Raw genomic sequence first — 72,089 nt, forward strand, 5'->3', positions numbered from 1 at the left:
TCTGGTTTCCTCAGTGTGTATGCCTAAATCAAACAAAGATGAATAGTTTTGATGATAAAAGGCACACTTCACAAAGAAGATAGACATCATAAACCATCAGACACCTAACAACAAAGAAACAAAGATGCATAAAGCAAAAACAGAAGAAATATAAGGGAAAAGAAAAAATGTATAGTCATAGTGAGACATATTAATTTTTCTCTGAGAATATTTTATCAAGTGCAGAAAAAATAAGAATAGGAGCATCTTGAATGATGCTATTAATAATTTAAATAAAATAGATTTATATTTATATTAATTTTTACTAATCTTATATCCTACATAAATATATTTTAAATTTTGTTATCTGATACACTGTTATTAGATGTTCAAAGGACATTTAGAAAAACTGGCAAAAAGTTGAATGTTACTAAATTTCAGAAAGTAGAATTATGTTTTATTGTGATTCAGTTGTATATATACATATATATTATTTTTGAAATTATTTTCCATTATAGATTATTATAAGATATTGATTATAATTCTGTGTGCTATACAGTAAAGTATTAATCTTTGATGCATGCCTATTTTTTTAAATTGGAAATCTAGCATTCTATTCATACTAAGTCAAACAAGTGAAATAAAAATATCATAAGTATTTTAGTTAGGAAAAATTCATAAGTATTCTAAAATATATATATTATGCATATTATTTATGTATGTATATAAAAGCTTTTCTACTATGCTTGATAAAGACTTGAGAAAGAATATCAGAACAAAAAAGAAGAGATGGAAAAATAGGAAAACATGAATGAAATGGGAGCACTGAATAAGAAATAAAAAAATGAAATAAACTAGATAAAAGTAAAAGATCCACATATAGTCCAGTTGTTTTTAAACATGGCTGTTCATTAGAAACTTATCAGGAGCTCTGGCAATAAAAGGAAGTAATATCTGGGCATTTGCATTTATCAAAGTATTCCAAGATAATTCTGATATGCATTTGGATTTTAAAAAGTGATTACAGGTTTCCCTGTTTGAATGGTGGTTTTGATGATATATAATGCTATTATTTTCCAGTTAACCAATCATGATACAATGGTATTAAGTGAGTAATAGTTACAAAATCACCATAGCAAACGATGTTTATCAGTTTTCACAATCAATAGCCAGGCAAAAAATAAAAGATGGTTATACTTGCAAGCCATAATGGGAACATGATTAACTTAGCAATATAAAATAGTCACATACAATTTGAGGGGGGCTGCAGTCAAGCAGCATTATGTGGTAAGTGGAAGTACATACATGTACAAGTTTCATCCACCTGGCCAGTCTATGTCCTTTGGTTGGTGCATTTAATCCATTTACATTTAAGGTAATTATCAATATGTATGATCCTATTACCATTTTCTTAATTTTATTATGAAAAATTTATTTTCGAAATAAACTTTGGGTTTATTTTCTGTAGGTAAGTCTTTTCCTTCTCCTGTGTTTTCCATCTAGAGAAGTTTCTTAAGCATTTGTTGTAAAGCTGTTTTGGTGGAGCTGACTTCTCTTAACTTTTTCTTGTCTGGAAAGCTTTTGATTTCTCCATCAAATCTGAAGGAGAGTCTTGCTGGGTACAGTATTCTTGGTTATAGATTCTTCCCTTTCATCACTTTAAATATATCATGCCATTCCCTTCTGGCTTGCAGAGTTTCTGTTGAGAAATCAGCTGATAGCCTGACGGGAGTTCCCTTGTATTTTATTTATCATTTTTCCCTTGTTGCTTTCAATATTTTATCTCAGTCTCTAATTTTTGTCAGTGTGATTAATATGTGTTCCTCCTTGGGTTTATCCTTCCTGGGACTCCCTGTGATTCCTGAGCTTGGTTGACTATCTTCTTTCTCATGTTTGGGAGGTTTCCAGCTATTATCTCTTCAAATATTTTCTCAGGTCCTTACTCTGTCTCTTTGCCTGCTGGGACCCCTTTAATGTGAATGTTGGTACATTCAATGTTGTCCCAGAGGTCTCTTAGGCTGTCTTTATTTTTTTTTCATTCTTGTTTTCTATGTTTTGTTCTGTGGCAGTGATTTCCACCATTCTGTCCTCCAGGTCATTTATCCATTCTTCTGCCTCAGTTATTCTGATACCGATTACTTCTAGTGTATTCATCTTTGTTTGTTTGTTCTTTAGTTCTTCTAGGTCTTCTGTAAACTGTTTTTGCATCTTCTCAGTCTCTGTCTCCATTCGTTTCCTGAAATCCTGGATCATCTTCACTATCATTATTCTGAATTCTTTTTCTGAAAGTTTGCCTATCTCCACTTCATTTAGTTATCTTTCTGGGATTTTATCTTGTCTCTTCATTTGGGATGTAACTTTCTGCTTGTGCTTGCTGATTAAATAACTAGCTGTAATGTGGTTTTGTTTTAGCCGCTGAGACTGTGCTTCTTCTTGCTTCTTTTGTCTGCCCTCTGATGGATGAGGTGAAGAGGCTTATGCAAGTTTCCTGATGGGAGGGACTGGTGGTGGGGAAAGCTGGGTCTTGCTTTGGTGGGCAGGGACTTGCTCAGTAGCTCCGTAAAACTTTAACCCGATTATCTGCTGATGAGTGAAGTTGGACCCCTTCCCTGGTATTTTTATGGCCTGAGGTGACCTGTACCTCTATGGTTGGGTTAATGGTGACCTCCAAGAGAGATTACGTCAAGGGAGACATTCCCAGACTGCTGCTGCCAGTGCCACTGTCCCTGTGCTGAACTCCTCCTGACCCATGCCTCCACAGAAAACCGTCCAACACCAGCAGGTAACTTTGGTTCAGTCTCCTGTGGAGTCACTGCTCCTTTCCTCTGAGTCTTATTACTTGCAAGGTTTTGTTTGTGCCCTCCGAGACTGGAGTCTCTGTTTCCCCCAGTCCTGTGGAAGTCTTATAATCAAACCCCACTGGCCTTCAAGGTCAGATTCCCTGGGGATTCCCAGTCCTTTGGTTGGGTCCCCAGGCTGGGAAGCCTGAGGTGGGTTCTGAACCTCACAACAGTGGGAGAATTTCTTTGGTATTATTGTTCTCCAGTTTGTGGGTCACCCATTTGGAGGGTATGGGATTTGATTTTATCGTGATTGTGCCCCTCCTACCATCTCGCTACAACTTTTTCTTTATCTTTGGACATAGGCTATCTTTTTTTGGTGGGTTCCAGTGTCCTCCTATTGATGGTTGTTCAACAACTAGTTGTGATTTTGTTGCTCTTGCAGGATGAGCTAAGTGCACGTCCTTCTACTCTGCCATCTTGAACTGGAAGGCTTATTCTTTCTCAAAGCCAAACATCCTAATGTGTAGATATACCAAAGTTTATTTAAATAGTCTTATATGGATGAGCAGTCAAGGTGATATTACTTTCTATTACTTTAGGAAAAACTCCTAACATTTGGGCTGCATCACACTTAAAAGTGGGCATTTTTTCCCCTACTTTTATCATATATTATCCCATGTAAATGCTAAAAACCTTGTTCAGATCCTGGCAAGGGGGGTGAGTATTGGAATTTTATTGTCATTATTATAAATTTATATACTAACTTGGCAAGATAACATCTTTATGATACTATTTTTTTTTCTGTACAAGAACAAATTTTATTTCCCTCTGTTCAGGTATACTTTTCAGTCTTTCAAAGTGTTTCTAAGTTTTTTGCATGTAAGTCTTGTACATTCATTATTGCATTTATTTATATGAATTTATCTTTTAACAGAGTTTTTATCTTTACATCAAATTGGTTGCTATTTGTATATATATATAGGCAAATTTTACACTAATTTTAGATCCTTATGCCTTCCTGAATTTTGTGTATTTGTGTATCTCTCTGTGTGTATGTAGATCTTGGTATTGACTTACTGGGGGTTTCCAGGTGAGTTGTTATACCATATACACGTAGAGTAACTTTTACTTTTTTCCAGTCCTCATGCTTCTTATAGCTCTGAAAGTATTAACCAATCAAATCAGACAAGATTTTTTAAAGTATTAAACAGTAGCTGTAGTGAAGATGATGAGATTGCTGTTTTCTTCTGAACCTTAGTAGAAATACTCCTATTGTTTATCCATGAGATGAAATTCCACATTTTAGACTGAAGTATAAATATTTTATCATTAAAAAAGTATCCATAAATTCTGATTCTATTGAGTGTTTTCATGAAGAATGAATTTTGGCTTTTGTTGAAGACCTCTCTAGCATTTAAGGAGATAATCACATGCTCTATTAATGTTATTAATTATGCTAATGATTTTCTAATATTAAGCCATCTTTGAAATCCTAAGTAAGTACCACTCAGTATAATGTATTATTTTTATCTTTTTTGAATGATTATGATAATTTCAAACTTTCAGGATACTTAAGAATAATGCAATGGAGTTTCTTTCCTCAGACTCACAAATTGTTAGCAGTTTGCCATATTTGCAAGAGTGTATTTCCTTGAAAAAAGGTTATTTTATTATATAAGTGTCCCATAAAAGTCAGGAAACTTAGCATTGATATGATACCAATATTTAATTATAGCCTAAAATTTCATTTTACCTTCTGTCCCCATAATGTTCTTCTTCAGTCCAGTATCTAATCCAGGACTACCATCTAGAATTTAGCTGGGTTTCAGTTTATTTTAACCTGGAACATTTGCTATTCTTTACTGTCTTTCATGACATTGGTATTTTTGAAGAGAAACAGGAAAATTGTTTTTCAAAATGTCCCTCAATTTGTTGGATGTTTTATAATGATCAGGTTTAGGTTATGTGTTTTGGGCTGGACTTCTACAGCAGTAACTTTGTTATTTTCAGTGCATCATGTCAGTAGGCACCTGGTGTCAATTTATTATATTACTTTGTTGGATTTTTGGCTATACCTCTTTGATTGCTTTGCTATTTGCCCCAGGGATTATGGTATGCATTTTTAACTGTTTTGTATTAACTTTTTTCACCAGATTCCTCCACTGTAATATTACTATGTTTCCTTTTGTAATTACTAAATCGTTTCCTGAAATGAATTTTGGTTGATTTGCTTTAGACTTTTGTCTTAGTCGATTTAAACCACTATAACAAAAATACCATAAACTGGGTGGCCTATAAACAGCAAACATTTATTTCTCACAGTTTTGGGGGCTGTAAAGTGCAAGATTACGATGGTAGATGATTTGGTGAGTGGCGGGGGCCTGTTTCCTTTTTGATGACTGTTCTCACTGGAACCTCACAGGGTGGAAGACACAAGTTAGCTCTCTGGAATCTTTCAAGGATGAAAAGAAAGTGAAAGTCATTCAGTGTCCGACTCTTTGTGACCCCATGGACTATACAATCCATGGAATTCTCTAGGCTAGAACACTGGAGTGGGTAGCCTTTCCCTTCTCCAGGGGATCTTCCCAACCCAGGGATCGAACTCAGGTCTCCAACATTACAGGTGAATTCTTTACCAGCTGAGCCACAAGGGGAGGCCAAGAATTCTAGAGCCCGTAGTCCATCCCTTCTCAAATGGATCTTCCCGACCCAGGAACTCATCGGGGTCTCCTGCATTGCAGGCGGATTCTTTACCAACTGAACTACCAAGGAAGTGCAACTAATCCCAGTAGTGAGAGTTTCACCTTCAGGACATAAGCAGCTCCCAAAGTCCAACAGAGCCGTTCATTCTGCTACAGTGTCTAAAATCTGCCTGCTCTCCCGAGAAATTTCAGTTATGGTTATAGTGCATTGAACCAGTTATGGTTCAGTGATCCCATCAATTATCTTATCTAAAATAGTGATTACATTGTTTTTTCTAATTGTGCTTTTCTAACTTGGTCATTTGTTTAAGATTTATTCTTCACAGAAGAACATTACTATGAATTTTTATTTTTAATTCTTGGTAATATAATCCAGCTCCATCATAATTTTTATGCTAAATTTGCTCTGTTTGTGGAGCATGAGAACCCCTGTAAGCTTATTTTAGTATTATTTTGACATATCCTTATCCTTTTTTCGAGTACTTTCATTATTTTTAAGTATTTGTATACTATATATTTTCCCACCTTTTTAACTTTCAATTTTTCTGTGTCTTTATATTTAATGTGTGTTTGTTATAGATAACATATCATTTGATGCTGTTTTTTAAAAAATTCATTCTGATGATCTCTTTTAATTGGAGTGCTTAGTCCTTTATACTTAATCTAATTATTTAACAGATGAATTATAAATTACATAATTTTAATTGTATAGTTGCTGCTGCTGCTGCTAAGTCGCTTCAGTTGTGTCCAACTCTGTGCGACCCCATAGATGGCAGCCCACTAGGCTCCCCCGTCCCTGGGATTCTCCAGGCAAGAATACTGGAGAGGGTTGCCATTTCCTTCTCCAATGCATGAAAGTGAAAAGTGAAAGTGAAGTCACTTGGTCGTGTCCAACTCTTCATGACCCCATGGACTGCAGCCTACCAGGTAGTCTCCTCCGCCCATGGAATTTTCCAGGCAAGAGTACTATAATTTAATTAAAATAATTATACATTAATTAAAATTAATTATAATTTATATAAATTATGTAATTATAAAATTTGTATCTTCTATTTCACTATTTGTTTTTGTGTTTTCCTTTTTGATTTTTATTTTTTGGTCTTCTTTTCTTATCTTCTCTTGATTTAGGTAAACATATTTTACGGGTTTTTCTATGTTTATTAGATTATTAGTTATACCAATGTGATTTTTTTTTTTACTATTTGATTTAGAGATGGAAACATTCATCTTTAATTTTTCACAGTAAATTGAAAGTTAGAATTGTTTCTCATGCTCTGTTCCCCACTCTGTCCTATAGACTATGCTTGCCATATATGATATTTGAACTATATATATGGTTTTTCAATTAAAATGAGTATCTTCCATTTCCTACATGTTTACCAGTAATGGGACCCTTCATTCCTTTCTGAAAATCTAAATTTCAATCTCATATTCTTTACTTGAAAATTTCTTCTCAAGTTTCTCTTGTCTACTAGAAATGCATTTTATTAGTTTTAATTTATCTGAAAATGTCTTTGTTTTACCTTTTTCACTGGATAAAGAGTTTTGTATTGATAACTTTTTAGTTCTTTCAGTCCTTTAGAGATGCCATTCCACTGTCTTCTGATTCCCAGTGCTTCTGACGATGTCAGTAGTCGCTAAAGTTGTTGCCCCCTTTAATGTAATGTACTCTAGCTGCTTTCAAGGTTTCTTCTTTATTTTATAGTTTCAGTAGTTTGCATTTGGTGGGCCTAGGTGAAATTTTCTTTGTATTGCTTTTACTTGAAGTTTGCTGAGTTTTCAAGTCCTCAAATCTTTCACCAAATTCAGAAAGACTGGGGACATTATTTCCTCATATATATTTTTGTCACATTCTGACTCTCCTCATTCTTGTATTCCAATTATATGTATGTTAGATCATTTTGTATTGTTACGCAGATCTTTTAGCCTCTGTTCTTATTTTTAGTTCTTATTTTTATTCTCCCTTTATTGATGAGAAAATTGGTGCAATAGGAGCTACTCCAACATTACCAGCAGAATTCTCCTGGGGGGGTCGAGGGGGAATGTATGTTTTTAATGCATTTCATTTTTATTCTTGAAGGATACTTTGAGGGGCATAGAATTCTTGTTTAACATACAATTTCTTTCAGCATGAAAAAAAAGTATTATTTTATTTTTTTCTCACTCTTTATTTTCTATTTAGGAGTAAGTTTTCAATCTTATTATGGTTTTTCTGACAACAATCTCTTGCTTTAACTATTTTATAAAGGATTTTTTCTTTGGTTTATTCTTTAGCTTTATTATTGTAGCATAATTATGTGTTTCTCTCTTTTTTAAAATTCTCTTTGACATTTGTTCAGCTTCTTGACTCTGTACTTGATATCTTTCATCAGTTTTAGAAAATTCTCAAGCACTGCTTCTTCAAATTTCTCTGCATCATTCTCTTTCACCTCTCCTTTTGTAATTCCAATTAAATGTATGTTAGACTTCTCATGGGATCATCTTTGGCTCTTATTTCCTTTCTATTTTTTTTTTCCTATCATTATAAGATAGGATACCATAGGTCATATTTTTGTATATTTCGTTTGATACATCCTCCATTATACTAACTTTTTCTTAGCAGATTGCAATTTGTTGAAAAACTTACATAACAGGTTCTTAATTTCAGTTGCATTTATTGTTCTATAATATCCTTTTTTATTCTGCTATAACAATTTTTCAGAATTCTACTCTGTAAAAATTTCAGATCTTATATTTTTCTCTTTGTATGTAGAAGTTATAATTATTTCGCAAAATTATTTTAAAGGCTGGGTCTTCCATTTTCATTATTTGGAGCCATAGGGATCTGTTTCTACTGTCTTATTTGTTAGTTTCCTTTCATCTTGTTTTCGCAAGCAATAAAACGCAGTCTCCTCTCTTTCCTGTGCTAGGTACCATACTGAATAATATACATGACCACATTGATATTTATTTCAATTGTCACCTCTATTTTGCAAATGAGATGGTCAAAGACATCAGATAACTTCCCAAAGCCACACTTAATATAAGTAGATCTCCTGGAATTCAGACCCACATCTATCTGCCTTTAAAGCTAAATCCTGGGTTTTTACCCCATGGCTACTTAGGAACGATTGAGCTGGTGAGACCCTGTTGTCCCCAAACCAAACCGAACAATTGACGAGGATGGATATAGTGGTCAATTCCAGTGGAATCTTCCTTCTCAAATTTCCTTTGCACACTGAATCTGTAGCACTGCACTGACAGTGAATAGTTTTTGGTCTATGACCTGGAGCTGGACAGCTGGCTCCCTTAGTGATGAGTGTAAAATAGGAGAAGCAGCAGTTTTATGATCATTTTAGGGAGGCTTCTCTGAGATTTAGAGCTGAGCAGTGGTGAGGTGCCTATCACCTTCTGCCAAGGCAGAAGGCAGCCAGGAATAGCTAACATAATAGACCCCAGGGCTTGCTTTACTGCTATACATTCCAAAACCTCTCTATCTGGGTGCTTAAACACATACACACACACACACACACAATAATATATAACATTTATTGAATACTGTATAATCCACATGATTTTAGATCTTCACATTTATTAATGTATTTAGTCTTATACCAATGCTATGAGGTAAATTGTGTTATTGTTGACATTTTACAGATGAAAAATTACATAAAGGTTATGTATCTTTTCTAAAATGGTTCAGCTATTCAGAGTTATGCACAAGACCCATTCAGACAGTCTCATTGTAGAATCCATAGTCTGAAACAGTAGTTAACTGTTTTGCTGGTAGCCTTTTGTGTTGGTAGCCTTTTGATGAGCGGAAAAGTATACAATGACCTAGAAATAAAACATAGGATGTGAATAGGAGATCTGACAGAGGTCAAGTTCTGGCTCAGTTGAGACTCAGGGGCCAGAAGCTGCAGAATAGTCAGTGGCAAGCCCTAGGGGTTGACTATGGAGGTGAGTGTACAGTGATAGCAGATTACACCCCAGCACAAAGAGAAACATTAAAATGGCCAGCACTAACGTCCATGGCTACCAATAAAATGGGTGTCTATTCTAAGCTGCTTTTACTACAGATTTTAAATGCACCATTTAATAGAAATTAATCCTTTACTCAGAATCTCTTATGCAACAATTCTTCCATATGTAGAAAAATGTGTCAGAAGAGATTCAACTGTTTTATTTGTAAAGTATCTCAGGGTCTGGGCAATTTTTACCCTTATAAAAGATGCTATTTTATTATTGATTCATTATTTTCCCCTTAATTTCCTGTTAGTTTTCTCTCTTGGTATATTTCCTGTAGCAGGCTCGCCCCATATCTTGGGTTCCTTTCAGATGATAATTGTCACTCAGTTCTTAATTACATGGGGTGGTGGTTCCGGGATCAAGGGGCCTAGTTCAACAGCTGAGTAATGGCAAAAATGTCCTGTGTGTGAGTTGAAGTTCCTGTTGTAAGCTGAGAGCACAGACTGGGCCCAGTTGGGGCCAACAGCCTCATGGGTAGGGGGGGTGCCAAAGGTTGTGCCTTTGTCCAGAGCCAGCCTATGGAATCAATGGCTGGATAGCTCAGAGAGCATCACTGCACTTGAGGCTACCTGGCCATCTTGGCTTTATCATGGAAAGGCTTTGATGGGCCTCAGCCTGGTTGATGGCTGGCTCCCATGCTTTCGTTTCTCTGCCTCTGCTAGCTCTAGAAAATAGGAATTAACATAAAAAGTAAGCTGATTCTTATCTAAACTCTCAGGCCCCTCACTCTGCCAGACACATAGATGCCAGGTGGAGCCATTCTGGGAAATCTAGGCTGAGTGTCCTACACATTTTGGAGTCTGGTTTAAGACCTCTTCTTAGCTCTGAGTTAGGCAGACCTTTGGGTGGAGATGTGGGGGTATGGATTGTGCTGTGGATGATGAGGGAAGCCATGTGATCCTGGAGGAGGAGCACTGGGCTGTCAGTCAGGAGATTCAAGTCTTGGCTAACTTGAATCTAAGCTCCAGGACTCCTTGAATACTGAACTGTTGGAGCCCAAGGGACATCCCCTCTCTTGCCACGTGACAGCAGCAGAAAGTAGTGAAGGGCACATCCATGAGCCCCCAGCAGACTTGGACAGCACCAGACTGTGGCCATTACTTTTTTTATGGCTTTGGCCAAATCACTTGAGAGTGTTTCTATGTACAATGAAACTGCTATTGCCTGCCCTTCACCAAGGGATGGCCAACCAGGACACCATACGACAACACGTCTCTGAGCTTTTGGCATGATCCTGGCTCAGCTGCACTGGTCTCACCCACATTGTCCTAATGTAGTGCCTCCAAAATGAAAGCACATCAAGGGAGTAAGAATTCCGACTGAGTGCCAGCTGCACATCCCATTCTCTTCTTACAATTCTGAGGGGAGATGTGATCCTCATTTTCCAAATGAGAACCCTGAGAGTGGATTAGGCTATGAGTGCAATCAGGACAGGGCGGGTTATTTCCAAGTCTCATCTCTAGCACACAGTAGGGTCTCAATGGGTGTCTGTCAGGTGAAAGAAGGAACACACTGAGCCCACTCAACTGAGTCAGCTGCCACCTTTCTCCTTCCTTCCTTGGACGGTGAGGGCTGTGCAACCTCATGGCTTTTGTTCTGCAGTCACTTGTCATGGGGGTGGTGGTGCCCCCTTTCTGACCTCCTGAGGTTTCACAGTCACTGGTGTGAAAGCCAATCCTTTGCTGCCTCACTATTTTTTTTTCCTGGCAGGTAGGGACTGATGCCTTTTGCCATTTATGAAAAAAAAAATGTAAATGGCTACAAAAGCTATTTTTGTAATGTTTTTATCTATTCTGTGACTGACATCAATAACACATAACAGTTTCATTGACATTGTATCGCATCCAATGGGCCCAGTGACCTGATTCAATGTCAGTAGAAAAGCCTCGTACATCATCTCTGTGGCTGAATTGCAACAGATCCATTATTGCGCTTCAACCCCAGAAGAGCCCCAGAACCAATGCCAAGTCCATTTCAAGGGTTTGCCTCTTTTCTGAGCTTTGTTTCTCACAACTGTCTTAGTTCTCTGACCATGGACATCCCCCTGTAGCTCAATCTCTTAAAATGGTTCTCTCTGACTTTGCTTTTAGACTTGATGATTCTTGAGGGGTAGGGCAGGTCTGTTCACGAAGCACTTAGCAGGGCACGCAGTAGGAGCTCAACTTGTGAACGAGTGAGAGAAAGAGGGAGAGGGAGAGAGGATGAATGGAAATCACACCTGCCTCTCAACTACAGGATACAGTAAGAGCTTCCTGCCCAGGGGTCCACACGCCTCACAGCCCCAGATGAGCTGACACATTAAGGGCTGTTTTGCTAGGGTCCTTGGAGTAATAAAGGTTGTTAGTAGGACATAAAATAGCGAAGGCTTTAGCATATTTTTGCAGAATACAAACCTAGAGAGAGGGAATGCTCTGACCCAGACCTTAGCCACAGAACCTGGAAACTGGCCAGCTTATGGAGAAGAGAGGAGGCTAGCTGGCCAGATCCTTGGGCTGGGCACATGAAAAGGCCCCCAACCAGTGAGCCCACCCTTCGTTCTCTTCATCTTCTCAGCCATGGAAAACAGGAACGAAGACTGACTCCACAGTCTTATGTGGATTTAAGCCAGCTCTCACTAATACTGCAATATATTTGTCATTTGCTCACTGGTAAGCCTGTTTAGTAGTCAAAACTGTAGAAAATTGAATATACACTCACTGTATAAAAATGATATGCTTGGTTAGTGATAGTTTAGAAGAAATAAGTACATCTATCATAGAAGAGCAGGCTGTCAGGTCTTTATATGTAAGAAAAATATTGAACACAAATGTGATAAATGTTGGGCACCGTTTACAAAAGTTGTCCGACAAAGTTGGTTTGTAATAAGTTTTATCCAAGCAGAGGGGGAAAATGAATGGAGAAGAAGGAGACAACGGGGACCAGAAAGCAAGAGAAAATGAAAACAGGGGTGGAGAATAAGAAAGAGGGAATGAAGAGCTCAGGGATGATCAAAGAAACAGGGACCAGAGATGCTGCCCTCGCTCTGACATCACAGTAGCCTCTGCCTGCCCGTCAATTCCCTGGCTTGGGAAAACTTGTTCCTCAGACAGAGGAGGATAAATCTGCTGCAAAAGATTCCACATCACAGGAAATCATTGATGAACACTCTCCCAAACCACCAGGAAAGGCAGCTGGGATGAATCTTGCCACGGCCCAGAGGGGAGAGGTAGGAGGACTGAGGTCAGCAGTGAACTGATACTAAACTAGAGGACATGGGGTTGTATCCATAAATCAGAAAGTGCCAGGTGAGGAGGGACCCTAAGAACAATGCTGAGTGCTCCGGGGGGACCTGGAACAGTAAAGGGGCCAGACGTGTGGCGAGGGACATAAGGCAGGGACCTTGGGAGGAAGCAGGCTGTGTTAGCACTGCCCACTGGTCTGGACACTGGGACCAAGGCAGGGTCCCTGTCTCAGGGTGGCAGGGGGAGGTGGGCTCCGACATGGGAGGAGTGAGGAGGCCACTGAGGCCACAGGCATCAGGTTGAGGAGCTAATGGGACAGTGAGTGAGCTGGAAGATGGCAGAGGAGGCAGAAGGCGCATTCCTGGAGGACATGGAGAGTGACAGAGCCTTGAGGCAGGAGTGGGCAGGGAGGGCTTTCAATGGGGAAGAGCCCATGGTTGATGTGGAGGGTTCTATGTCCATTTTGTTGGGACAAAGGGAGGGGTCATTGGAGGGAAGGGGCTACAGATATAAGACAGGTGGGAGACTGTTTGGGAGCAGCTCTTGGCCTGTGGGTAGGGCTTGAAATCAAGTTCAAACTGGCTTCCCTGGGATCCAGTCAATATAGGGAGCCTCTGAGGGCTTGGAGTTGGGCAGAGTGAGGAAGGAAGCCGTGAGGAGCGGAAGGGGTGGCTTTCCCTCTCAAGAGCGTAGACAGATCACAGCACACCCCCCTGCCCTGTGGTCCTTCCTTCCAGGGTGCCTCTGCTTTGTCTTGGATCTGCACTGTGTGGAAATTCAGAAGGGCTCAGGGGAGAATGGCGACGGGACAGTAGGTGTGGCTTAGGACAAGAGAGGAGGGTGAGGAGGTCCTCTCACACTCAGGAGGAAGGGCGACAGGGGAAGGAGTTCTATGACTTGTGTTGGTTCTTCCTTCATCTCCTAGTAGCATTTCCCCCCACACTTTAGCCAACTCTTAGATAGATAGTGCTCACTACCTCCAGGAAGTTGTTTGAAACACTTTACGGATATTATTTCATCATCACAATAACCCTAATGGTGGCAGGTACTAAACTTAGCCCCATTTTAAAGGCAAGGAAACTGAGGCAGATAGGAAAGAAAGCAACGTGTTTAAGTCACCCCACCAGTAAGTTGCCGGGCTGGCACTGGAATGGCACAAGTCTAAATCTTGCTGCACTGGGTCACCCTCCTCCCCCAAGCCACCTCTCAAAGAGACACCAGTCCTTCTCTGGAGAGGACCCAGGTGTTTGGAGAGAGCATTTTGACTGTTCTATCTGTTCCTTTTTGGAGCTTGCCCTCACTGGAGATGGATAGATGGTCTGAGAAAGGGAAAGAATGGGGCTGAGTTAAGGAGTGTTCCCCCATGGGAGGCAGGAAGGCCAAGCTTTCACCAGCTTCTGCAGCTTTAAACTTGACAACTCTGGATTTGCATTCACTGTTTTCAGCTTCACATTCCTCCTCATTTTCAGAGAAGCCATTGTCATGGGGCAGCAAAGATAGGCTAGTTTGGCCAGTATCCACCGTCATACTCCTAGCCAGGCATATTCACTTCATGAAAACTGAGCATTTACTGAGTGGGTTTGTCCTTAGGACTTCTTTTGAGCCCCTGAATCCAACTATAGCTGAAACCAACACCCTTGGACTTCTGCTCCTGTGATCCAACAGTTTTTTTTTTTTTTTCTTTTCCTTCACTTATTATACAAATGAGGAGACTGTAGGCACCCCGGGAAATGTAATGGTATATTTATAAGCACAAGCAAATGGCAGAGCCAAGACCAGAACTCAGGTCCCCTGACATTTCACCAGCCTCACAGCCAGGCCATGGTAGCTGAGCTATCACATCCCTGAGGCTACTTGTTCACTCAGTGGTTGGTCTCCATCCCTCACAGCAATCGTTTGCCTGTCCAGCCCTACAAGATACAACATAGCTACTTTATATTCAGATGAGGTCAAGACTTCCATTCTTAGGCTTGCCGAGTGCTTATGTGTGTGCTCAGTTACTTCAGTCATATCCAACTCTTTGCAATCCCATGGGCTGTATAGCCCACCCAGCTTCTCTGTCCATGGGATTTTCCAGGCCAGCATACTGGAGTGGGTTACCATTTCCTCCTCCAAGGGATCTTCCTGACCTAGGGATTGAACCTGCATTTCCTACATTGGCAGGCATATTCTTTACCATTGTGTGACTTGAAGCTATATAGGAACTTGGGTATGAACTTCCTAAAGGAGAATTTAGGCATCTTAGATTTTTCAGATCTGTTACCTAGCACTGGAGCTGAAGTGGTGAGACGTGTGACTTAAGGCCTGGTTCTAGTTCTGCTTGATTACACACTAGCTTGCTGTGTGATCTTGAGCAAAGGCCCTCCCTTTACTGGGCCTGCGGAGGAATAAGTGCCTTTTTTTCTTTCTTTTTAGCCTCCACTCTCCTCCCACTCAACTAACAGTGCAGCTCTTCCCTTAGTTACAAACAAGAAGGGTCCCAACCTTGTACCTCATTGGCTGTGCCCCTCCCCACAAGACAAAGACACGTGGCTGAAGCCCACGCCTCCTCCTCTGGACCACACTAGCAATACTGACCTCCTGCCCAAATGATGCTGAAAGGCCAAGTTTGCATTTACCTTTTCTTTGGGTCCCAGCTCTCAAGCGCAGACTGCAAACCCCAGTTGGAGTTAGGGCCATGGTCTGCTGTTTGTGAGTAGAATAGACAGCCTGGCATGTAGGCTGGGTGTTCACTTGTGTGAATGGGAGGGCCTTAGGATGCAGGAGAGAGCAGAGTTGGAAAGGAAGTGATCTGTAAGCTGGGAAGGGGCTTCTGTGGTGGTAGGGTAGAAATGAGTGTATTCTATTTGTATAAATATCTGCTTCTTCTTCATTAACTGCATTAAAGCCATTGACTGTGTGGATCACAACAAACTGTGTGATCTTATATTCTTAAAGAGATGGGAATGTCAGATCACCTTACCTGCCTCCTGAGAAACCTGTATGCGGGTCAAGAAGCAATAGCTAGAACCAGACTAGAACCAAAATTGGGAAAGGAGTACATTAAGGCAGTATACTGTCACCCTGCTTGTTTAATTTATATGCAGAATACATCATGTGAAATGCCAGGCCGGATGAAGCACAAGCTGGAATCAAGATTGCCAGGAGACGTATCAATAATCCATATATGCAGATGATACCATCCTAATGACAGAAAGTGAGGAGGAACTAAAGAGCCTCTTGAAAATGAAGGAGGAGAGTGAAAAAGCTGGCTTAAAACTCAACGTTCAAAAAACTAAGATCATGGCATCCAGTCCCATCACTTCATGGCAAATAGACGGGGAAAAAATGGAAAGTGACAGACTTTATTTTCTGAGGCTCTGAAGTCACTGAGGACAGTGGTTGCAGCTATAAAATTAAAAGATGTTTGCTCTTTGGAAGAGAAGTTATGACAAAGCTGCTGCTGCTGCTGCTGCTAAGTCGCCTGAGTCGTGTCCAACTCTGTGCGACCCCATAGACGGCAGCCCACCAGGCTCCCCGTCCCTGGGATTCTCCAGGCAAGAACACTGGAGTGGGTTGCCATTTCCTTCTCCAATGCATGAAAGTGAACAGTGAAAGTGAAGTCGCTCAGTCATGTCCGACCTTAGCGACCCCGTGGACTGCAGCCCACCAGGCTCCTGTGTCCGTGGGATTTTCCAGGCAAGAGTACTGGAGTGGGTGCCATTGCCTTCTCCATGACAAAACTAGACAACATATTAAAAAGCAGAGACATCACTTGGCCAACAAAAGTCTATATAGTCAAAGCTATGTTTTTTCCAATAGTCATGTACATACATGAGTTGGACCATAAAGAAGACTTAGCACTGATGAATTGATGCTTTCAAACTGTGGTGCTGAAGAAGACTCTTGAGAGTCCCTTGGACTGCAAGGGGATCAAACTGATCTATCTTAGAGGAAGTCAACCCTAAATGTTCATTGGAAGAATTGGTGCTGAAGCTCCAATACTTTGGCTACCTGTTATGAAGAGTTAACTCATTGAAAAAGTCCCTGAGGCTGGGAAAGATTGCGGGCAGGAGGAGAAGGGGATGACTGAGGATGAGATGGTTGGATGGTATCATCAACTCAATGGACATGAATTTGAGCAAACTGTGGAAGATAGTGAAGGACAGGGAAGCCTGGCATGTTGTAGTCCATGGGTTAGCAAAGAGTCAGACACTACTTAAGCAACTGAACAACAGCTACTTGTGTAGACAGAATTCCAAGGCATTTGGGAATTCTAAACTCAAATCTGGTCTGACAGGCTGTTATAAAGCTATATTTATCCAGGTAGGAGGATATAACATGTTTTATTTAATAGTTTATAACTTAATTTATAACATTTAAAAATAGTGTACTCATATGAGGATTCCTTTAAGTGTTAGGTAGGATTGGACCTGTGACAGAACCCTTGGGAGAAATGTTCTGTCTCTGATTATATGTCATTTGAGGGATACAGAGAATCCAGATTTATTCCTCTTTTACAGAGAAGTAGCAAAAGAAAGCTGAGCACCGAAGAATTGATGCTTTTGAACTGTGGTGTTGGAGAAGACTCTTGAGAGTCCCTTGGACTGCAAGGAGACCCAACCAGTCCATTCTGAAGGAGATCAGCCCTGGGATTTCTTTGGAAGGAATGATGCTAAAGCTGAAACTCCAGTACTTTGGCCACCTCATTCGAAGGCTTGACTCATTGGAAAAGACTCTGATGCTGGAAGGGATTGGGGGCAAGAGGAGAAGGGGACAACAGAGGATGAGATGGCTGGATGGCATCACTGACTCGATAGACGTGAGTCTGAGTGAACTCCGGGAGTTGGTGATGGACAGGGAGGCCTGGCGTGCTGCAATTCATGGGGTCGCAAAGAGTCGGACACGACTGAGCGACTAATCCTGATCCTGAGCAAAAGATCCTTGAGGCCTTTGCACCAGAATCTTTATTTTCTTGTCCTTTCAGGGATGAAGGTCAAGTATGTGACCTAAGCTCAATCAAACACAATTTTTCTTCCTGGACATGGACTTGGGACTAAGTTAATAGATGTAGGTGATGTTCACTCCAGCAGGAGTGGATCCTGGGGCTAAGTGGTCCCTGTTTTGGCTCCCGTCTTGCTGCTCAGCCTTAGACTCCAGGTTCCTTATCCCATAGCTTCTGGAAGCTGCTTGATATCTTTTCTTTAGTGTTTAATTAGGTCAGTTTATTTCTGTTGCTTATGCTCAAAGATCCCTTGGGTATTTTAGACCTCAACTTTCTGTTTTGTCAATGATCTCAAAAAGTCCTTCCAGCTCTGATGTTCAGCAGCCCATGTTCTAGAAGCTGCAGAAGCTACTCAGCTTCCTCCAAATGACAAGTTCTTATTTGTAGGTGGGAGGTTTCTCAGCAAAAGATGTCCTTACAGCATGTAGATACGGTAAAACAATGCATAGGCTATAGCATTGGTCTTGGAGGAGGGGGATGCAGATGCAGCCAGGGATGTGAAATAGACAAGTGTTAAGGAATTTCTGAATTTGGCCTTTGTATGAAAGGAAACTCTATATCTAACCTTGCTTAATGAATTCTGGATGACCCTAATTCTTGCCCACAGGTCAGGAGAATCCAATTTCAGCTGCATCTTTTCATTTGATGATTCAGTTCAGCCCAATCTAGCAAGTTCAGATTAGTACTATATGAATGCACTGCAGGTCACTGGATCCTTCAGTGTGGGTGTGGATTAGCATCTGCCCTCAAGGAGCTTATAGGCCATCTGCCGCTTCACCAGGCTTTCCCAAAACATCTCTTTTTTTTCTTGTTCTGTCTCCTCCTAGCAAGAAAGTATTTGCATCAAGATTTACAACACACACATTTTAAGAATTCCAAAAATGATATGTGATTTTGCAGAATTCATGCAACCAAACCTTGCACCTTTATTACATCTTCAGCTTCCCCACCCCCACCCCAACTCACATATGTGGAGAGTGATTCAGTAGAAATCCATTTGGCCAAGGCTAGAGTCGTGTCTAAAATACTTCTCTGAACTGATGGCAGACAAAAACCTTCTCACTCTCCAGATCTGAGACTGCGTTACTGGATTGTAAAGTGGTGGTGTTTTGTGTTGTACTCCCAAGTCCTTAACATTAGGAGGTTCTGAGAGGAGACAGGGTGGGGTGACTGGCGGTGTTGGAGGGTGGGGTGTTTGGGGGCTTGACGCATTTGTGCATTTGTTCTTTCATACACAGCTCACTCTGTTCCTAGCCCCCTTTACAGATGACAAGAGGCGCTAGACAGCGGAGAGTAAGATGTGTGGTGCTGCAGGAAGAAACTTGATATGGTGTAATTACTTCACATTAAAATAGATGGAATTTGGATATGAAATCAGAGCAGACCATATCTTACATGATCCTGAGAAGGGAGACATCACCTCTCTCTGTGTGTGCATGTGCCTGAAAGAGCATTCTAGTCTTCGAAAATGGTACACGGGCCAAAAAGTCCAAATAAACACCTCATTGCTGGGAGTGGGTGAGGAGGAGGCTCTCACCATGGCAGATGAGCGTAGATGTGAATCAGAAACCACACTCATATGAGCCATCTTTTGGGTTGAACTTTTACTCAAATGTGAGGAATTACGTTTCTCTTTTCGGAACCAAACTAAAGTGATGCCAGTTCCTTTTTGGGGGCCAAGAAAAGGAACTCAGTTTCTGAAGACTTTACTGAACAATTGTGCTAGACTAGGTCATGGGAGAATAGGTTACCACAAGCCCCAAGTAGCTTATTAGTTTATTTGACAGTGAGAATCAATTTTGAGAATACTGAGTATTATTACACATAGATCAACTAAGGGTGTAAAAAAATAGAAGGATCAATTACAGGTCAAAAAATTCTTTGGGAAGGTATAACTTGAATTAAGCCTTGATGAGTGGATTCAACTAGACAGAGGAGTGGAACATGTACCATCTAGCTAGGGGTACAAAGAGCATGAGAAACAGTTCAGAGGTAAGTCCTGAGATTGTATATGTGCAAATAGATGGGAGAAGAAAATGAAGGATGCTTTGGATGGTGTAAAACCAAGGGAGTTCAAATTCCAGATAGGGACTTGACTAGAATCTAAGGATTTCTTACTACCCTTATCAACCTTAAGAATCCCTGATCATAAAATATCAGGATAAAATAAAGGGCTAAGCTTCAGAGAGTGGGACGGTGCCGTGGAAGTGGTGCACATGGGATTTACTGGAGAGGGTGCCAAAAGAGTAATACTGATCTGCAACTTTTGACTGAGTTTTGTGTTTCCTTTTTGATAGCCTTTTGATCACAGCACCAGCCACGGGAGAGACAGAATAACACAGTCTTAATTTCTCTGTGACGGATTACTGAATTTTTAGAAAAGAGGATGTCACATCGAGTGTCCTGCCCACTGGACGACTGGCTTTCTGTGAGTCTGACTTTGATTTTCATGATCTCTTTCCCAGGTGGCAGGGCACAGTTACCACTGAAATGCACCTGTTTTAGTGATTTTCTAATATTGCCCTTAACATACATCTAAATACATGAAAGTCATTCCTGGAGGTATGGCCATTTTGAACATCCTTGGCAATTGCAGAGCCAGAGGAATATGGACCAGCTAGTCAAACCTATGGTTTTTCCAGGAGTCATGTACAGATGTAAGAGTTGGACCATAAAAAAGGCTGAACGCTGAAGAATTGACGCTTTCACACTGTGGTGCTGGAGAAGACTCTTGAGAGTCCCTTCGTCAGGAAGAAGATCAAACCAGTTGATCTTAAAGGAAATCTACCCTGAATATTCATTGGAAGGACGGATGCAGAAGCTGAAGCTTTAATACTTAGGCCACCTGATGCAAAGAGCCAACTCGTTGGAAAAGACCCTGATGCTGGGAAAGATTGAGGCAGGAGGAGAAAAGGGTGACTGAGGATGAGGTGGTTGGATGGCATCACTGACTCAAGGACATGAGTTTGAGCAAACTCTGGGAGATAGTGAGGGACAGGGAAGCCTGGGGTACTGTAGTCCATGGGGTTGCAGAGTTGGACACGACTGAGTGACTGAACAATAAAATCAAGAAGGAACTGGAAATAAAGCCCAGCCTGCTGATGCCATAACCAGCCTTTGCAAGCTGAGGTAACAGCTTAGGCTCCATCACTTTTCTTTACTCCGCCTCACTGAGGTCTCTACCATGTTTGACTGATGGCAAAATGAAGGATGGAGAGACAGCAGATCTAAGGAAGGTCACTTCCTGTTCAAAAGAGCATCTGGCTAGAAGACTTTGATTTCGCTCCACCTCCACACTCATCACACATACACGACACATACACATACACATACACACAGATATTCTGCCCAAGTACTGATGGAGACAAATGGGGAAAAGGCAAAACTCACACTAACACCCAAACAGAAGGTAATACATTAACTGCAGTAGATGGAAGGAATTTTACCCAAGTGACAATGTCTTTAGAAATACAAAGAAAATTGGGACGAACACAATTATAATGATTTTTTAAAATTGATTTTATCTTTGTCAGATCAATAGGAAAAATAAGTGAGAAATTCTGAATAATAAACATCACTTTTTAGAGAATATGCCTTATATTCTGGCACCCATATAATGTTTATTAAAAGTTAATCTTATTAATCAACAAAAAACACTAATACATGCTTAAAAATTAGAAGTTTATGTTTCATACTTAACCAAAATATAAAGGAATAACTAATAACATTTAGTAAAAATAACAATTGTCAAAAAATTAAATTATACTCTCTTAAATGTTAACTTAAAAGAGTTAAAATTTAATTTATATTCATGTAAAATAACAATGAAAAATCTATATATCAAATATTAAAAATGATCAGTTAGAGATAAAAATTTTAAACATTGCATATTTTCATTTTTGACAAAAATTTTGATGAATTGAACTTTAACTCAAAGACTTTAGAAATAAAGCAATAAAAGAGTCACAGAAAAAGTGGAATCAGTTAAGACCAGAATTTAAAGGAATTAGAATAAGTAAAGAGGTAGAATATATTGTGTATATGCACATATTGTATACATCTGTGTATATACTAATATTTTAAGCTACTTTTTCTTTGAAAGTTCTAGACATTGCAAAAATTCTAAAAATACATGACCAGTGTAAATTTGGGGAAAGAAAATAAAATTATTATAATTTACAGTTAATTATATTATTTTTCCCTAAATGCTAAAACAACTATGCAATGATTAAAAATAACAGGAAAGGTGATTGGAATAAATTATGTGAATTTTTAAAAGAAATTCAACAAAATGACTTTAAGGTCTATAAAAGAAACAGTAAGTTAAAAAGTCAAGAAAAAATTTACATTCAGGAAGTCTTGCATTTATACATTATATATCTACAATAATAAAATCAGTGTGGTTTGATATGCTATGACAAACCAATGGATCAGAAGAAAACTTTCAGAAGCATGACCAGGTTGATGTAATATGGAATTTAAATCTGTGGATAAAAGATAAATGGCTCATTCAGTGTGTTAGAACAATGGCCAACTTTTTTTTAAAAAGATAATTTTTTATCTAATCATAATCAATAATTCATACCAATAATCAAATAAAGTTTCATGTAGGTAAAACATTTAAATGTAAATAATGAAATCATGGAAGTATTAGAAGCAAACCTGGCAAATGGGTGGGATGTTAATTCTAAAATATATAATATTTTATCCAGTTTGTTTTTGTTTTAACTACAGTAAATTGAAATTATATTTGCTGTATCAGTTCCACATATTAACTCATTTGTGGTGTCTGCCTTTGGTGGTTTGCTTGGAAACTCACGTGCTCGCTTGCATGTGTACCTCTGTGTGTTTGTGTGTGTGTATATGTGTGTGTGGGTGTGTGTACATTCTAAAAACAAGGAGCCCATGAAGATCAACTACTGTAATATTTAAGAATGCAACAGTGTAAAGTAATTATCCTCTAATTAAAAATAAGTTTTAAAATATTTAAGAATACAGATTCTGCCATGTGACATACTTAAAATCCAACTTTACATGGCCTTAGGCAATTTAACCTTTTTGTGCCCCAATTTTCTTATCTGTAAAATGGAAATAATATCATTACCTTTGGGGTTTCTGGAGGAGTAAGTTAGTAAGCATACGTAAAGTACTTAAAACAGCAGTTGACAAATCTAAGCATTATACAATGCCACTATTAAAATAATACTAATGTACATTAAAAGATTATTTAGAACTGAAAAAATGGCTAAAAATACACTAAAATAAATTTTACATTTATTTGGCCAAAAATGCAGTTAAAATATTTATGTGTCCATATTTTTCACCTAAAAAAGTAGCAAAGACAAAAAAATCAGTTCTAAAGTTAGCAAGTTGGCAGAAAAATAAATTGGTATCAAACTTCATAGAGCAATTTGGAAATATATACCAAAATATTATCTATATATATAGTTAATATTTTATGATCTATACACATAGATAATATTTTAATCTAGCTATTTCTATCCAAGAATGTATCTTAAGAAAATTATTATACATGGACAAATATTCAGCTGCAAAGAAAGTCTTTCTAGTGTTGTTTACAGAGGTGATACAAGCTCTTTCTTAAATGCTTGATCAACTTCACCTCTGAACTGGTGATCTTTTTGGAAAGGTTGTTAATTATTGATTCAATTTCTTTAATGAATATAGACCTATTCATATTGGCTATATCCATGTCTGAGTTTTAATAGATTTTTCTTTCAAGGAATTGGTTCACTTCATCTAGGGCATCAAATTTATGGGGGAAGAGTTGTTCATAGTATTCCTGTATTATGCCTTTAATATCCATAGAATAAGTAGTGTAGACCCCTTTTCATTTTTGATATTAGCAATTCATGTATTCTCTCTTTTTTTCTTGGTTGGCCTGGCTAAAGGTTTACAATTTAATTGATCTTTTCAAAGACAAGCTGTTGATTTTTCTCTATTGATGTCTCATTTTAAATTTCACTTGTTTCTGTTCTAATTGTTATTATTTCACTTATTATACTTGCTTTGGATTTAATTTTCTCTTTTTTTCCCTAGTTTCCTAAGGTGGAAGCTCAGATCATTGATTTTAAGTCATTCTTCTTTATTAATACATGCATTCAATCCTATAAATTTTCCTCTAAGTACTGCTTTTACTGCATTTCACAAAGGTTGATAAGTTGCATTTTCATTTTCGCCTAGCTCAAACTATTTTTTAATTTCTTTTAACATTTCTTGGACTCATGTGTCATGTAGAAAAGTACTGTTCCATTTCCAGATATTTGGGGATTTTCCAGCTATCTTTCTGTTATTGATTTACAGCTTAATTTCATTGTGGTTTGAGAGCAGACATTGTATGATTTCTATTCTTTTAAATTTGTTAAAGGTATGATATGTTCCAGAATGTGGTATATCTTGGCAAATGTCCCATAGGAACTTGAGAAGACTATGTATTCTACTATTGTTGGATGAAGTAGTCTATAAACGTCAATTAGATCCAGTTGATTGATGGTTCTATTCAGTTTGACTGATTTTCCGCCTGCTGAGTCTGTCAATTACTGATGCTGGGGTGTTGAAGTCTATAACAGTGGATTTATTTATCATTTTATCATTTTTGCCACCTGTATTTGACTCACGTTAAATATTGCCATGTTTTCTTTAAGAATTTATCCTTCGATCTTTACGTAATGCCCCATCTTTATGTCTGATAATTTTCCTGGCTTTGAAGTCTGTTTGGTCTGCAATTAATATGGTGATTCGATTTTCATTAGTGTTAGATATATTTCTTTCTCTATCCCTTTACTTTTAATCTATTTGTGTCTTTTTTATTGAAACTGGATTTTTTTGTAGACAGCATACGGTTGCATTTTTTTAAATTTTATTTTATTTTTAAACTTTACAATATTGTGTTAGTTTTGCCAAATATCGAAATGAATTCGCCACAGGTATACATGTGTTCCCCATCCTGAACCCTCCTCCCTCCTCCCTCCCCATACCATCCCTCTGGGTCGTCCCAGTGCAGCAGCCCCAAGCATCCAGTATCGTGCATCAAACCTGGACTGGTGACTTGTTTCATATATGATATTATACATGCTTCAATGCCATTCTCCCAGATCTTCCCACCCTCTCCCTCTCCCACAGAGTCCATAAGACTGTTCTATACATCAGTGTCTCTTTTGCTGTCTCGTATACAGGGTTATTGCTACCATCTTTCTAAATTCCATATATATGCGTTAGTATACTGTATTGGTGTTTGTTTTTATCCATTCCAACATTTTCCATCTTTTAATTGGTATATTTAAACCATTCACATGTACAGTGATTATTGATGTAGTTGGAGTAATAACTACCATAATTGTAATTTTAAAATTCTTAACCTTATTCTTTGTTTCTTTTTTTCTCCTTCCACTCTGTCTGCTCTCTCTGGTTTTAATTGAGCATTTTATATGATTTCACTGTCTCTTCTCTTAGCATATCAATCAAACATTTTTTTTAGTAGTTGCACTAGAGTTTACAATATATTTATACATTTACAACTAATCTAAGTCTATTTTCAAATAACTTTATACAGCTCCATGATAAGTATAACTACTATATAAGTATCCTCAGTTCCTCCCTCCTATCCTATGCAATATTATTGCCATTCATTTCCCTTATCTATAAGTTGTAATCCCCCAATATATCACCAGTATTATTATTTTGAAAAACTAATTATATACTAGCTCAGTTAAGAATAAGAAAATACATTTTTAAAATGTTACCTTCATTTATTCCTTCTCTAACACTCTTCCTTTCTTCGTATAGATCCAAGTTCCTGACCTATATAATTTCTCTTTTCTCTAAATTGGTGTTGTTTATAATAGAAAACATTTGGAAACAGCAGAAATGTTCAACAATTGGATAAAACTCTGGTAAACCCATGTAATGGTAAACCATGAAGTTGAAAATGATTGTGAACCTGCGTCCTTCCCTGGTTTTCCATCTCCTGGTGGTCTATTAAGTAATCATAGCTGAGCAAAGTTCATTGGGAATAAATTACAGGCACCCTGTGATCATGTCACAGGGAGAACTCACTGTTTCTTCTTCCTCTTGTGCTTCTGAGACTGTTTCCCACTCTTGGTGTAGGGAAAGGGACTGCGTGGAACGCGAAGAGTGCCCAGCCAGCTGCAGCAGACACAGAGTGCAGATTCCTGGATGAGAGAGGCTCTGAGAGCAAGGGCCCCCCGCTAAGGTTTGGGAATGTGGGATTAGTTGCTGGAGAGGGGGCTTTTTCCTTGACCTAGTGATTCTGAGGTTTTTACTAGAGGAGTTGGAATACGACTTACGACCCCCTCCCCTGCCCTACTGCCCCCATCACCAAGCACCGTCTTTGCCCGGCCCTCATTCAGAGAACTAGGCTTTTTATTTTCTCCTGCTTTCAAGAAAGGATAAGTTCCCAAAAGCGGAGGAGGAAAAGGCATCTCTTTCTTCAGAATTTCAATAGCCTTGGAAAAATTTCAATGCCTTTGGAAAAATTGCAGGACTCTAGGTACAGACAATATTTTAAAAGAAAACATTATGACTGAGCATCTCCTCCCAAGTCTAGTAAAGGATTTCAGGCTGGAGTGAGGGGAGAGAGTTGGAGAAATCCATGTTCCCTGCAGGGATTACTGTGACCTGTATCCTAGGCTGAGCCCCAGAGAGTGGAAAAACAACCCAGACAAGTTTGTAGGAACTCTAAAACCATGGTGGCTTGCACATTTCCCTGGGAAGAGACCAGGAAAGCAGGAAGCTCAGTGGAGACAGAAATGCTTTGGGTAATTTAGTGGATTTTCCAGATAACAGGGAAATGCATAAGAAGGAAGCATTTCAATTCCGGTGTGTTCAAAGACAGCAAGGAAATTGCTGGGTGAATTGTTCTGGGTCTGGGGATGTGAGACATCTCGTAGTGCGTGGAATGGACCAATGACTCAGATTAGACTTGAGAATGGGCAACCTGGTAAATGGCAGTGTGGTCAAACAACATTGATGTATTAAGCACCTGGGCACTAAATAAGCTTTAACACCTAGAAGCAACTGGTAGGACACGGGTTGGAGTAGCCCTTACCTTTGCTGAAGTTAAATTTCTCCAACTGTGACAGAATGATTGCTCAGAATAGATGAAAATGGAATTACAAAAAAAAAAAGTTGTATTTATTAAACACTTATGTTTGTGGACCAATATTCTTATTTAATCATTTTATGGTAATTTTCGCTCCAGACTTCCTGAGGGTGATGACATGAGAATGAAGAGTAAAGACAACTATCAGCAGTTCTTGGGTCTGAAAATACCCTCCTGCTAAGGGTTAAGACAGGCCATTTCTTACCCACACTGAACAAGCCAGCAGCCTTAATTGTAAATAAGGAATTAATGTGTGCATCAAAGACAATGTCGAGATTGCATAAAAAATGAGCAGTTCACACCTTTTTTTCAAAGTTAACTTTTCTTCAGCTTAAAAACCTGATAAATGATTTCAATTAACAGTTACAGAAAAAGAAAATTATATTGCAAATTCATGCAAAATCTTCCTACAAAAATCGCTTGCCTAATTACACAAATCAATTCTTCAGACTGAGAATCCAGCCTCAAAATAGAAAGTATGGAAGTTTCAGCAGCAGTTGCAAAAGTAAGGTGGGAACCTCAGGGTGGTCTGCTCTGGCCACTATTTCGTCATGATAAGATGAGTTAAAGATGACAGAAATCTAGTCTTTCAGGACCCTGTGCTGCTCATAGAAAACTCAGCGCAGTGCCTTAGGAGGTGCTCCATATCTAGTTCTCTCTTCTCTTTAGGCAAAATGAATAATGAGCTCCTTTAACCATGGGGAGTTATAGAACATGTTAGCTCTGGAGCAACTGAGAATTATCAAGCAGTACCAGACACACCGTGATCCAAATAGATCATCATTACCATTGTTGTCATCATCACCACTTAGGAAACTTGTGGTCATTTGGATGGATCCCGATGTAGTAGGAAAAGGATTTGGGGTTGCAAGTTCAGGATGCTAGATTGACTCCAACTTTACCCACTTGTTTCATTTTGGCAGGTTGCTGCCCTGCTCTGGTACTCACTTTATGCATGTAAATCTGAGTGGGGAGTCTATGGACCAAGCATTCTTCATTTCAGCAGTCTTTATTGTTTCACACTTGCCCCTACTTTCATAGTTTGTGAGTCTTTAAGGTATTTGAGGGTAAAGATCTTGTCTTGTTGACTATAACATCCCTCAGAAGGTCTATCTGACCTATCTTAGGGTTTGTGCCTAACATCGTTGGCTGAGGTGAGTTAGAGTTTTGCTTTGTTTGCAGAAGGGTCTGAAAGGAAAAGAGAGAAGAGGTAGTGGTATATGCTGTCCACTTAGAGGCATTGATTTCCCTCATCCTGTCCCCATCTCAAAGGAGAGAGTGTAGAATCCTAGAATTTTGTCTTCAATTTCTGGCAAACACACGGGAGTCACAGAACATGTCTGTTTGCATTCAATAGCTCTATGGTTCCATACTTCCCCAGAGAACTGGTGTGGGGAAATTAACAATATGGCACCAACCAGGTTCTCTCACCCCACACTCTCATGCCCTCCTGCCCCATGTTCTGTGGACAATGACTTTGCACGGTTATGTAACAGGTGAGATCACATGTAGCACTGTGCATGCACATCCCAAGGTGCTTGCTTGGTCACGGGCTACTGTGTGGTACATCTGTATGAGCTTCACTGTGCAAGCCCTGGCTGTTGCTGCACCAGGGCTACACTGGAGCAGCATCATGGTTATGTCATATAAGGTTATGTTATGGCTATGTCATGGCTACTTTATGGTTATGTTATAGCCGCTGCTATGGCTGCTGCATCTGCCAGAAGAGAGGCTGTATTATGGCTGCCATGCCAGCCAGGAGAGGATAAACGTGTCTGCAGTTCCTGTGGCTCCTCACATTTCCCTCCAGCCTCTTAGCTCACACCTTGCCTACCATGGGTTCAGCGAACAGTGTGCACAGAGACACAGCGAGACAATCAGCATCACAAACAGCATCAGCAATGCAACTGGGAATTGCTTTTATGTTTTACTCCTGAGTCTTGGCTGTGCCGTGAAGGTGGAGTTGCCTCCATTTGTTTGATATTTAGCGGTGGTGCCACCTCACTAAGTCTATATCATTAATGCTCTTAATGACTAAAGGATGAACTTACGCCAGGGATTCTGCGAATGACCCCTAGTCCCCCTTGATAGAGATAACATTTTTGGCTTTAACAAACACAGATACAATAAAGCACACTCCAATACACACACACAAAAAAAGCATCCAGAAGAACAGGAAATAGGAAAGAAGGATGGAGAATGGAAAAGAAGGGGAATTTCCTAGAATACTCCTGACTGAAGAAAACTAAGGCTTTTGAGTACAATTCTTGGTCCTGAGCTTCTGGGGATCCCAGGAAACAGAGGGACCAGAGACATGCAAGGTCTCAAAACAATGTCACGGTGGTGCATCAGAAAAAATGCATTTCCAGATCCTGGGTTTTGAGATGAGCTGGGTTTTAATAAAATGACCAAGAATCTTCTGGATCAGCTATTGCTACATAATGAATCATTCATTTTAAGCCTATTAAAGGATGAAAATAACAACCTAATTTTAAAAAATCTCTTTTGAGTATATAGGTGTGCTAGGCAGTTTTGTTGATCTGGGCCAGACCAGCTAACTTCAGCCAGAGAAACTCATGCTTCTGTGATCAGCCGGTGGATCAGCTATGCTAACTGCTCCTAGCCTCAGCTGGAAGAACTTTTCTCTGCTGCATGTAGTCTCTCCTTTTCCGGCAGGCTAACTGGAGCTAGTCCGGTGGTTACAGAGTTCAAAAGGGACTGGAGAGGTACAAGAGGATTTTAGGGCCTAGACTTACAGCTGACACAGCCTCAATTCTTCAGCAATTTCTAGGCCAAAAGCGAGTCACAGGGGCAGCCCAGAGGGGAGGAACAATAGTCTAGTTCTTCATGGGATGACCTATGAAGTCATATTGCAAAGCTCATGAACACCGACAGGTAAAGAATTTGGGTGATTTGGGCTACTTTTGTAATAAACCTACCACAGTCAAGCCTCTGTCCACAATTACTCACATTTTTCCTTCATACAAAATACATCACACCCCTATGAGATCCCTACATCCCAATTCCAGTGGTAATATCATGCTTCAAGTCTAACAACTGTGATCCATTCAGCTCCAGACTCAAATCCTGTTGATCCTGAGACCAATGAACTAAAAGCCAAATCTTTAGTCCTCACTCACTGTACATATAATGTTGAAATAAACAGTAAAACCACAAAGAACACTCATTCAAAAGTGACAAGAATGGGAGGTGTGTGGCAGGTTTTGGTCAACAGGAGTTCTGAAATTCCATTGGATAAATGGTTGGATGTGTTACTTGATGGAGCAATGTTTCTACTCCCTTGGAGCGGCTGCTCCACCCATTGGTTTTTAAAAGTCTTGGCTTAACTGTTTGAGAATTCTTCCTTTTCTGTCATCCTCTTTTGTTGTTGTCCAGCCATTTTGTCATGTCCAACTCTTTGCAACCCCATGGACTGCAGCATGCCAGGCTTTCCTGTCCTTCACTGTCTCCTGGAGTTTGCTCAAACTCACTTCCATTAATTCAGTGATGCCATCCAACCATCTCATGCTCTGTTGTGCCCTTGTCCTCCTGCCCTCAATCTTTCCCAGCATCAAGATTTTTTCCAATGAGTCAGCTCTTTGCATCAGGTGGCCAAAGTATTAGAGTTTCAGCTTCAGCATTACTCCTTCCAGTGAATACTCAGGATTGATTTCCTTTAGGATTGCCTGGTTTGATCTCCTTGCTGTTCAAAGGACTCTCAAAAGTCTTCTCCAGCACCACAGTTGGAAAGCATCAATTCTTCAGTGCTCATCATTCTTTACAGTACAACTCTCACATCTGTACATGACTACTGGAAAAAAGATAGCTTTGACTATACAGACCTTTGTCAGCAAAGTGCTGTCTCTGTTTTTAATATGCTGTCTAGGTTGGTCATAGCTTTTCTTCCAAAGAGCTAGCATTTTTTAATTTCATGGCTGCAATCACCATCCACAGTGATTTTGGAGCCCAAGAAAATGAAATCTGTCACTGTTTCCATTTTTCCCCATTTATTTGCCATGAAGTGATGGGCCATGAAGAAAGCTGAGCACTGAAGAATTGATGCTTTTGAACTGTGGTATTGGAGAAGACTCTTGAGAGTCCCTTGGACTGCAAGGAGATCCAACCAGTCCATTCTGAAGGAGATCAGCCCTGGGATTTCTTTGGAAGGAATGATGCTAAAGCTGAAACTCCAGTACTTTGGCCACCTCATGCGAAGAGTTGACTCATTGGAAAAGACTCTGATGCTTGGAGGGATTGGGGACAGGAGGAGAAGGGGACGACAGAGGATGAGATGGCTGGATGGCATCACTGACTCGATGGACGTGAGTCTGAGTGAACTCCGGGAGTTGGTGATGGACAGGGAGGCCTGGCGTGCTGTGATTCATGGGGTTGCAAAGAGTCAGACATGACTGAGCGACTGAACTGAACCGAACTGAACTGATGGGCCATGATCCTCACTTTCTGAATGTTGTGTTTTAAGCCAGTTGTTTCACTCTCTTCTTTCACCTTCATCAAAAGGTTCTTTAGTTCCTCTTCACTTTTTGCCATTAAGGTAGTATCATCTGCGTATCTGAGTTTATTCATTTATCTCCCAGCAATCTTGATTCCTGCTTGAGCTTCATCCAACCCAACATTTCACATGATGTACTCTGCATATATGTTAAATAAACAGGGTGACAATATACAGCCTTAGCATACTCCTTTCCCAATTTGGAACCAGTCCATTGTTTCACATCCAGTTATAACTGTTGCTGCTTGACCTTTATACAGGTTTCTTAGGAGGCAGGTCAGGTGGTCTGGTATTCCCATCTCTTGAAGAATTTCCCGTGGTTTGTTGTGACCCATACAGTCAAAAGCTTTAGCATAGTCAATGAAACAGTTTTTCTGGAACTCCCTTTTTCTATGATTCAATGGATGTAGACAAGTTGATCTCTGGTTCCTCTGCCTCTTCTAAATCCTGCTTGTACATCTAGAAGTTCTCAGTTCACATACTGTTGAAGCTTAGCTTGAAAAATTTTGAGCATTAACTTCCTAGCATGTGAAATACACGCAATTGTGTGGTAATTTGAATATTTTTTGGCATTTGCCCTTCTTTGGGATTGGAATGAAAACTGACCTTTTCTAGTCCTGTGGCCACTGCTGAGTCTTCCAAATTTGCTAGCATGTTGAGCACAACACTTTAACAGCATCAACTTTTAGGATTTGAAATAGCTCAACTGGAATTCTACCACTTCCACTAGCTTTGTTCATAGTAATGTTTCCTGAGGCCGATGTGACTTCACACTCCAGGATGTTTGGCTCTGAGTGGTCATCCTCTTTGGTTGTTTCTAAGTTAAGTTGTCTGCCTTGGCAGCAAGTTGCTTTCTTAGCCTTCTTCTTGACATTAAGAAGTTGGAGGCACAGGAGTCTTTAAAATTTAAAAAGAAATCTCAGTCTTTTTATTACACAGGAATAGCATTTGCCAATTCAATTGGCTTTAAAACTTTGTGTGTTTTCTATGTACTATTATTTATTCCTTGCATTGAAAGCCACAACTAAAATAACTTCTAGACAGACCTCACTTTTTGAAGTCACTTCTAGTTTAGAGTTTCGCTTTTATATTCTTAAGCTTCCCTTTAGCCCAGTTGAGAAAGTCTATACAAATTTAACATTCTTGATTTTATCTTTGTACTTATGGCTCATTTTATTCATTTTTAAAATTAGTATACAACAAAAATGACTTTTATTGTATGCACAGTCCTTTGAGTCATAATATATGGATAGATTTGCATAATCATCATTACTGAGAATACAGATAACCATCCCATCACCCTAGAAACTCCTCTGTGCTGTCCCTTTAGAGTCACACTTTCCCCACTCCTAACCTCTGAGAACCTCTGATCTGTTTCCATCACTATATATTGAACTTTTAAGAATGCCACACAAATGGAACCCCATACAGAATGCAAGTTTTTGACTCTAGACTTACTCAACATAATGAGTTCAATATACTGCTCCTATAAATGATGCATTCGCTATTACTATTTAGTAGTATTCCAGGGTATGAATGAACCCAGTTTATGTAACCATTCACCTACTGAAAGATATTTGAGTTCTTTCCAGTTTGGGATAATTATGAACACAAAATTTCTAAACAGCCTTCCTCAGTGATCAATGGAAATAAATAGAGGGAAAAAATACAACGGGAAAGACTACAGATCTCTAGTCAAAGCTATGGTTTTGTCAGTAGTCATGTATGGATGTGAGCATTGAACTATAAAAAAAGCTAAGTGCCAAAGAATTGATGCTTTTGAACTGTGATGTCGGAGAAGATTCTTGAGAGTTCCTTGGACTACAAGGAGATCCAACCAGTCTATCCTAAAGGAAATCAGTCCTGAATATTCATTGGAAGGACTGATGCCGAAGCTGAAACTCCAATACTTTGGCCACCAGATGTGATGAACTGACTCATTGGATAATACCCTGATGCTGGGAAAAATTGAAGACAGGAGAAGGGGACAACAGAGGATGAGATGGTTGGATGGCATCACTGACGCAATGGAAAAGAATTTGAGTAGGCTCCGGGAGTTGGTGATGGGCTGGGAAGCCTGGTGTGCTGCAGGTCATGGGGTCTCAAAGAGTCTGACATACTGAGCTACTGAACTGAACAGATTGAGAGATCTCTTCAAGAAAATTAGAGATACCAAGGGAACATGTCATGCAAAGATGGACACAATAAAGGACAGAAATGGTATAGACCTAACAGAAGCAGAAGATATTAAGAAGAGGTGGCAGGAATACACAGAAGAACTATACAGAAAACGTCTTCATGACCCAGATAACCACGATGGTGTGATCACTCACCTAGAGCCAGACATCCTGGAATATGAACTCAAGCAGGCCTTAGGAAGCATCACTACGAACAAAGCTAGTGGAGGTGATGGAATTCCAGCTGAGCTATTTCAAATCCTGAAAGATGATGCTGTGAAAGTGTTGCACTCAATATGCCAGCAAATTTGGAAAACTCAGCAGTGGCCACAGGACTGGAAAGGTCAGTTTTCATTCCAATCCCAAAGAAAGGCAATGCCAAAAAATGGTCTAACTACCAAACAATTGCACTCATCTCACATGCTAGTAAAGTAATGCTCAACATTCACAAAGCTAGGCTTCAACAGTACATGAACTAGAATTTCCAGGTGTTCAAATTTGATTTAGAAAAGACAGAGGAACCAGAGATCAAATTGGCAACATCCATTGGATCATCGAAGAAGCAAGAGTGTTCCAGAAAAACATACATTTGCTATATTGACTACACCAAAGCCTTTGACTGTGTGGTTCACAACAAACTATGGAAAATTCTTAAAGAGATGGGGATACCAGACCATCTGACCTGCCTTCTGAGAAACCTGTGTGCAGGTCAAAAAGCAACAGTTGGAACCAGACATGGAAAAACAGACTGGTTCCAATTGGGAAAGGAGTATGTCAAGGCTGTATATTGTCACCCTGCTTATTTAACTTATATGCAGAGTACAGCATGCAAAATCCTGGACTTGATGAAACACAAGCTGGAATCAAGATTTCCAGGAGAAATATCAGTAACCTCAGATATGCAGATGTCACCACCCTTATGGCAAAAAGTGCAAAAGAACTAAAGAGCCTCTTGATGAAAGTGAAAGAGAAGAGTGAAAAAGTTGGCTTAAAACTCAATATTCAAAAAAACTAACATCATGGTATCCGGTCCCATTACTTCATGGCAAATAGACAGGGAAACAATGGAAACAGTGACAGACTTTATTTTCTTGGACTCCAAAATCACTGCAGATTGTGACTGCAGCCGTGAAACTAAAAAATTCTTGCTCCTTGAAAGAAAAGCTATGACCAACCTAGACAGCATATTAAAAATCAGAGACATTACTTTACCAACAAAGGTTTGTCTAGTCAAAGCTATGGTTTTTCCCGTAGTCATGTGTGGATGTGAGAGTTGAATTATATAGAAAACTGAGCACTGAAGAATTGATGCTTTTGAACTGCGGTGTCGATGAAGACTCTTGAGAGTCTCTTGGACTTCAAGGGGATCCAGCGAGTCAATCCTAAAGGAAATCTGTCCTGAATACTCATTGGAAGGACTGATGCTGAAGCTGAAGCTCCAATACTTTGGCCACCTGATGCAAAGAACTGACTCATTCGAAAAGACCCTGATGCTGGGAAAGATTGATGGCAGGAGGAGAAGGGGATGACAGAGGATGAGGTGGTTGGATGTCATCACCAACTCAATGGACATGAGTTTGAGTAAGCTCCGGGAGTTGGTGATGGACAGGGAGGCCTGGTGTGCTGTAGTCCGTGGGGTCGCAAAGAGTCTGACATGACTGAGTGATTGAACTGAACTCAACTGAACTGTAACAACTGCATATATCTTCATGTAGATGTAGGGTTTCTGTTTGTTTTTTAACTTTTCTAGGGTAAATACCTATGAGTGGAATTGCGGAGTCATAGGGAAAGGTATGCTTGCATTTATAAAAAATACACTTTTGCTTCATGCTTATACAGTTTTGCATTCCTACTATCAATGTATGAAAGTTCCAGTTGCTTTCCATCCTTGGGAATACTTAGTGTTCTTAGACAATCAAATAGGTGTTCGTCTTAATTTTAACTTGCATTTCCCCAATGACTAGTGAGAACATACTTTTATTGGCTTACATGACACCTATATATCTTCTACAGTGAAGTTTCTGTCTTTTAACCATTTCCTAACTGAGTTATTTGTTTCTTTAATGTTTTTTATTTGTTTATTTAATGAATCTTGAAAGTTCTTTATATATAACTACATATGAAGTCTGTTAAATATGTGATCTGAAAATATTTTTCCTAAGATGTGGTTTTTTTTTTTTCCCATCTTCTTAACAGGATCTTTCACAAAGTAAACATTTTGAATGTTGTTAAAGCCTAAATTATTGATTTTTTTATTTTGATGAATCATGCTTAGACATCATTTCTAAGAACATGTTCACCCATCCCTTGTCCTGAAGATTTTCTCATGTTTTCTTTGAAATGTTTTATAATTTTATGCTTAAATTTATGATTAAAGTTAAGTCAGTTTTTGTATAAGAGTTGTGGTTTACAGCATGGTTTATTTTTTTGTCTTTGGTAATAAACAGTCTTTTATCTAGTATTCTTGTCTGGAAAATCCCATGGATGGAGAAGCCTGGTTGGCTACTGTCCATGGGGTCACAAAGAGTCAGACACAACTGAGTGACTTCACTATCACTCTCACTATATAGGTAGGACATAGTTTGGTTATGTTTTTAAAAATTTATTCTCCCTATCTCCACCTTTAAATTTAAAAATTAATCTATTTACATTTAAGGTAATTATTGGTACAATAGGATTTACATCTCTCATTTTGCTGTTTGTTTTCATATATCTTGTATGGGTTTCTTAATTCTGACATTGCTATCTCATTTTGTGTTACATATTTTCTTTTGTACCATTTTTTTATTCTTGTCATTTCTTTGTACGTTTTTAAATTATTTTCTTAGTTGTTTCCTTGGGGATGGCCATTAACATCTTAATAAAATTCTTCTTTGGATTAATACCAATTAATTTCACCAGTGTGCAAACATTGTTGGTGCTGTTGTTTTCCAGTCACTCAGACGTGTCCAACTCTTTGTAACCTCATGGACTGCAGCACACCAGGTTTCCCTGTCCTTCACCATCTCCTGGAGCTTTCTCAAACTCATGTCCATTGAGTTGGTGATGCCATCCAACCATCTCATCCTCTGTCATTCCCTTCTCTTCCTGCCTTAATCTTTCCCAGCATCAGGTTCTTTTCCAATAAGTCAGCTCTTTGCATCAGGAGGCCAAATTATTGGAGCTTCAACATCAGCATCGGTCCTTCCAATGAATACACAGGACTGATTTTCTTTAGGATCGACTGATTTGATCTCCTTGCAGTCCAAGGGACTCTCAAGAGTCTTCTCCAACACCACAGTTCAAAAGCATCAATTCTTCAGTGCTCAGTTTTCTATATAATCCAACTCTCACATTCACACATGACTATGGGAAAAACCATAGCTTTGACTAGACAAACCTTTGTTGGTAAACTAATGTCTCTGCTTTTTAATATGCTGTCTAGGTTGGTCATAGCTTTTCTTCCAAGGAGCAAGCATCTTTTAATTTCGTGGCTGCAGTCACCATCTGCAGTGATTTTAGAGCCCAAGACAATAAAGTCTTTCACTGTTTCCATTGTTTTCCCATCTATTTGCCATGAGGTGATGGGACTGGATGCTGCATTGCTGTAATACAACTCTATTACCTTACTCTTTTATGCTGTAAATGTCCTAAATTACATGTTTATACATTGTGTAAACACCACATATATTTGTAATTATTGCTTTATGTGGTCGTCTTTTAAGAAAGAGAAAAAAATTTACACACAAACATATTTATGTTGTAATTTGTATTTATGGATATATTATACACACACACACACATACACAGTTATTGGTTTTTTCAGATGTGTGTGTATGTGCTCATTTGCTTAGTCATGTCCAACTCTTTGCAACCGGACAGGCTTGTCTATCAATGGAATTTTCCAGGCAAGAATACTGAAGAGGGTTGGCATTTCCTACTCCAAGGTATCTTATGAATCTAGGGATTAAACCTGTATCTCTTGAGTCTCCTGCATTGGCAGGCAGATTCTTTACTGCTGCGCCAGCTAGGAAGCCCCTTTTATGGATGTAGTTACTTTTAATTGCTCATATATATTCAATATACTGTCGAATGTCATTTCACTTCAGCCTAAAAGACTCCCTTGAAGTATATCTTATAGGCAAGTCTACAGGAGATATTCTCTATCTTAATTTCTCTTTCATTTTCAAAGGATAATAATATTATATATATGTTAACCAAGAATTTTATATATATATATATATATAAAATTCTTGGTTAACTGGTTTTTTTTCTTTCATATTTTGAAAATGCCAGCCCAGTGCCTCCTGGACTTTGTGGCTTCTGATATGAAATCTGCTGTTAATCTTTTTGAGGATTCATTGTACATAATGAATTGCTTCTCTTCTGCTTTCAGGATTCTCTTTGTCTTTGACCTTCAATGATTCAATTACGATTTTTGTGTGGATATATAAGTTTATTCTACATGGAGTTTGTTAAGCTTCTTAGATGTGTAGGTTAAAATTTTAATCAAATTTAGGAATGTTTTTTGGAGAAGTCGATGGCACCCCACTCCAGTACTCGTGCTTGGAGAATCCCATGGATGGAGGAGTCTGGTGGGCTGCAGTCCATGGGGTCGCTGAGTGTCAGACACGACTGAGCGACTTCACTTTCACTTTTCACTTTCACGCATTGGAGAAGGAAATGGCAACCCACTCCAGTGTTCTTGCCTAGAGAATCCCAGCGACGGGGGAGCCTGATGGGCTGCCGCCTATGGGGTCACACAGAGTCAGACACGACTGAAGTGACTTAGCAGCAGCAGCAGGAATATTTTTGCCATCAAATATTTATTATTCTCCTTTCTCTCACTCTTTCTCTTCTCCCATTTTGAACCATTATTATGTATAATTGGTATTTGGGTGTTGTCTCACAGGTCTTTTATGCTCTGTTAATATTTCTTCATTCTTTTTTTTCAGTTCTTTAGATTGGATAATCTCAACTGGGCTACCTTTAAGTTTACTGAATCTTTATCCTTCCTGCTCAAGTATACCATTGGGTTTCCAGGTAGGCTGCAGTCCATGGGGTCGCTAAGAGTCAGACACGACTGAGCGACTTCACTTTGACTTTTCACTTTCATGCCTTGGAGAAGGAAATGGCAACCCACTCCTGTGTTCTTGCCTAGAGAATCCCAGGGACGGGGGAGCCTGGTGGGCTGCTGTCTATGGGGTCACACAGAGTCGGACACAACTGAAGCGACTTAGCAGCAGTAGCAGCAGCAGTAAATTTTATTTTTCAGTTTTGTAATTTTCAATTTCAACAACTCTATTTAGTTACCAAAAGTATCTCTTTAGAACAAAGATACATATAGTTTCACTATATATTACAGTTATTTTTTAAGTAAATAAAGATTTTTAGATGGAGTTTCATTATCCAATTCTCAGAAATTAATAGAATTAATAGACAGAAGGGTAGAAGGATATAGTAGACCTGAAAAGCACTATGAACCAATTGAACATAGCTAAGATTTATACAATTTTCACACAACAACAGGGAACAAATTCTATTCAAGTTCCCATAGACTATAAAGCAGGAGACACCGGAATACATCCAGGGACATAAAACAAGGTGTAAAATTTCATGGTCTAAAGGCATTGAAATCATAGAGTGTGTTCTCTTATCACTGTGGAATTATGCTAGAAATCCATATCAAAAGATATTTGAAAATAACCCACATATTTTCAAGTGCAATGTGACATTCACCAAAAGAGATCTTTGACTTACCCACTGAAAGCCTTAATAAGGGTAAAAGACTGAAAAGCACAGAGGGTGATTACAGAAAAGAAAGCATTTAAATGAGAAGTTAATATCAAATGAGAATTAATATCAAAGATACTTTAAAAAACCCATGTATTTGAAAATTAAATGTATGCTTTTAAATGATGAACTGGTTTATCTAAGAAGTGATAACAAGGAAAATTAGAAAATACTTGTAACAGAATAAAAATGATAAGAGAATTTATCAGAATATGTTGGATGCAAGTGAAAGTTGCTTAATGTAACCAACCATAATGTGGAATCTTGAATAAGATGTAAAAACAAATAATGGACTCTAGCATAAAATTCTGTGAAATTTGGACAAAATCTGTAATTAAGTTAATAATACTGTGGATCACAACAAACTGGAAAATTCTTCAAGAGATGGGAATACAAGACCACCTTATCTGCCTCCTGAGAAATCTATATTCAGGTCAAGAAGCAACAGTTAGAACCGGACATGGAATAACAGACTGGTTCCAAATTGGGAAAGGAGTACATTAAGGCTTTATACATGCAGAGTACATCATGCGAAATGCTAGGCTGGGTGAAGCACAAGCTGGAATCAAGATTGCTGGGAGAAATAACAATAACCTCATATATGCAGATGACACCACCCTTATGTCAGAAAGCAAAGAAGAACTAAAGAGCCTCTTGATACCCTCTTGATAAAAGTAAAGAGGAGAGTGGAAAAGTTGGCTTAAAACTCAATATTCAGAAAATGAAGATCATGGTATCTGGTCCCATCACTTCACGGCAAATAGATGGGGGAAACAAGAGAGAGTGACAGACTTTATTTTCTTGGGCTCCAAAATCACTGCAGATGGTGTCTGCAGCCATGAAATTAAAAGATGCTTGCTCCTTGGAAGAAAAGCTTTGACCAACCTAGACAACATATTAAAAAGCATAGACATTACCAACAAAAGTTTGTCTAGTCAAAGCTATGGATTTTCCAGTCATCATGTATGGATGTGAGAGTTGGACCATAAAGAAATCTGACCCTTGAAGAATTGACACTTTTGAGCTGTCGTGTTGGAGAAGTCTTGTGAGAGTCCCTTGGACTGCAAGGAGATCAAATCAGTCAATCCTAAAGGAAATCAGTCCTGAATACTCATTGGAAAGATTGATTCTGAAGCTGAAACTCCAATACTTTGGCCACCTGATGCAAAGAACTGACTCATTGGAAAAGGCCCTGATGCTGGGAAAGATTGAAGGCAGGAGGAGAAGGGGATGACAGAGGATGAGATGGTTGGATGGCATCACCAAGTTGATGACATGAGTTTGAGCAAACCCCAGGAGTTTGTGATGGACAGGGAAACCTGGCGTCCGTGGGGTGGCAAAGAGTTGGACATGACTGAGAGACTGAACTGAATAATGAGTGACTTGAGTATCTTTTCATGTGTTTACTAGCCATCTGTATGTCTTCTTTGGAGAAATGTCTGTTTAGGTCTTTTGCCTACTTTTCTACTGGGTTGTTCATTTTTCTGGTACTGAGCTGCTTATATATTTTGGAGATTAATTCTTTGTCAGTTGTTTCCTTTGCTATTATCTTTTATCATTCTGAGTGGTGTCTTTTAACCTTCCTTATAGTTTCCTTTATTGTACAAAAGCTTTGGAGTTTAATTAGGTCATATATATACATATATATATATATATATATATATATATATATTTCCATTACTCTGGGAGGTAGGTCATAAAGGATCTTGTTGTGACTTATTTTGGAGAATGTTCTGCCTATGTTTCATAGTTTTTGGTCTATTTAGGTACTTAATCCATTTTGAGTTTGTTTTTGTGGATGGTATAAAAAAGTGTTCTAGTTTCATTCTTTTATATGTAGTTGACCAGTTTTCTTAGCACCACTTGTTGAAGAGACCATCTTTTCTCCATTGTATGGCTTTGCCTCCATTGTCAAATATAAACTGTTTATAGGTGTGTGCATTTATCTCTGGACTTTCTATTTTGTCCCTTTGATCTGTATTTCTGTCTTTGTGCCAGTATCATACTGTCTTAATGACTGCAGCCTTGTAGTATAGGCTGTAGTCAGGAAGATTGATTCCTCCAGTTCCATTCTTCTCTCTCAAGATTGCTTTGGCTATTTGGGGTCTTTTGTGTTTCCATATGAATTGTGAAATTTTTTGTTCTAGTTCTGTGAAAACTACTGCTGGTAGTTTGATAGGGATTGCCTTGAATCTATAGATTGCTTTGGATAGTATACTCGTTTTTACTATGATTCTTCCAATCCAAGAACATGGCATACTTGTGTCATCTTTGATTTCTTTCATCAGTGTTTTATAGTTTTATGTATAGGAGTCTTTTGTTTCTTTAGATAAATTTATTCCTAAGAATTTTATTCTTTTCACTGTAATGGTGAATGGGATTTTTTTCCCTTAATTTCTGATTTTTCATTGTTATCATATAGAGATATGAGGGATTTCTGTGTATCAATTTTATATCGTGTGACTTTACTATATTCGTTGATTAGCTCTAGTAATTTTCTGGTGGTATCTTTAGGGTTTTCTACGTAGAGGATCTTGTCACTGGCAAACAGTAAGAGTGTTACTTCTTCTTTTCCAATCTTTGTGCTTTGTATTTCTTTTTCTTCTCGGATTGCTGTGGCTAGGATCTCTAAGACTATGTTGAATAGTGGTGGTGAGAGTGGGCACCCTGGTTTGTTCCTGATTTTAGAGTAAATGCTTTCATTTTTTTTTTTTTTTTGCAATTGGGGATAATGGTTGCTGTGTGTTTGTCATATATGGCTTTTGCAAATAAGTTCATCTCTACCATTTTTCTAGATTCCATATATAAGTGGCATTATATGATATTTGATTTCTCTTTTGACTTACTTCACTCTGTATGATAATATCTAGGTTCATCCACTTCTCTGCAAATGCCTCTATTTCATTCATTTTTATGGCTGAATAATATTCCATTGTATAATATGCACTGCATCTTCTTTATCTGTTCATCTGTGGATTGTAATTTAGGTTGCTTCCATGATCTAGCTATTGTAAATGGTGCTGCAATGAACACCAGTGTGCATGCATCCTTTTAAATTATGGTTTTTCTCTGGATGTATGCCTGGGAGTGGGATTTCCGGGCCACATGATAGCTCTAATTTTAGTTTATTAAGGAACCTCCATACTATTCTCCATAGTGGCTATACCAATTTACATTCCCACAAATAGCAAAGAAGGTTTTCCATTTGTCCACACCCCCTCCAGCATTTATTGTTTGTAGATTCATTGCTGATGGCCATTCTGACTGGTGTGAGATGATATCTCATTATAGTTTTGATTTATATTTCTCTAATACATTTTTATGTCTTTGGAGAAATGTCTAGAAATGTTGGACATCCGCTGGATCATCAAAAAAGCAAGAGAGTTCCAGAAAAACATCTATTTCTGTTTTATTGACTATGCCAAAGCCTTTGACTGTGTGGATCACAATAAACTGTGGAAAATTCTGAAAGAGATGGGAATACCAGACCACCTGACCTGCCTCTTGAGAAACCTATATGCAGGTCAGGAAGCAGCAGTTAGAACTGGACATGGAACAGCAGACTGGTTCCAAATAGGAAAAGCTGTATATTGTCACCCTGCTTATTTAACTTATATACAGAGTACGTCATGAGAAACGCTGGGCTGGAAGAAGCACAAGCTGGAATCAAGATTGCCAGGAGAAATATTAATAACCTCAGATATGCAGATGACACCACCGTTATGGCAGAAAGTGAAGAGGAACTAAAAAGCCTCTTGATGAAAATGAAAGAGGAGAGTGAAAAAGTTGGCTTAAAGCTCAACATTGAGAAAATGAAGATCATGGCATCTGGTCCCATCACTTCATGGGAAATAGATGGGGAAACAGTGGAAACAGTGTCAGACTTTAATTTTTTGGGCTCCAAAATCACTGCAGATGGTGACTGCAGCCATGAAATTAAAAGATGCTTACTCCTTGGAAGGAAAGTTATGACCTACCTAGATAGCATGTTGAAAAGCAGAGGCATTACTTTGCCAACAAAGGTCCATCTAGTCAAGGCTGTGGTTTTTCCAGTAGTCATGTATGGATGTGAGAGTTGGACTGGGAAGAAAGCTGAGCCCCGAAGAATTGATGCTTTTGAACTGTGGTGTTGGAGAAGACTCTTGAGAGTCCTTTGGACTGCAAGGAGATCCAACCAGTCCATCCTAAAGGAGATCAGTCCTGGGTGTTCTTTGGAAGGAATGATGCTAAAGCTGAAACTCCAGTACTTTGGCCACCTCATGCAAAGAGTTAACTCATTGGAAAAGACTGAAGCTGGGAGGGATTGGGGGCAGGAGGAGAAAGGGACAACAGAGGATGAGATGGCTGGATGGCATCACCGACTTGATGGATGTGAGTTTGAGTGAACTCCGGGAGTTGGTGATGGACAGGGAGGCTTGGCGTGCTGCAATTCATGGGGTTGCAGTCAGACATGACTGAGCAACTGAACTGAACTGAACCCATTCTTTGATTGGGTTGTTTGGGCTTTGTTGGTTAGTTTTTTGTTTTTTAATTGAGCTGTATGAACTGTTTCTATGTTTTGCAGATTAATACTTTGTCAGTTGTTTCATTTGCTAGTATTTCTTCCATTCTGAGCATTGTCTTTTCATTTTGTTTATAGTTTCCTCTGCTATGCAAAAGCTTTTAAGTTTAATCAGATCCCATTTATTCATTTTTTCTTGTATTTTCATTACTCTAGGAGTTGAGTTGGAAAAGATCTTGTTATGAATTATGTCAAAGAGTGTCCTGTCTATATTTTCCTTTAAGGATTTCATAGTGTTCAACCTTACATTTAGGTCTTCAATCCATTTTGAGTTTGTTTTTGTATATGGTGATAGATAATATAATTTCATTCTTTTACATATAGTTGTCCAGTTTTCCCAGCACCACTTATTGAAGATACCATCTTCTCCATTCTGTATTCTTGCCTCCTTTGTCATAGATTAGGTGCCCCTATGAGTGTGGGTTTATCTCTGAACTTTCTATTCTATTCCATTAATCTATATTCCTGTTTTTGTTTCAGTACCATACTTATGGATTACTGCAGGTTTGTAGTATAGTCTGAAGTCAGGAAAACTGTTTTCTCCAGCTTAGAATTTTTCACAGAACTAGAACGAAAAATTTTATGCTCTGCATTAAAACACAAAAGACCCTGAATAGCAAAAGCCATCTTGAAGAGACTGTCTTATCTTCACTGTATATTCTTACTTCCTTGTCATAGATTAATTGCTTATATAAATGTGGGTTGATTTCTGATGGCTCTATTCTATTTCATTGATCTCTGTGTCTGTTTTGGTGACAGTATCATACTCTTTATGCTACTGTGGCTTTGATAATTTGAAATCAAGAAGTGTAATACCTCCAGCTTTGTTCTTTCTCAAGACTTTTTTTTAGCTATTTGGGGTATTTGTATTTCCATACAAATTTTAGAATTATTTATTCCAGTTTTGTGATAAATTCCATTAGCATTTTGATAGGAATTGCACTGAATCTGTATAATGCCTTGGATAATATGGTAATTTTAACAATATTCAGTTCAGTTCAGTAGCTCAGTTGTGTACAACTCTTTGTGATCCCCTGGGAATGCAGCATGCCAGGCTTCCCTGTCCATCACCAACTCTCAGAGCTTGCTCAAATTCTTGTCCATCAAGTCAGTGATGCCATCCAACCATCTCATCCTCTGTTGTCCCCTTTTCCTCCTGCCCTCAATCTTTCCCAGCATTAGGGTCTTTTCCAATAAGTCAGTTCTTCACATCAGGTGATCAGAGTATTGGAGCTTTAGCTTCAGCATCAGTCCTTCCAATGAATATTCAGGACTGATTTCCTTTAGGATTGACGGGTTGGATCTCCTTGCAGTCCAAGGGACTCTAACAAGGCTTTTCCAACACCACAGTTCAAAAGCATTGATTCTTTGGTGCTCAGCTTTCTTTATGGTCCATCTCTCACATCCGTACATGACTACTGGAACAACCATAGCTTTGACTAAACGAGCCTTTGTCAGTAAAATAACGTCTCTGCTTTTCAGTATTCTGTATAGGTTGGTCATAGCTTTTCTTCCAAGGAGCAAGCATCTTTTAATTTCATGGCTGCAGTAACCATCTGCAGTGATTTTTGAGCCCAAGAAGATAAAGTCTGTCACTGTTTCCATTGTTTTCCCATCTATTTGCCATGAAGTGATGGGACTGGATGCCATGATCTTAGTTTTTAGAATGAGGAGTTTAAGCCAGCTTTTTCACTATCCTCTTTCACTTTCAGCAAGAGGCTGTTTAGTTCCTCTTCATTTTCTGCCATAAAGATGGTGTCATTTGCGTATCTGAGGTTATTTATATTTCTCCTGGCAGTCTTGAGTGCAGCTTGTGCTTCATCCAGCCCAGCATTTAGTATGAGGTACTCTGCATACAAGTTAAATAAACAGGGTGACAATATACAGCCTTAACATACTCCTTTCCCAATTTGGAACCAGTCCGTTGTTTCATATCCAGTTCTAACTGTTGCTTCTTGACCTGCATACAGATTTCTCAGGAGGCAGGTCAAGTGGTCTTGTATTCCCATCTCTTTAAGAATTTTCCAGTTTGTTAATGATCCACACAGTCAAAGACTTGAGTGTAGTCAATGAAGCAGATGATTTAGTCGCTAAGTCGTGTCTGACTCTTGTTACCCAATGGACTGTAGCTTACCAGGCTCCTCTGTTCATGGGATTCTCCAGGTGACAATACTGGAGTGGGTTGCCATTTCCTTCTCCAGATGATCTTTCCAACCCAAAAATCGAACCTGTGGTCTCCTGCATTTCAGGCAGATTCTGCAATGAAGCAGAAGTAGATGTTAATTCTTCCAGTTCATGAACATGGTATATCTTTCCATCTGTGTGTGTCAACTTCAATTTATTTTATCAGTGCCTTATAGATTTCTATATACAGATCTTTTGCCTCCTTAATTAAATTTGTTTCTAGGTATTTTATTCATTTTGATGTGATGTTAAATGGGATTGTTTCCTTAAATTCTCTTTGTGGTATTTCTTAGTGTATAGAAATGCAATGTATTTCTGTTTACTGAATTTGTGTCCTGAAACTTTACTGGTTTCATTGATGAGTTCTAGTAGTTTGTGTGTGTGTGGCATCTTTAGGATTTTTTATGTATGTCATGTCATCTGCAAACTGACAGTGTTGATTCTTTTCTTTCAAGAATCAAGAATTTATTTTTATTGTTTGATTATTATGGTTGGGAACTTCAATTCTATGTTGAATGAAAGTGGCAAGGATGGTCATCCATGCCTTGCTCCTAATATAGAATAAATAATTTCACCTTTTCATAGCTGAGTACAGTGTTAGCTGCAGACTTGTTATATATAGTCTTTTGAGGTGATCATGTGATTTTTCTTCTTCTATGTGTTAATAAGGTATATCATATTGATTGATTTGTGATACTAGACCATTCTTGCATTCTTGGGATAAATCCCACTTAATCCTGATTTATAATCCTTTTAATACATTGCTCAATTCAGTTTGCTAGTATTTTGTTGAGGATTTTTGCATCTATATTCTTCAGTGATATTGGCCTTTAATTTTCTTTTTTTGTGTGTGATATCTTTGTTTGGCTTTAGTATCAGGGTGATGCTGGCTTCATAGGATGAATTTGGAAGCATTCCTTCCTCTGCATATTTTGGAATAGTTTAAGAAAAATAGGTGTCAACTCTTCTCTAAATGTTTGGTAAAATTCAACTGTGAAGCCATCTGGTCCTGGACTTTTGTTTGGGGGAGGTTTTGTTGTTGTTGTCATTACTAATTCAATTTTGTTACTGATAAATCATCCCTTCACTTTTTTTTTTTTTTATTTCTTTGTGGTTCAGTCTTGAGAGATTGTACTTTTCTATGAATTCAAACATTTTTTTCTAGGTCTTTCCCATTGGCTCAGTGGTAAAGAATCCTCCTGCAATACAGGAAATTCAGGAGACATGGGTTTGATCCTTGGATCAGGAGGATCCCTGGAGGAAGAAATGGCAACTCCCTCCAGTATTCTTGCCTAGAAAATCCCATGCACAGAGGAACCTGACAGGTTACAGTCCATAGACTCACAAAGAGTTGGACATGACTTAACACACATACATGCAAACGTTTTTTTCTAGGCTATTTTATTGGCATATAACTGAACTGAACTGAATTGTTTGTAGTAATTAATCTTTTATGATCCTTTATATTTCTGTAGTGTCAGTCTTGACTTCTTTTTGCTTTCTGGTTTCATTGACTTCTGCTCTCTCTTAAGGTTAAATGCATTGTAACAACTCTGCATTTTTACTCAACCCTCCTCCTCCCTCGATAACAGTTTACTGTTATCAATTTCCTATTTTACATGTTTTCTTTAACATGTAAAGAAATTTTTTACATGTTACATTTTTTTACATTCTTTAACAACTTATTGCTGATATAGATGATTTTACTACTTCTGTCTTTTAACCTTTCTAATAACTTCATATATGGTTAATTTACAGTCTTTACTGTACATTTATATTTACCAATGAGACTTTTGTCTTTTATTATTCTTATATTTCCAGTTGTGTACTTCTCCTTTTTACTTAGAGAAATCCCTTTAACATTTCTTGTAAAGCTGGTTTGATAGTGGTGAACTCTTTTAGTATTTGTTTACAAAACATTTTAAAATTTTTGTTTTTAATTGAAGGAGAGTTGCTTTACAATATTGTGTTAGTTTCTGCTATACATAAACATGAATCAGCCGTAGGTATACATATGTTCCCCTCTCTTGAACCTCCCTCCCACTTCCTACCCATCCCACCCCTCTAGATTGTTACAGAGCACCAGATTTGAGCTCCCTGCATCATACAGCCAAATTTTCACTGGGTATCTATTTTACATATTATAATGTATATGTTTCAATTCATCCCTCCCTCTCCTCCCCCCACTGTGCCCACAAGTCTGTTCTCTATATCTGTGTCTCCATTGCTACCATGCAGATAGGCTTGTCAGTACCATCTTTTTAGAGTCCATATATATACATTAATATACATTTGTTTTTCTCTTTCTGACTAATTTTATATAATAGACTCAAGGTTCATTTACCTCATTAGAACTGACTCAAATGCATTCATTTTTATGACTGAGTAATATTCCACTGTATATATGTGCCACAACTTCTTTATCCATTCATTTGGCAATGGGCATCTAAGTTGCTTCCATGTCCTAGCTATTGCAAATAAAGCTACAGTCAACATTGGTATACGGAGAAGGCAATGGCACCCCACTCCAGTACTCTTGCCTGGAAAATCCCATGGATGGAGGAGCCTGGTAGGCTGCAATCCATGGGGTCGCTGAGGGTCAGACACAACTGAGTGACTTCACTTTGACTTTTCACTTTCATGCATTGGAGAAGGAAATGGCAACTCACTCCAGTGTTCTTGCCTGGAGAATCCCAGGGATGGGGGAGCCTGGTGGGCTGCCATCTATGGGGTCGCACACAGTCGGACATGACTGAAGTGACTCAGCAGCAACATTGGTATACATGTGTCTTTTGATCTCTCCATCAAATCTAAATGAAAATCTTACTGGGTATACTATTTTTGTAGGTTTCTCCCTTTCATCATCATGCCACTCTCTTCTGGCCTGCAAAGTTTCTGCTGAAAAATCAGCTAATAGACTCGTGAGAGTTCCCTTGTATGTAGCTTCTTGAAAGCCTGTTTCTCTGGAGGCTTTTTAATATTTTCTCTTTATCTTTAATTTTTGCTGCTTTAATTATAATGTTTTTTGGTGTGGCTCTCTATGACTTGATTCTGGTTGAGACTCCCTATGTTTCCTGGATCTGGATATCTATTTCCTTTCCAGGTTGGGGAAGTTTTCAGTTCTTATGTATTCAGATATGTTCTGTGACCCCTTCTCTCTCTCTCTTCTCCTTCTGCTGCTGCTGCTAAGTCACTTCCGTCGTGTCCAACTCTGTGCGACCCCATAGACGGCAGCCCACCAGGCTCCCCCATCCCTGGGATTCTCCAGGCAAGAACTCTGGAGTGGGTTGCCATCCCCTTCTCCAATGCATGAAAGTGAAAAGTGAAAGTGAAGTCGCTCAGTCATGTCCAACTCTTAGCGACCTCATGGACTGCAGCCCACCAGGCTCCTCTGCCCATGGGATTTTCCAGACAAGAGTACTGGAGTGGGTGCCATTGCCTTCTCTTCTCTTTCTGGGACTCCTCTAATGTGAATGTTAATATACTTGATGTTGCTACTGAGGTGTCTTAATCTCTCATTTCTTTTTATTATTATTTTTTGCTGTTTCAGTGGTTTCCACTATGCTATCTTTCAGCTCACTGATGCATTTCTCTGTATTATCTACTCTAGTGCTGATTTCTTCCAGAGTGTTTTTGTTCGTTTGTTTTAGTTATTGTAATTTTCATCTCTGTTTCGTTCTTTATATTTTCTCTTAGTTCAAAGCTTCTAACATATCTTGTTCATCCATTCTTCTCCTGAGTTTTTGAACATCTTTATGATCATTATCTTGAATTCTTTACTGGATAGATCACTTATCTCAACTTTTACTTAATTCACTTTGGGGGGACTTTGTCATATTCCTTCATTTGGAATATATTCTTCTAATTTGCTGTTTTTATTTCTGTATATTTGGTGTGTTGATTATGTTTCTCGACCTCGGAGAAGTGACCTTTAGAAGATGCCCTATATGTCCCAGAAGCACACTCCTCTCCGATCACCAGAGCTACATGTGCTAGGAGGTCTTCCCATGTAAGCTGCATGGGTCCTTCTGTTGTAGTGGACTTACTTCTATAGGTGACCTCCAGTCTGGCTTGTTTCCAGGCCTGCCTTCTGTGGAGGTTTCTGACTGCTGGTGGGCAAGGTGGGGTCATGAAGCAGCTTGCTGTAGAATTCAAGGAACCTCAGAACTTGTGCTGGCCTACTTGTGGGTGGAGCTACCTTTTAAGGTAGATGGTTGCAGAGCTGGGCATCCCAGATGTGGCATTAACTTGTTCGTGGGCAGAGCCTGTTTTTTTTACAGGACTGTCTGTGGAGTCTGAGTTGTTTTAAAGCTGGTATTGGCCTACTGGTCAGTGGGTCTGGGTCCCAGGTCAGATTTCTGAGGGGTCTAGAGTTTTAGAACGGGTATTGGCCTGCTGGTTGGTGAGGTTGGGGTCCTGGGGGATCCCAGAGCTGATAACTGCTGGTAGATAGAAGCAGGACATGCGGCCTCTGGCTACAGGGTTTTGGGAGTCCTAGTGGAGCTGGTGTCAGCTCACCAGTGTATGGGGCCAAATCCTGGGGCAGCTGGACGAGGGGCTCAAGGTGTGCCAGGGCTGGTGTTGGTCTGCTCATGGGAGAGGCTGGGTGATCTTTGGGGTTGGTGCTGCCCTTTTTGTAGGTGGGCTGTATCCTGACATGGCAGGCTGAGAGGCTGTGGTGGTACTGGTGCCCACCGATAAATGGAACGGGGCACATAGCATCCTGGGGCTGGTGCCTGCCTCCTGATGGGTGGATTTGGGCCCAGAGTTTCTGGTTGCAGGGCCCAGGGGCTCCTGGGCCTAGTGCCAGTACACTGGTGTATGGTGTTCTGGGACTTGTAGTGAATAAGGCCAGGTCCCACTATTTCCCACGGTCTTCTTCTGGCTTTCCTGAAAGTAAGTCCCACTGGCCTTCAAAGCCAGTTGTTCTGGGGGCTTGTCTCCCCTTGCTTCTTGAGAAGAACGTCTGTAATTACCATAATTATTATCACTTCCTTCTGTTTGTGGATCACCCACTTAGGGGTGTGGGTCTTGAATGCACCGCATCGCCACCCCTCCTACCCATCTTGCTGTGTTTCCCTCTTTATATCTTAGTTGTATATCTTTTTTTGCTAGTCTTCCAGTCCTTCTGGTCAATAATTCCTTTGTAAATAGTTATAGTTTTGGAGTGCCCATTGGAGGAGGTAAGCCCCGGGTCTTCCTACTCCTCCGTACTACTGGTCACTCTTTTGTTGAGTGTATCTTTGATCAGTCTTTTTAGTAGTTGTGTTTGGTTACACACATATCCAAGTCTACTGATGACTACACTTTACCATTTCAAATGGATTCCAGAAATTCTACCTCCTTTTACATCCCTTTACCCTATCCTTTTATAATAAAATTATCTTACATGTTCTCTCTACATATATTGAAAATCACATTAGACTGTATTCTTTCCTTCAATGATAAAGCATTATTCAGAGAACACAGAGGTGTAAATTTTGTGTTGACCTATATTTTTGCCCTTATCATCTTTTTTCTTCCTGATATTTTAAATTTCTTTCTTTTGTTATCACCTTTCTTTTTAGAGAACTTCCTTAGCCATTCTTTCAGGATAAGTTTGCTAGCTACACATTCTCTTACTTTTCCTTTATTTGGGAATGTTTTATTCTCTCTGAATTCCTAAAAGATATTCTCGCTGGATTTAGAAGTCTGGTTTAACAAATATTTTATTTCAGTTCTTGAAAAACATTGTGCCATTTCCTTCTGGCCTTTAAGGTTTCTTATAATAAGTTGTTATCATTTGAGACTTTTTCTCCTATTGCTGTATTAATTGCTCAGTTGTGTCTGACTTTTGTGACCCCATGAATTCTGTCCATGGAATTCTCTAGTCAAGAATACTGGAGTGGGTTACCATTTCCTTCTCCAGGGGGTTCTTTCTGACCCAGGGATTGAACCCAAGTCTCCTGCATTGCAGGTAGATTCTTTATCATCTGAGCCACTAGGGAAGCACTTTTCCTCTATAAGTAATGCATTGTTTTTCCTCTAACTGGTTTCAACATTTTTGTTCTGTTTTTAATTTTCAGAGGGTTGATTATAATATATCTTGGCATGAATTTCTTTCAGTTCAGTCGCTCAGTTGTGTCCAACTCTTTGCGACCCCGTGAATCGCAGCATGCCAAGCCTCCCTGTTCATCACCAACTCCTGGAGTTCACCCAAACTCATGTCCATCGAGTCAGTGATGCCATCCAGCCATCTTATCCTCTGTCGTCCCCTTCTCCTCCTGCCCCCAATACCTCCCAGCATCAGAGTCTTTTCCAATGAGTCAACTCTTCACATGAGGTGGCCAAAGTATTGGAGTTTCAGCTTCAGCATCAGTCCTTCCAATGAACATCCAGGACTGATCTCCTTTAGGATGGACTGGTTGGATCTCCTTGCAGTCCAAGGGACTCTCAAGAGTCTTCTCCAATACCGCAGTTTAAAAGCATCAATTCTTCAGTGCTCAGCTTTCTTCACAGTCCAACTCTCACATCCATCCATGACCACTGGAAAAACCATAGCCTTGACTAGACGGACCTTTGTTGGCAAAGTAATGTCTCTGCTTTTGAACATGCTATTAGGTTGGTCAGAACTTTCTTTCCAAGGAGTAAGCGTTTTTTAATTTCATGGCTGCAATCACCATCTACAGTGATTTTGGAGACCCCCAAAATAAAGTCAGCCACTGTTTCCACTATTTCCCCATCTATTTCCCATGAAGTAATGGGACCAGATGCCATGATCTTCGTTTTCTGAATGTTGAGTTTTAAGCCAATTTTTTCACTCTCCTCTTTCACTTTCATCAAGAGGCTTTTTAGTTCCTCTTCACTTTCTGCCATAAGGGTGGTGTCGTCTGCATATCTGAGGTTATTGATATTTCTCCCGGCAATCTTGATTCCAGCTTGTGCTTCTTCTAGCCCAGCGTTTCTCATGATGTACTCTGCACAGAAGTTAAATAAGCAGGGTGACAATATACAGCCTTGATGTACTCCTTTTCCTATTTGGAACCAGTCTGTTGTTCCATGTCCAGTTCTAACTGTTGCTTCCTGACCTGCATATAGGTTTCTTGGGAGGCAGGTCAGGTGGTCTGGTATTCCCATCTCTTTCAGATTTTTCCACATGAATTTCTTTGGGTTTACCCTATTTGGAATTTGCTTAGCTTTTTGAATCTATAGGTTATGTTTGTCATCAAATGTAGGAGCTTTTCAGGCATTATTTCTATGAATATCTTTTCAGCTTTTACCTCTTTCTCTTCTTCTTCTGGAACTCCAGTGTCACAGAACTAAATAGACATTTCTCCAAAGAAGACATACAGATGGCTAACAAACACATGAAAAGATGCTCAACATCACTCATTATCAGAGAAATGCAAATCAAAACCACTATGAGGTACCATTTCACACCAGTCAGAATGGCTGCGATCCAAAAGTCTACAAATAATAAATGCTGGAGAGGGTGTGGAGAAAAGGGAACCCTCTTACACTGTTGGTGGGAATGCAAACTAGTACAGCCACTATGGAGAACAGTGTGGAGATTCCTTAAAAAACTGGAAATAGAACTGCCTTATGATCCAGCAACCCCACTGCTGGGCATACACACTGAGGAAACCAGAAGGGAAAGAGACACGTGTACCCCAATGTTCATCACAGCACTGTTTATAATAGCCAGGACATGGAAGCAACCTAGATGCCCATCAGCAGATGAATGGATAAGAAAGCAGTGGTACATATACACAATGGAGTATTACTCAGCCATTAAAAAGAATACATTTGAATCAGTTCAAATGAGGTGGATGAAACTGGAGCCTATTATACAGAGTGAAGTAAGCCAGAAGGAAAAACATAAATACAGTATACTAATGCATATATATGGAATTTAGAAAGATGGTAACAATAACCCGGTGTACGAGACAGCAAAAGAGACAGTGATGTATAGAACAGTCTTATGGACTCTGTGGGAGAGGGAGAGGGTGGGAAGATTTGGGAGAATAGCAATGAAACATGTAAAATATCATGTAGGAAATGAGTTGCCAGTCCAGGTTCGATGCACGATGCTGGATGCTTGGGGCTGGTGCACTGGGACGGCCCAGAGAGATGGTATGGGGAGGGAGGAGGGAGGAGGGTTCGGGATGGGGAACACATGTATACCTGTGGCGGATTCATTTTGATATTTGGCAAAACTAATACAATTATGTAAAGTTTAAAAATAAAATAAAATTAGAAAAAAAAATTGGACTTTTTTTTGGTGTCATTCACCCATTTGATGATATTTTGAATGCTAGTCTTTTTCCCAATATGCATAATACTGTTTACTTTCAAAGTCATGAAAGAGCTGCTTTGTGCATTTTTTTTCTAGATTTTACGCTTGCAGTCAGTGGAAGAAATCAGATGGGATGTGCTTCCTTCACCTAACCCAGAACTAGAACCTTCTCATTTTATTTTGAATCTTCACCCAACTGGAGGGTCTAGAGAGAAAAAAAAAAATTTTATTTTTCTAATTCTGCAAGTTCCTGCCTTTCTATACTCTGTCTATGTTCTGATTGCAAAGTGGCTAGTGTTTGACTCTTATCTCTTTTACTATTTTACTATATACAACTAGATTAGTTGTATAGTAATTAGTTGTATAGTAATTAGTCAACACTTTCAAAACTCTTGCTGCAAATAATATTTTCAATGTCAAAAGCAAGTTAAGTTTTATTCCCCATGTTGCCACAGGAATCAGTTTTTAACAATTTCTGGACCATTAACAACATAAGTTGTCACTTTCCTGCTTGTGTTAAGGGTTTCATTGCTGCTTTTCCAGCCTTACTCTCTACCGAGTCCTGAAGCTGATGCTACCTATTTTCAGGGTTTTATTTCAGTATAGCCCCAATCTTAGGTACTGATTTCTTTATCCATTTGCTTTTGAGGCATGACCACTCCAAAATTAAGTCCTTTTAAAAACCCAACTATTTGTAGTTTTTCATGAGCGTAGGGCTCTGTTGCATGGTTTTGCTTAGTGGATTTTAGTTGGGTCTGCTAATGTGTCTGTGGTCAGCTTGAGGACCAAAAAGAGGCAATTTAAATAGAACATTATTGGTTTTTCAGCACAACAGAGGGACACACAGGAAGAACATGGATGCCACTCAGCAGGCTGGCATCCATGGGAATCATGTGGTCATGGAGAATGCAACATCTCCTGGCCCCTTGGAGTTCCAAAACCTTAAATATATTCTTACTTATTATGGGACTCCATTCCAGACTCTTTTGCACCTCTCTTGGTGATAAAACATTCACTGAGACATTCTAATCCATTTCTGGAAGGCTGTTAAAACCAGTTTATTTAGTCTTCTGTGAGTCCTGTTAGCTCACCTGGGACTGCTTTCTCAGGCTCCATGAAGGTGAGCATAGCAGCTGCATTGCTTTTGTCCTAATGAGGTCCTCAGCTTCTCTGCCACTGGCTGGAGTTAAATAGCTTCAGGTAACAGCCCCAGACACCCTGATTGTCAGGCCCTTCTGTAGAGATCCAGAGATGATAGAAACACACAGGGATGGTCGTGGACACATTTAAGATGGGGTTGAGTGTCAGAAAGTGGTCAGGGCCTTGAGGCAGGGAAGCCATCCCCAGGCAGTGGGCTTAGCAAGCCACTGTCCTATAAGTAAAACACATTGTCCTTTTTACTTTAATTTGCCTGTTTTTTTTCTCTTTTTTTAAGTGAGATTAGGTCACCGCCTCTGCACTGCTTTCTCGAGAACTGACACTTTCGGTGCGAATGAAGCTAATGATGAGAGACAATATTTTAATGTTAATTAGATATTCCATGTGTCTTAGTTCATCAGAGAACCATTGCGCTTTTATGTATCAGATGAAAGCACAGCTCTTGCTTGGAGGAAAACAGAATACACAGAAAAAAATATTTTCCATTTTGTAATTATTCAAATTATTGTTGCTTTTTAGAAAAATTCAGAAGACTTTGAGAGGGCAGAAGGATACTTAGCAATAACACAACTGCATGGCAGGAAGCCACTGAAGAGCCTCAAAGACCCTCTTCGTTCTCTTTCAGAAAACATTGTTAAAAGCTGTAATCTCCAATTAGGAAACAATCTCTCCAAGAGTTACTCGGAGTGGCCTTGTTAGATGAATGAGAGGTGGTAGGACCAAGCCTCCTTCTGAATGGGCCTACCCAGGAGAAAAGAGCCAAAAAGCATGCAAGAAGTCCCCTGGGTCCTTCGGACTCTAAAGTGTCAACACTTAAGTTGGAAGAAAAACACTGGCATAAATGTGGTGAGTTAATACCTCTTTAAGGTCACTTAAAAATAATGATCGGAAAAAGAATGAAGACAATTCTGTTCTCTCTGTGAGTTCCATTTTCCTGTCAATAAAATGAACATATTGAACTAACTCAGGAATTCTAAATAAACTGCAGCCGTGTTTTCTCTAACCTCTAAGATGTATAGTTCAGTTACAGGGTAAAGGTGGAAACTTTTAAATTGCATATGTCTAAGTGATCCTGTTACTGATGGGAATATGTTGCACCCTTCTGGCAGGTTGTCCTGCCAACTGTCCTTCTTTAGTTTTAGAATTAGCTGACCTCACTTGATAGGTGAATGTGTTTTGTCGCTCATTCATGTCCAATTCTCTGCGACCCCATGGACTGTAACCCTCCATGTTACAGTCTCCCCTGTCCATGGGGATTCTCCAGGCAAGAATACTGGAGTGGATTGTCGTGCCCTTGTGAATTAATGGTTGACATTTATGGATGAAAGACTTATTTATTGTTTTTATTTTTTACTTTTGAAGTTTTTTCTCAAAAATTTGAAATAATTTTGGATTTACAGAAAAGTTGCAAAGAGTCCTTTTAGCCAGTTTCCCTTAATGTTGATATTTTGCATAATTATGGTCGACTTGTTGAAACATTGATGGATTATTATTAACTAATCCAAACTTTATTTGGATTTCATCACTTTCCCCTCTAATGCCCTTTTCCTGTTCCAGTTTCCAGTGCTACTATCAAGCATTCAGAAAATTTAATTTTTGTGTGTAAATTTCTATGCCAAGTACTATTTGGTTGGGTTTATGAATCAAAGAATGGTTCATGGCCCCCACTCTCCAGAAACACATGAGCCTGGAGGCAGTACCATATGTGCAGAAAAATTCAAGCATCCTTGTTCCTAGATCATCAAGACATAATGCACGAGGTTTGAGGGCAGATGGTTCAACCTGGCCAGGTAAGACCATGTATATTGGCAGCCTTGAAATGTGGTGGGAATGTGGACTTCTTCCCTTTGGATTCTCTGACCAGGACCAGTAAGTGTATGGGATCAGTAAGTCAAATTCCTGAAAAATATCTCAACAAGTTTCTCTCCACCACATACCCAATATATCTTTCTTTTGCTTCTTTGCATTATGCAGACTCAACTTGGAGTGTATGGATAATTACTCTTCATCAGAAAGAATAACCCAAATAAAATTGGCAAAACTTTTTAAATGGTTAACATCAATTGTAGTCAGTGTGGGAAAATGGACACTCCTTTGAACTGTCTTTGGAAAGAAAAACTGATGCATTCTTCAAGGGAATTTGTATTTTATGTCATCAAAATATGCCTCCTCATTGACCCAGTTAGCTCAAAAGTTACTTGGTACAGTATTGTTTACAATAGCAACACATTAGAAGAAACAAACATTTAGCCAAGATTATTTAGACAAAGTATAAAATACACATATAAAATTAATGCATATCTTAAAAATGAATTATAAAAAAAAATTTCATGACACAAATGGTTATGTAATACTACTCCAAAGAAAGAATTTTACAAATAGTTATGTACAGTATGACTTATTTTTGTTTATATACATGTTTGTATCTTGAACATTTCCCTTTCTAAATATATCAGTAGTGATTTTCTCTGGGAAGTGGGAATTATTAAAACCAGCTCTATTGAGATAAAGTTCACATATCACACATTTCCTACAATTAAGTTGTGCAATTCAGATTTTAGTACATTTACAGGGTTGTACATTACAACCTGTAGAAGTGAACAGTTTGTACATTTTCATCAAAGATGAAAAGATGGTGGAGTAGAAGGACGTGCACTCATCTCCTGCGAGAGCTCCAAAATTGCAACTCGCCGCTGAACAACCATAGACAGGAGAATGTTGGATCCCACTGAAGAAAGATACCTCACATCCAAGGGCAAAGGAAAAACCTCAACAAGATGGTAGGAGGGAAATTCTAAATGTTCAAGCTGGATTTAGAAAATGCAGAGGAACCAGAGATCAAATTGCCAACATCCGTTGGATCATAGAAAAAGCAAGAGAATTCCAGAAAAATATCTACTTTTGCTTCATTGACTATACTAAAGTCTTTGACTGTGTGGGTCACAACAAACTGGACAATTCTTAAAGAGATGGGAATACCAGACTACCTTCCTTGCCTCCTGAGAAATCCGCAGGTCAAGAAGCAACCAGACATGGAACAATGGACTGGTTCCAAATTGGGAAAGGAGTACATCAAGGCTGTATATTGTCACCCTGCTTATTTAATCTATATGCAGAATACATTGTATGGAATGTCAGCCTGGATGAAACACAAGCTGGAATCAAGATTGCTGGGAGAAATACCAATAACCTCAGATACACAGATGATACCATCCTTATGGCAGAAAGTGAGGAGGAACTAAAGAGCCTCTTGATGAAAGTGAAAGAGGAAAATGAAAGAGCTGGCTTAAAACTCAGCATTCGAAAAACGAAGATCATGGCATCTGGTCCCATCACTTCATGGCAAATAGATGGTGAAACAGTGAGAGACTTTATTTTGGGGAGCTCCAGAATTACTGCAGATGGTGACTGCAGCCATGAAATTAAAAGATGCTTACTCTTCGGAAGAGAAGTTATGAGAAACTTAGCATATTAAAAAGCAGAGACATTACTTTGCCAACAAGGGTCCATCTAGTCAAACCTATGGTTTTTCCAGTAGTCATGTATGGATGTGAGAATTGGACCATAAAGAAAACTGAGTGCCAAAGAATTGATGCTTTTGAACTGAGGTATTGAAAAAGACTCTTGAAAGTTCCTTGTACTTCAAGGAGATCAAACCAGGCAATCCTAAAGGAAATCAGTCCTGAATACTCATTGGAAAGACTGATGTTGAAGCTGAAGCTCCAATATTTTGTCCACCTGATGCAAAGAACTATTCCCCTCATTGGAATAGACCCTGATATTGGGAAAGATTGAGGGCATGAGGAGAAAGGGATGACAGAGGATGAGGTGGTTGGATGGCATCACTGACTTGATGGACTTGAGTTTGAGAATGCTCCAGGAGTTGGTGATGGACAAGGAAGCCTGACATGCTGCAATCCATGGGGTTGCAGAGTCAGACATGACTGAGCGACTGAACTGAACTGATACTTATCATCACAATCTAATTTTAGAACACTTTCTTCACCCCAAAAAGAAATCCTGCAATACTGTTGCTCCCTATTACACTTCCCTACAAGTCCTGGGAACATGAACCACTAACTTATATTTGTTCCTATTGTTTTGCCTGTTATGGACATTCTGTGTCAGTGGAATCAAGATGTGGCCTTTGGGGACTGACTTCTTTCAGTTAGTTCAGCCGTGGTTCGGCCATGTTGCAGCATGTATCAAGTAATATATTCCTTTTTATTGCTGGATTATAATAATACATTTTTTGTATATACCACAGTTACTTTTTTATTCATCATTTGATAGGTGTGGATTGTTTCCTTTTTGTAGCTATTATGAATAATGCTGCTATGAATATTGATTTGTATACAAGATTGTGTTAGAGCTCTACTTTGACATATTGGGTATATACCTAGGAGTGAAATTGTGGGGTCACATGATAATTCCATGTTTAACTTTTTGAGAACTTTCCAACTATTTTGTAAAATGGCTGCACAGTTTTACATTCACACCAGAAATGCATGAGGGTTTCAATTTCTTCACATTCTCATCAACACTTGATATTGTCTGTCTTTTTAAATACATTCATTGTGGTATATGTAAAGTGGTTTCTTAGAGTTTTGGTTTGTAGATCCTCAAAGTCTAATGATGTTGAACATCTTCATATGAACTTATCGGGTTTTGTATATCTTCTTTAGCAAATTGTCTATTTGGATTATGTGGCCAATTTTTAATTGGGCTATTCATCTTTTTATTATTTAGTTTGTTATTAGGTTGCATGAATTCTTTTGGGCTTCCCTAGATATTCTTGATATAAGTGCCTTATGAGATATATGCTTTTCAAATATTTTCCCTTATTCTGTGTGTTACCTTTTCACTTTCTTGATTATATAATTTGTAACACAGAAATTTTTACTTTGACAAAATCTAATTCATTTATTTATTTTTGTCTTTTGTCCCTGTTTCCTCGGTGACTCAGATAGTAAAGAATCTGCCTGCAAGGCAGGAGTCCGGAGCTCGATCCCTTGGGTGAGAAGGTCCCTTGGAGGAGGGCATGGCAACTCATTCCTAGTATTCTTGACTGGAGAATCCTAGGGACAGAGGAGTCTGGCAGCCTACAGTCCATGGGGTCACAAAGAGTCAGACATGACTGAGTGACTTAGGCTGCATGCTTTATGTGTTGTATCTGAGAGCATTTCCTAATACAAATCACAAACATTTTTGCATGTTTTCTCCGAAGAACTTTATAGATTTAACTTTTACATTTAAATGTATTACCAATGTTGAGTTAATTTTTATGTGTAAGTGTGAGGTAGGGATACAACTTCTTTCTTCCGCATGTGGATATACAGTTGTCCTAGCACCACTTGTTGAAAAGACAAATCTTTCTCTATTGAATGTCTTGGCACCCTTGTCAAGACTCTATGGAATCGTTGCATATATATACAGGATTTATTTATTGGACTGTGGTCTCTATCCCTTACGTCACTACCACACTCTCTTGATTACCATGCTTCATAATAAGTTATGAAATAGGTAGCTTTATAGTAAGTTATGAGATATGTGAGTTCTTTTCTAAGATTGTTTTGGCTATTCTCTATCATAAATTTCTGAAATTTCTACAAAAATGTGACTGGATTTTGCAAGGGTTTATATTGAATCTGAAGACCAATTTGGACAGTATTAAGTCTTCCTCAGTGATCAATGCAAAGAAATAGAGGAAAACAACAGAATGGGAAAGACTAGAGATCTCTTCAAGAAAATTAGAGATACCAAGGGAACATTTCATGCAAAGATGGGCTCACTAAAGGACAGAAATGGTAGGGGCCTAACAGAAGCAGACAATATTAAGAAAAGGTGGCAAGAATACACAGAAAACTGTACAAAAAAGATCTTCATGACCCAGATAAACACGATGGTGTGATCACTCATCTAGAGCCAGACATCCTGGAATGTGAAGTCAAGTGGGCCTTAGAAAGCATCACTACGAACAAAGCTAGTGGAGGTGATAGAATTCCAGTTGAGCTCTTTCAAACCCTGAAAGATGATGCCCTGAAAGTGCTGCACTCAATATGCCAGCAAATTTGGAAAACTCAGCAGTGGCCACAGGACTGGCAAAGGTCAGTTTTCATTCCAATCCCAAAGAAAGGCAATGCCAAAGAATGCTCAAACTACCACACAATTGCACTCATCTCACACGGTAGTAAAATAATGCTCAAAATTCTCCAAGCCAGGCTTCAGCAATACGTGAACCATGAACTTCCAGATGTTCAAGCTGGTTTTAGAAAAGGCAGGGGAACCAGAGATCAAATTGCCAACATCCACTGGATCACTGAAAAATTAAGAGAGTTCCAGAAAAACATCTATTTCTGCTTTATTGACTATGCCAAAGCCTTTGACTGTGTGGATCACAATAAACTGTGGAAAATTCTGAAAGAGATGGGAATACCAGACCACCTGACCTGCCTCTTCAGAAACCTACATGCAGATCAGGAAGCAGCAGTTAGAACTGGACGTGGAACAACAGACTGGTTCCAAATAGAAAAAGGAGTACGTCAAGGCTGTATATTGTCACGCTGCTTATTTAACTTATATGCAGAGTACATCATGAGAAATGCTGGGCTGGAAGAAGCACAAGCTGGAATAAAGATTGCCAGGAGAAATATCAATAACCTCAGATATGCAGATGACATCACCCTTATGGCAAAAAGTGAAGAGGAACTAAAAAGCAGCTTGATGAAAGTGAAAGAGGAGAGTGAAAAAATTGGCTTAAAACTCAACATTCAGAAAAAGCAGATCATGGCATCTGGTCCCATTACTTCATGAGAAATAGATGGGGAAACAGTGGAAACAGTGTCAGACTCTATTTTGGGGGGCTCCAAAATCACTGCAGATGGTGATTGCAGCCATGAAATTAAAAGATGCTTACTCCTTGGAAGGAAAGTTATAACCAACCTAGACAGCATATTCAAAAAAAGCAGAGACATTACTTTGCCAACAAAGGTCTGTCTAGTCAAGGCTATGGTTTTTCCAGTGGTCATGTATGGATGTGAGAGTTGGACTATAAAGAAAGCTGAGCACCGAAGAATTGATGCTTTTGAACTGTGGTGTTGGAGAAGACTCTTGCAAGTCCCTTGGACTGCAAGGAGATCCAACCAGTCCATCCTAAAGGAGATCAGTTCTGGGTGTTCATTGGAAGGACTGATGCTGAAGCTGAAACTCCAATACTTTGGCCACCTCATGCGAAGAGTTGACTCATTGGAAAAGACCCTGATGCTGGGAGGGATTGGGGGCAGGAGGAAAAGGGGACAACAGAGGATGAGATGGCTGGATGGCATCACCGAGTCGACGGACATGAGTTTGGGTAAACTCCGGAGTTGGTGTTGAACAGGGAGGCCTGGCGTGCTGCGATTCATGGGGGTCGCAAACAGTCGGACACAACTGAGGGAGTGAGCTGACCGACTGAATTCTTATCCATGGCCATGGGATATCTTTGCCTTTATTTATAGTTTCTCTAATTTTTCCACAATGTTTTGTACTTTACATATACAAATTTTGTACCTTTTGGTTTAGTTTATTTATAAGCAATTTATTATTTCTAATGTTATTGAAAATGAACTCATTTTCTTAATTTCATTTTCAGATTGTTTATTGTCAGTGTATAGAAATTAAATTGGTTTTGTATATTGATCTTATATCCTACAACTTTGCTGAACTCATTTATCAGTCTGATAAGTGTATTTGTGTGTTTTTGTGGGTGTATTCCTTCATTGTTTCTTTATACCAATAGAAGAATTTGTGCTTCCTCCTTTCGAATCTTGGTGCTTTTCTTTTCTTTTTTCGTCTAATTTTCCTGGCTGACTTGAGTAGAATATGTTGTGAAGTGGCAAGAGAGTCTTGTCTTCTTTTTTCTTATCTTTATCTAAAGGCAGAATATATATTCCTCCTCCCACCATAAATTTTAATATTGCTGATTTTCTAAAAATCTTTCTTCCTTCGCTTACATGTATTTGTTAATTTTACATAATGTACTGGCACTTTTGTAATTTAAAAGTTAGTAAGAAAAAGGAATAAATGTCAAAGATCCTAACAGCTAATATTTGTCTGTGGTGGGGCAGATATGGAAGAGGAGTCTAAATGACCTGATTTTGTTGTGGGGACCATGTACTGGTGTTTTCATATTTCTGTTTTCTCTGATGATCCAAGGCAGCCAAGGAACAAGTAGTAGGGTAGAGAGGAGCAGAAGCTATTCATGAATGTGAGAACCATGCCACACTTTCCAAGGAACCAAAGGAGAGATAGTCCCGGGGTCAGAAAGTACACTGCTAAAAAAATGGGTTCAGTTCAATTCAGTTCAGTTGCTCAGTCATGTCTGACTCTTTGCGACCCCATGAATCGCAGCACACCTGGCCTCCCTGTCCATCACCAACTCCCGGAGTTCACTCAAACTCATGTCCATCGAGTCAGTGATGCCATCCAGCCATCTCATCCTCTGTCATCCCCTTTTCCTCTTGCCCCCAATCCCTCCCAGCATCAGAGTCTTTTCCAATGAGTCAACTCTTCTCATGAGGTGGCCAAAGTACTGGAGTTTCAGCTTTAGTATCATTCCTTCCAAAGAACACCCAGGGCTGATCTCCTTTAGAATGGACTGGTTGGATCAAGCAAATGAATTGGGTGTTGCCAAAAGGGCTTTCTCTGGTGGTTTAGTGGTAAGGAATCCATCTGCCAATGCAGGTGACACAAGAGGTGCAGATGCAATCCCTAAGTCAGGAAGATCTCCTGGAGAAGGAAATGGCAAGCCACTCCAGTATTATTGCCTGCGAAATCCCATGGACGGGGGAGCCTGGCAAGCTACAGTCCATGGGTTGCAAGAGTAGGACACAACTTAGTGATTAAATCATGAAAGCAGGTTGAGTTTCCCCCAAAGCAAACCCTGAAACAAGAATTTAAGTGCAGGTCACTTATTTGGGAGATGACCCTGGGAAGAACCAGTATGGGAAAGAGGAAGTGAAATTGGGAAGGGAAGGAACCAATGTAGAGTATGTCGATGTGTAAGATATGTCAGTGGGCAACTGGGGACTCCAGAAAGCTGTGAAAACACCTCAGCATGGTCCCATATGAAGGTCAAGGAAGCTGGAGTGTTTATCATCAGCTATCTCTTGTCCTTTGAGACACAGCAAGAACATACATTGCCCAGTACATCAGGCCTGACTGAGGGGTTGCCATGCTCCTGTGGTCAGTGAGGGTCTGCAGACAGAGGCACAGGGCTGACAGTGAAAGCCCTATTCATGTTTGGGAACTGGAAGTGCTGAGGGGATATACCATCCACTATGAAGAAGGAAATGGCAACCCACTCCAGTATTCTTGCCTAGAGAATCCTGTGGACAGAGGAGCCTGGTGGGCTGCTGTCCATAGAGTGGCACAGAGTTGGACAAGACTGAAGTGACTTAGCATGCATGCCATGCATTGGAGAAGGAAATGGCAACCCACTCCAGTATTCTTGCCTGGAGAATCCCAGGGAGAGAGGAGCCTGGTGGGCTGCCATCTATGGGGTCGCACAGAGTCGGACACGACGGAAGCAACTTAGCAGCAGCAGCAGCAGCAGCAGCAGCAGCAGCAAGGGAGTGAACTGCTTTTATTCAGTGGTCCTCTCTGGTGTAGTCAGTTGCTAAGTTGTGTCTGACTCTTTTGCAACACCATGGACTGTAGCCCACCAGGCTCCTCTGTCCATGGAATTCTTCAGGCAAGAATACTGGAGTGGACAGCCATTCTCTTCTCCAGGGGTTCTTCCCGACTCAGGGATTGAACCCAGGTGTCCCACATTGCAGGCAGATTCTTTATCATCTGAGCCAGCAGGGAAGCCTTACCTGGCTCTGGGTCCTCCTTAATCAACTGGCTGTTAAAGGAATTAAAATGTAGTGTGGCTTCAGTAGTTTAGATGATCATACTTTGCAACAAACTTTGAATCTCTGGATAAGGGAACCATTTATTATCCAATCCCCCTCCCCACTCCTCTGCATTTGCATTTCACCTTGGGTCGCAAGTAGAATGGGGGCCCCATAGGGTTTTGTAGACTTGACCAAGGAAATACAAATGTGTCTGGGTTACACTTCTGTAGTTGGCAGGTGTGAGTCTGGGGCCATGTTTAGGAATAATGGGAAAAATTTTAACTAAAACAAGCCAAGCGCTGTGTCCCTGCAGCTGAGGTAGGGATGGATACATGTGGGGGTACAGGCCATCCAGCCTTTAAGAAAAGAGATCCCTGTGTGCTCTATGACCCTGGGGAGCTAGTCTTGTGAAAGATCCCTCATCAAGGCTCTTTCATAAACAGAATCATAACTCAGACTCACCTCAAAGGAAAGGGAATCTGTTGGTTCATTTCACTGGGAAGTTCCAGGGATGCCCTCAGGCAGTCATCAACAAAGTCACTAGGACCCAAAGTGTCCTCCTCTCTGTTCTCCTCCTTGCCCATGGGCTTCACTCTTAGGCAGGATGTCCTCCTGTGCTGTCCCCTGGAAAGTCCAGAATTACGTGCTCCAAGTCTATCAACTCCAACTGGAAAAATGTCTTCCTCCTTAGCTCCAACAAAAGGCAAGTGTTAAGTTACGTTGGCCTAGTTCAGGTCATCTGCCCTTCCTGCAACAGCAACCCTAGGGGGACCGTGGTCTGACTGAACAGGACTAGATTCTGTGTTCATACCTAGAGGGAAGAGATGAGGAAAGTTGCATGAAAACTGTGTGGACAGATAAGAGAAGATATCTCCCCACTCCCTATCCCCAAAAAGAAAAAAAAAAAAAAAAGAGAGAGAGAGAGCTGCTGTCAGATGCACAGGTGACATTGAGCAAGCCAAAATGACTGAGCTCCCGGTTGCAATCAAAGTCAGTGTCCTCTTTGCCTACAGGCACCATCTTCTGCCTTAAGATCCATTAATCCATTTATTCTTCCTTCTCTATTCTCTGTCTATATAGAAACTTAAATTTATATATATGTATATATACATATATATTTATACTTAAACCTATTATGTAACAGGCATTGAGCTAGCCAGAGAACCGTCAATCATATTAACACAAGGCTGAGTGTATATTTAAATGCAAATGGTGTGGAGAGACCAGAAAGCTGATCTAACCACTGATCACAGAGGTTCCTCCCTGGTTGCCCGTGTACTGATCCAGCTGGTACCAGCTGACTCACCTCCAGCAAGAGGGCTTGTCCTCAAATTCAACCTCCCATGGGCCAAAGGTCCCTAAGGTCTTCCATGGCTGGGCATCTGCCATATCCTAGACACTGCTCTAAACAATATAAAATAAATAAGCAAAATATTACTTATGAAGCGTTGATAAATATATAATCATAGTAAGCTATTTGATGCAATCCCAATAATTGCAAAGAAAGCAACAAAAAACATTAAGGTTGTAGAGCATTTAAACAAAGCTAGTATGATACGTTCATGGTCATATATACAGACAGCCCTAAAAACCAACAAAAATAGAACACGTTATTTTCAAGCGTATGTGAAATACTAACCCAAATGACAATATTCCAGTTCATGAAGTTTGTCTCAGAAGATGCCAAAGTGTTAAATATCATAGACGCAACATTCTCTGACTATAAAGGAACCAGTTTAAAAATTAGTAACAAATATAAGTTAAAAAACCCCCACAGTTTTAGGGGAAAAATATATGTTTCTAAATAAATCATGAGTCAAAAAAAGTAAAAATGGAAATTTGACAATATTTAAAGTTGAACAAAAATGAAAATGCTACATACTAAGCCAGAGCAAAATATATACCCTTAAAAACTTGTGGTAGAGAAAGAATTCTGGAACATACAGAAAATGTTAAAAAAAAAAAAAGTAGAGTAAATAAAAGAATATAGAAAAAGAAGCAATAAAGGTAAGAGAAAAGATTAATGAAACAGAAAACAAAGAAGTGATAAAAATAATCAGATCTTTTCTGTTTTTTAAAAAAGATTATAAAAATAGACAAACCTCTGGCAAGACTGAGCAAGGCAAAAAAAGATCAAGTACAAATAATTTTAGGCCTGAAAAAGGAGCCACAACTACAGATATTGTAGAGATATAAAAAAAATAGAAAATACTGGGAAATTTCACAGCTCTAAATTTGAAAACAGACAAAAAATATTTCTTTAGAAAAAGACTTCTGAAAACTGACTCAAGATGGGGAGAAAATCTTTACTATATATTTATATCTGTGTCTATAAATAGATAGATATAGATAGACAGATATCTGTCAAAGGACTTGTGTGAGGAATGCACAAATAGCTAACTATCATTATATAAGAAGACAGCTTAATTTAAAAAAAGGCAAAAGATTTAAACAGACACTTCAAATAGGAAGACACGGTTGCCAATAGTCACATGAAAAGTGCTCAATATTAGTATCTCTGATGAAATGCAAATCAATACAACAATAAAATATCATTTCATACGCAGCAGAATGGCTAAAATTAAAATTCCCAAAACATCAGATGCTGGCGAGGATGTGGAACAAAAGAACTCTCTTATATTGGTGGTGGAATGCAAAATGCTAAAACTACTTTAGAAAACTCTTTGGCATTTTTTTGCATAAAGTTAATCCTGGGCCTATCACAGGACTAAGCAATTATACTTTGAAGTAATTATTCAAAGAGTTGTACACCAATGTTTACAGCAGTTGTACACCAGAAGTACCTAGAACAGCCCCAAACTGAGATAACATATGTATCTATCAAGAAAGAAATGGATAAACAAATTATCTGTATTCATACAGTGCAACTTTACCTAGCAAGATAAAGAATGAACCACTGATAAACCAGTAACACAGATAAATCTCAACAAAAATTATTTTGAGTGAAAGAAGCCAGACACAAAATAATGCATACTCTGTGATTTTTTTAAAATGATGTTCTACAAGAGGCAAAACTAGCTTGTGATGAAGGAAATGATAGCAGTTACTGTCTGGGAAGAGAGTGAGGAGCATTAGCTCTTTAGGGAGGGATTTACATGAGGGATTTTTCTAGAGTGATGAAAATATTCTATATCTTCATGGGGATGTGGGTTATGCGGGTGTATGCATTTGTCAAAATCCATCAAATTGTATACTTAGAACCTGCATGTCACAATATGTAATTTATACGTCAATAAAATATCTTAAAAACGGACTGAACAAAAGAAAAGGAAATGGTTTAATATCTACGCACACACATATGTACACACACATACATACTGGCCTTCCCAGGAGGCTCAGTGGTTAAGAATCTGCCTGCCAAGGCAGGAGACACAGGAGACTAGTGTTTGATTCCTGGGTTGGGAAGAAGATCCCCTGGAGGAGGAGACAGCAACCCACTCCAGTATTCGTGCCTGGAGAATCCCATGGACAGAGGAGCCTAGTAGGCTATATAGACCATGGGGTCATGAAGAGTCAGACACGACTGAACAACTGAGCATTCATGCATGCATACATACATACATACAGCTAGCAAATGTGCCTATATGGTTTTACAAAGCTCTACCAACCCTCGAGGAATAGGTATGCTCAGTGGTAATGATTCCATGGGCTGGGGTACTTCCTCCAGGCCAATAGCAAGGATCATCTGTACCTCAGTGTGTAGGGTAGGAAGGCTTGTGGACCACAGCAATGTATGGGGAGGGTGGCCCAGAATGAAGCTGGAGTACTCAAAGGGCCATACCTGCTGGGTCCTGGAAGCACATGTGGCAGACAGACATTGGTGGCTGACTGCTGAAATGTCACATTCCCCTAATGTCCCTTCATTCTTGCTAATAAAACCTTAATTTCATTGAGGTAAGAGTCACCCTCAACTCCAGGAGATGAACCTTCATTAGTGTAACCAATGGAACACCATTCTTCTTACCTTGATTGGTTTTAGGGCTGACAGGTGACACAATTCTGGCCAATGGGAGTGGAATCTGCTAGTAGAGAGGCAGGAGTGGGCGGAGAGGCTTTCAGAAATCTTTCCTGGACTTTATAAAGGACAAGGAAAAGGGATATTCTGTCCTCTGACTTTGGGCACTGCTGTGTGTGAATGTGATACTCTGAGTGCTTTCCTTCAGACATCTTGGGCCCTGGGGGACCATCCCCCAGAGAAAAGCCAGTGTAGAGGATGCCAGGAAAGCTGGAAGGATGCTACATCCTTGATGACGTTACCGGACCGCTAAGTTAACCAGTTCTTGATGGAAGATCATAAATGCTCTTGTTGTTTGAGTCATTTTGAGCTGATTCTGTTACTCTATCACTCACTGCCCAAAGCATCATAAATAATTCTTCATAATGAGGATTTGAATACTTATTTGATTTGAGTAACAAGAAAGTATTTTAAAATATTAAGCCCAGGATGGGACTGACATGCTTAGGTTACGGTCTAAAATGCCTGCAGAGCGGACTGGGGGAGAAGGAAAGAAGAACTGATGTGAATAGCCTCCAGAAGAGATGAGGACAATGACACTTTAGACTTTGATGGTGGAAGTGATAATGGAGAGAACTGAATGGATTCACACCTATTTAGGAAGAAAAAATTCCTATGTTGCCTCTTTCAGAAAGCCTCTGACTTTCTCAACTAGATTCTGGTTGTAAACTCTCCTTCCTCTAAAGCCTCCAGTGATGGTGTGTGGCCTTCTCTTTGGGTACTGGTTTTGTCTCATATGGACTTCCTTGGTGGCTCAGACAGTAAAGAATCTGCCTGCAGTGCAGGAGACCCAGATTCAATCCCTGTGTCGGGAAGATCCCCTGGAGAAGGGAGTGGTTACCCTCTCCAGTATTCTTGCCTGGAGAATTCCGTGCACAGGGGATCCTTTCTATCTTATATCATTTGAACATGCCCCCCGCCAACGTGACCTGTGAACTCTCTGAGGATGGAGACCCAACCTTTTCCATTGCTCGGTCCCATGTATGCCCAGCACAGTGCCTGACACTCAGGACCAATCAGCCACTGCTCAGCTTGCCTGAAAGAAGACAGGCTCTGTGCAAGCTTCGCCTTTACTCTGGTCCGCCCACCCATCCGTCCATACTCCTCAACAGGGATCTGTGCACTGTGAAGCGCAGGACCGACTCAGTGTCGAGAGGAGCAGCGAGAGAGGCCCGCACGCTCCATGCACAGGTCCAAGTGGGGAGACCAGCCAGCCGTGCCTCTGCTGCCTTGGGAAAATCTTTCCTGCCAAACAGGTGGGGCTGGGGGAGGGGCTGATCGCTAAGGTTGAATGGTGACCTCCTGGTTGAAGGGTGGCCTGCCTTCTTCACAGGCTCCCAATGTTTCAGTTTATTCCTGGGAAATGAGTTCCATTGCAAGAGACTGGGAGCGGCAGACTGAGGAACCTGCTCCAACAGAGAACAAAACGAAGCTTTGCATTGTAAAACGTTTCTTTCTCTACAGATTCACAGTTTGTGCTTTCAGTGAGAAATGGAAAACAGGGCTGTTGGCTTTTGAGGATTGTTTATTTCAAGGAAGCAGGTAGATGGTGGCCATGGATGGCGATGGATCCATTCTCAGACAATAGCCATTGTTTGTGGCCAGGCAGAATGCGTGGCTGCACCCCGGGTTCCTGGCCTCCCCGGGGGCCCCTCTACACCTGGGGCGCCGTAGTGGACAGACCCTTCGCAGGTTGCCCGGCTCCAAGACATACCAGAAGGACATAAATAATCAGCCACCGATCCTTCAGCTCGACTATAAAAAGCATGCATATGCTCTGTGCAGGTTTTCTTAAGGTAAGGGACAGAGCCTGGGCAACGCTGAGCTTCTGGAGCTGCCCATATGGGGAGGCGGTCTTTCACCGATGATTCTGCAGACAGAAATTGCCCATCTGCACCGTTTGCAGGTGTTTTGAATGATTATATTATTAGCTCTGTCTGTTCAACTTTGCTTTTTTATGGTGGCTTTAGTATTGCAGTAAAAAAAAAAAAAAAGGAGAAGAAGAAAGAAAAAAAAAAGAAATATAAAGGCAGCCATCTGGTTCTCGGTTTGTGATAGCACTCTGTCAGGAAGGGGGACGAAGCGTCCCCTGCTATCTGGGGGCTGGGGCATACGTGGGGTAGACCCTCATTCTGCCCTTTTCTGAGACAGGAGAATTTGGGGGAAGCGAGGTCTTTCACTGCAGTGAAGGAAGCTGATTTATTTTCTCATTTCTCTTCTTCCCACCACCTTGATGCTCTGCCATTGCCTTGCAGCTCACCTGGGTACTGGAGTTGGGGATCAGCATGTCCCCCAAAGCCTCAGCCTGGCCATGAGAACTGCCTGGGTATGTCAGTGAGGCCCCAGAGGGCTGTGCTGAGCTATCCATCCCCCCAATGATTCTGGATTTTGATATAATCTGTGCTGTTACCTGGGATGCTTTGCAGGGCTCTTCAACTACAGGTAGTAAGACAAAGATGTATTGGATTATCCGTGTATGGGTAACTCATCAGGGAAATGCTCTCTGTGTCAGATGGTGCTGAGCGGGGTTATTTAGGGTTGCGCAGTCCATCCAGGGCAGGCAGGATGCCAGGAGCCCCGAGACCAGCCAGGTCATGGTGCCTCCACACCACAAGAGATTCCAGGTAGATCTTGAGTCACACTTGAGCCAGAAAGGTTCCTTTCCACTGCTTTCGATGAAAAGAGAATTCTGTAGGTCCCCACCCCCCAAGACAGACAGAAA

This window comes from Bos grunniens, chromosome 18 (assembly GCF_055505025.1).
Source record: "Bos grunniens cultivar Pamir isolate PY7600 chromosome 18, Bosgru_T2T1.0, whole genome shotgun sequence".
In the NCBI taxonomy this organism is placed as follows: Eukaryota; Metazoa; Chordata; class Mammalia; order Artiodactyla; family Bovidae; genus Bos; species Bos grunniens.